The sequence below is a fragment of the Canis lupus genome, chromosome 1 (genome assembly GCF_011100685.1).
Source record: "Canis lupus familiaris isolate Mischka breed German Shepherd chromosome 1, alternate assembly UU_Cfam_GSD_1.0, whole genome shotgun sequence".
Lineage (NCBI taxonomy): Eukaryota > Metazoa > Chordata > Mammalia > Carnivora > Canidae > Canis > Canis lupus.
The window spans coordinates 105,349,807-105,421,895 of NC_049222.1; the positions used below are offsets into that span (position 1 = coordinate 105,349,807).

Genomic DNA, 72,089 nt, shown 5'->3' on the forward strand with positions numbered 1-72,089 from the left:
CTGGATAAAGGACTGTCTCTTCAATAAATGGTGCTGGAAAAATTGGACAGCCACATGCAGAAGAACGAAACTAGACCATTCTCTTATACCACACACAACGATAAACTCAAAATGGTTGAAAGATCTAAATGTGAGACAAGAATCCATCAAAATCCTAGAGGAGAACACAGGCAGCACCCTTTTTGAACTTGGCCATAGCAATTTCTTGCAAGATACATCTATGAAGTCAAGGGAAACAAAAGCAAAAATACTACTGGGACTTAATCAAGATAAAAAGCTTCTGCACAGCCAAAGAAACAGTCAACAAAACTAAAAGTCAACCTACAGAATGGGAGAAGATATTTGCAAATTACCTATCAGATAAAAGGCTAGTATCCAAGATCTATAACGAACTTAATAAACTCAACAGCAAAGAAACAAACAATCCAATTGTGAAATGGGCAGAAGACATGAACAGAAATTTCACCAAAGAAGACCTACACATGACCAGAAGCACATTAGAAAATGCTCCGCATCACTTGCCATCAGGGAAATACAAATCAAAACCACAATGAGATACCACCTCACCCCAGTGAAAATTACAAGATAGGAAACAAGAAATGTTGGAGACGATGTGGAGAAAGGGGAACCCTCTTGCACTGTTGGTGGGAACATGAACTGGTATAGCCACTTTCGAAGACAGTGCGGAGGTTCCTTAGAGTTAAAAATAGAGCTACCCTATGACCCAGCAGTTGCACTACTGGGGATTTACCCTAAAGATACAGATGCATTGAAAAGCGAGACACCTGCACCCCAATGTTTATAGCAGCAATGTCCACAATAGCCAAACTGTGGAAGGAGCCTCGGTGTCCATCGAAAGATGAATGAATAAAGAAGAAATGGTACACACACACAATGGAATATTACTCAGCCATTAGAAATGATGAATACTCACCATTTGCTTCGACAGGTTTGGATCTGGAGGGTATTATGTGAGTGAAGTAAGTCAACTGGAGAACAATCATTGTATGGTTTCACTCATGTGGAATATAATAGTGACAGGGTTTATAGGAAAGGAGGGAAAATGAGAGGGAAAAATTAAGAGGTTGAACAAACTGAGAGACTTCTAACTCTGGGAAACGAACAAGGGGTGGTAGAAAGGGAGGTGGGCAGGGGATGGGATGTCTGGGTGATGGGCACTGAGGGGGGCACTTGATGGGATGAGCACTGGGTGTTATAGTATATGTTGGCAAATCAAACTTCAATAAAAAAAAAAAATATATATATGGGGGGAAAGTCCATTTGGAATACCTGGGTGGAACGAAAAAGTCCATTTGGAATACCTGGGTGGCTCAGTTAAGCATCTAACTCTTGATTTCGGTTCAGGTCATGATCTCAGTGTCATGAGATGGAGCCTTCTGTGGGTCTCTGCACTTATTGCCAAGTCTCAGGGAGATTCTTCTTTCCGCTCTGTTTCTTCCCTCACTTACATGCATGCTCTCTCTTTAATTTTTTTTAATCTTTAAAGAAAAATCCATAATCCTAAGAAATAGGTTTTAAATTAAGTCAATTCAAAACAAGATCAAAGAACTTAAAGCAAGAATTACAACTATAAAATACTTGGAATAAAACAGGTATAAATCTTCCTAACTTTGGGTTAAGCAATGGTTTATTAGATTCAACACCAAGGGATCCCTGGGTGGCGCAGCGGTTTGGTGCCTGCCTTTGGCCCAGGGCGCGATCCTGGAGACCCGGGATCGAATCCCACATCGGGTTCCCGGTGCATGGAGCCTGCTTCTCCCTCTGCCTGTGTCTCTGCCTTTCTCTCTCTCTCTCTCTCTCTGTGACTATTATAAATAAATTTTAAAAAGTTAAAAAAAAAAGATTCAACACCAAATTATATATTCTGAGTCTCATAAAAATATGTAATTAATGATTAAATTTTTTAAAGTTCATGTTTAGTCACAGAAATGTACATGATGAAAATTACAGTGGCTTAAACATAAATTAGAATTTTAAATAAAGGCATAATATTGTATACCTGAAACTAATGTAACACTATATGTTAGCTACCATGGAATTAAAAAAAAAAAGAAGGCTTCATTTAACTTCATAAGTTCCCTCAAGACGCATCACAGTTATATTTGTTTATAGGAAACTGAACAGTGTTGCATGCAGTGGAACAGTTTGGCATGAACCATAGTTTGGTCAAAGCCTCAGAGATAAACGGTTGTGACAATGTTCTCCTTGGCATAAGTTCATATATCTTTGATTGCTAGCTCAAAGGCAATGATCATTAGATAGTTGATCAACATTGCCACAGTACCCTTGGGAGACACTGTGACACCCCACAAAGAGCAAAAAGATAACTACTTATCAATCACTTATCAGTCAGAATCTCCTGATACCTTCTATTTCCGCATCCCTAGGACTTGATGACTGCTCTACTCAGTGGCTTAAATGGGCACATCTGTTAAATAGCAGGACAGCACTGTAATGCATTAATCAAAGTGTTCTTCAAAAATTTTGTTCAAAAAACCTAGGGGGATCCCTGGGTAGTTCAGCGGTTTACCTAATAAACCCTCTCCATGGGTTAGTCTACCAGAAGTTTTCTATCTTCTAGAAGTGGGTTATCGCAGCAGAAAAAGGATATCTCAGACCCTAGGAAAACATGTTTCACAAGCAAAATTGCAAAAACTTAGGAAAATACAAAATCTGGAAGAGCCAAGTTTTGTCTGCATCCCTAGCCTAGGCAGAGTGCAGGAAGGAGAATAATGTAATATAAAAGAAGTAAAGCAAGGTGGTTAAGATTTTTCACGGTCTTTGAGAAAACTAAGACATGTTTCCCATGTAGAACTGGGTTTCAAAGAGACAATCTCTCTGTCCATTGTCTGTATAGTACTGCTGACTAATAGTCTCAGAAGATCCACCCATTGCCTCGTTATACTCCATATGTGGCAAAAGCAGGCATGACAAAATGGCTATGAGGCCTCGAGACAGTCACATGCAACCTTCAGGCCCCAAATGCAATAGAGGAGCACCCAATGCCTTCCTATCTCCTAAGAAGGTCTCCCAAACACAGGAACTGAGGAGAAAATCAGCAGAGGTCCTGGAGTCAGGACTATGGAAGAACTGATGGATCAGTTGGAAACATGGAATCAAGTATGAAAGGAGAGACCAGAGGGAAAGAGGACCGCTATGAAACAGCCCTCTCATTCCTCTCAAAGCCAAGGCACCAAAAAGGTCAGAGCAGCCAGATAATAGTGTTGCAGGTCATGATAAAGACTGCCTTTGTCTCTGCATCAGCTGGAATGCCACTCGGGGGTTGGAGGATATGTTTCTGCATGTCTGCAGAGCAGAGTAATGGGGGAGATTTCTTTTGAGTGCTCACAGGTACTTTTCTTTTCCCACAGACCTCTCCTCTTTGGAGAGTTTCCCAAGCAATATTTGACAAAGGAGTTTCATCTCTGACCATCTCAGCTGTTACCAGTGTTCACATCTTTGATATAGTCCCACCTACTATTTTCAATTTGCCCTCCACAGCCCTGGGCCCTGATCCTTGCCCTAAAATGGAGATAATATTCAGGTCAGAGAGATTTCTGCTTAAGGAAAGTTATGTGTTGGGACTTTTCCAGAATATAATCCTAGGCCTTTGTTCAGCTGAGGAGAGATGTTACAGATGGGTCTACACTAATATCATCCACTGACTGGCTTAACAAATCTTTTACATACATGGACATCTACTTCTCTTCTGAGAATTACGGACTCAAAAGCATGGGAGTAAAACCAGGGAATCCAGTATCTTAAAATTTTGCTACAAGGTTTTGTGATGACACAGGTGGTATAAGTAACACTAATCTAGTGAGGAGTGGGCAAATCATTTGAACAGAGGAGGAGATGAAAGTCCAGAAGCCACCTCAAGCTTTCAATTTAGAGTCAATACAGCTTCAGTCACAGTCTAGCAAGGCAGGGGCTCCCAAGAAACTCACTAGGGCAGATGCCAACATTTGGAGGGACATCATCCTCACCCAGGGAGACCAGGTTCCTATAGTTCTCCAACATTACATCCCTGTACAAGGCCCTCTGAGTAGGGTCCAGGCATTGCCACTCCTCCAGAGAAAATTCTATGGCCACATCCCTGAAGGTCAACAGGACCTGTAATTAAAAGTACATTTCACTAAGAGACCATGGGGAGACTTATCTTCACACAAATTATAGGAGAGATGTATAAGGACTGGACTGTAGTGACAAAACAGTGTAAGATAATTTTGAGCAAGTCATATATCTCTAATTTTTTGTTATTGTGCTTCTCAACCCGAGGACATAAATCCACATCACTGTACATTCCACAATTTTGTGAACAACAAAATATACAAATAAAAATTCACCACAAGGTGGACTATACAGAGGCGCTAGATAGTACATTTTACACACCAACTATTTCTCTGATGAGCTACACTATGAGCGGTGTCTTTACAACGTTCACAGTGACTTTTAGGAAAGTTTAAAATCTAAGAATGTGATGATGATTATAATGGCAGAGACAAAAAGGTTTTGAACATTTATGATGTGCTAAACATCACTCAGATGGGTATTATTTTGTGTAATAAAATTGGAGAGAGATCTGTGTCCACCTTATAGAGGAGGCAACTGTCACAGAGACTCTTAGAAACCCGCCTTGGGTCAGACAGCTAAGAAATGGCAGAGCCGGCACCTGAACCAGGTGTTCAGAATTTAGAATTGAACCTGAAGAATCACACAGTTAAGTAACAGATACAGCATTAAAAGTACATTGATAGAGGGTTTCCTAAGTGAGAAAACATGACATAAGTTCAAAGCTAAAAACATGGACCTGCAGAAAATGTCATTAGATACGCACACACATAGTACATTACTGTTCTTACCATGATTAATTCACCAATGAGTTAGTGTAGAAAAAAATTTAAAGCCATGAAAAATTCCCAAGAACAATTTTCTTTTTTTTCTTTAAAGGTTTTATTTATTTATGTGAAAGAGAGCACACACGCGAGAGTGCACACGTGCTTGAGCAGGAGTGGAGTGAGCAGACTACCTGCTGAGCAGGAAGCCCAACACGGGACTCAATCCCAGGATCCTGGGATCATGACCCAAGCCAAAGGTCAGTTGCTTACCTGAGCCACCCAGACGCCCCATAAGAACAATTTTCAAAGGTTAAAATGAATATAAAAGTTATTTATGAAAGAGTGCATCTTTTATACACACCGTAGGTTTCTGCTTGCATACATCCATGCACACATACACATTTTCAGTAAAAGTAGTCCTCTCAGATTTTTGGGATGAACTTTTTAAATCTATCATTTTATTGTTGTTCATATGTATTTCAGTATTTTTGGTAAAATGGACATTTGGAAATTGTATTTATTTTTAATTAAGTTGTTGTCAACATTATTCTGTAGGAGCCTAGTTTAAAAAAATACAAAAATGAAAATAGAAAACCTTGTGTTTTTCATTAAATATGTGTATGTAAATATAAATATTTTGTCCATTTAAATGTCCATTTACACATAAGCAAAGTAAGTTTATCCAATAAATCAATGCTTGAAGATTGTAAAATTTATTACTGTTTTACATTAATTTAATAGATAAAAATAGAAAAAAATTAGGAAAGCTTTAGCTCTTTTAAGAGATTACTGGATAAGGCAGCTCTGGTGGCGCAGCGGTTTAGTGCCACCTGCAGCCCGGGGTGTGATCCTGGGGACCTGTGACCAGGTCCCGCGTCGGGCTCCCTGTGTGGAGCCTGCTTCTCCCTCTGCCTGTGTCTCTGCCTCTCTCTCTCTCTCTCTCTCTCTCTGTCTCTCATGAATTAAAAAAAAAAAAGATTACTGGATAAAAATCATGCTGAAAAAAATTAGAGGTATTATTAAGTAAGAAGATTCCAGTAAATATCATGCATGATTGGCAGTAAACAACAGAAGTATTTCCACTAAAACTGAGGCTGACACAAGGGGTATTATGGCCATGGCTCCTTCCATTCACCACTGCACAAGATGCCTGGACACTGGGAACCATGTGGAATACATGTGTCGTCATTCAGAGAATGTTTTTAATGAGGATCGAAAAGAACAAGTTATCTCTATGTTTACTAGCATGAAAACAACTCCAATATATGTGTGCAGAATAAAATATCACAATATAACATTCACTGAAAACTTTTAACTAAAATCACCTAATGATAGGTAAATGCATTTTTATAAGACATACACCTAATCTTCCACAGAACAGGCAACAGTGATTACAAAACTGGTGAGTGGGGGATCCCTGGGTGGCTCAGCGGTTTGGCTCCTGCCTTTGGCCCAGGGCGTGATTCTGGAGTCCGAGGATCAAGTCCCGCATCCGGCTCCTGGCGTGGAGCCTGCTTCTCCCTCCTTCTGTGTCTCTGCCTCTCTCTCTCTATGTCTATCATAAATAAATAAATAAATCTTTAAAAAAACAAAACTGGTGAGTGATGAGTGAGGGCATGACAGAGAAGGAGATGTTTTACTTCTTAGTCCAAAATGTGTAATACTGTTCAGAGTTTAACCTTAAAACAAAGATATACATACAGCATGTGATGTTTAAAGTAAAAGAAGGGGGCAGCCCCGATGGCTCAGCGGTTTAGTGCGGCCTTCAGTCCAGGGCGTGATCCTGGAGACCCAGGATCAAATCTCATGTCAGGCTCCCTGCATGAAGCCTGCTCCTCCCTCTGCCTGCGTCTCTGCTCACCCCCACATGAATTAAAAAAAAAAAACAAAACAAATAAATAAAGCAAAAGAAGGAGCACCTGAAAAAAAAAAAAAAAAAAAAGAAGGAGCACCTGGGGGGCTCAGTGGGTTAAGCATCTGACTCTTGATTTCAGCTCTCAGGTCTTGATCTCAAGGCCACTGAGTTCAAGCCCCTACTGGGTTCCATGCTGAGTGTGGAGCCTACTTTAAAGCAAAAGAAATGTAGTATTTTAGTAACAATTGGTGGAAATGGAATTTGGTTCCAGCCACTATTATGCCAAAGACCTAGTTTTTTGCTTCAATATAATGGCTGAAACATTTTTACCTAAAATGTCTGCTACACAAAAGTCCCTGAATGAATGAGCATGGGGTGGTCATGCTGTGAGTGATGTTAAAGCATTTACTGTTAAAACAAATTATACAATGGGAACCCTGGGTGGCTCAGTGGTTGAGCATCTGCCTTCAGCTCAGGGCGAGATCCTGGGGTCCGGGATGGAGTCCTGCCTCAGGCTCCCTGCGAGGACCCTGGAACTCTGCCTATATTTCTGCCTCTCTGTGTCTCTCATGAATAAATAAATAAAATCTTTAAAAAATAACCAAATTATACAATAAAACATCCTTTATCATTGAAATGTTTCAGAACTTTCCATCCTAATCCAAATCGGTAACATTCTAGAGCTGGAAACATGCTGACTCACTTGTGTAGCTTCAAATGCCTCGCAAAATCAGGGACAACAGGTTACCCCTTCTCAGTCTTATTTTCCAGCTGTTCCTGCACATTCATGCACGTAAACATGAAGTTCTTTTTTTTTCCTTTCCTTTTCCAAATTTGTATTTAAATTCTAGTTAGTTCACATGTACTGTAATACTGTTATCAGGAGTAGAATTTAGTGATTTACGTATAACACCTAGTGCTCAACAGGACAAGTGCCCCCCTTAAAACCCATCACCCACCTCCTTTCCTCCCTCCACCAGCCCTGTTTGTTCTCTATCCTTAAGAGTCTCTTAAGGTTTGTTTCCCTCTCTCTGTTTTTTCTCCCCCCTTCCCATATGTTCAAGTCTCATTTCGTCAATTCCTCATATGAGGGAAACCATATGGTATTTCTTTTTTTGTTTTTAAGGATTTTATTTATTTATTCATGAGAGAGAGAGGAGAGAGAGAGAGAGACAGAGAAAGAAATGCAGAAGCAGGCTCCATGCAGGGAGCCCGACGTGGGACTCGATCCCCGGTCTCCAGGATCACGCCCTGGACTGAAGGCGGCGCGAGACCGCTGAGCCACCCGGGCTGCCCCCCCATATGGTATTTCTTTCTCTGCCTGACTTATTTTGCTTAAAATGTGCAGTTCTTCTAAATGCTGCTCTTCAAGGAAATGACAGTGCACTCATACGCAACGCCTAAAACAATCCCCTCTGCCAACCTTGGTCACACGCAAGACCCACTTGCGGTTTCTTATTCACACCCGAGTACGAAACCCTCCCCATAATGATCTCCCAGCAGAGCCTCTTCACAAGTTCCGAGTCTCTGGGTGGCGGTGAGATGGAATGTAAGTGGAGATGAAAGGCACTGAGGAAGATATGGGAAAGTCCGAGCAAACGTTATGGAGATCCCTTGAGAGTACACTACGAAGTCCAAAAAAAAAAGAAGCATTTCCGGAAAGAGAGAAGAAACAACCAAGACCGTGCATTCTACCTGGGAACGAGTCATTTCTGCCTCCTCTTCCTCTGGGCTTATTTCTCGGATAAGATCAGTCTTGACAATGGACCTTGAGTGCTGAAAACAGGCTGTTCAATGCCTCGAATGAACTATGCCTCTTTCCTGGGACACAACCACACACAGAGGGAGGATCTCAACACGTTAAGAAGACAGTCCTCTGCCGCTCGCTGCCCCCCGAGGGGCTCATGGACACAGAGACGAGCCATGAGTCGGTCTCCCCGCTTTTCTTCACGGCTTACTGCCCTGCTGGGAAGCCCATGCGTTCTGTAGCTGCAGTGGCCCTGACCCAACGCCGCACAGAACAGAGGCCCCCCACCTTCCTGGATCTTGGACGGAGCAATGGAAGCACAGGGAAGCATCCGAAGCGGCGGTCTCCACCAATCGAGGGGCTGTAAGCGGACGCGGACGCCGCGACCCGGGGCTGCCGGGACTCACGGTGGGCGGGAAGGCAAGGACTGCAGTAGTAACCTCCACAGAACCCCGGTGTGGAAGACTGGAGGCTGTGGGGCCGCGAAGCACGGGTCTGAAACAGAATATCCAAAATTCACTCGCTCGAGCGTTTCTCGCTCAACTCAATTCACTTCCGGGTCTGCAGGCAACTGCGCACGCGCGGGTGGAAGAGCGGTTATAGGGGCGGGGCTTGGGCGGGGCTGCGTCCGGCGAGAGGCGGGACGTGGAGAGCGGTTGGGACTGGGCAGGAAGTGCGCGATAGGGGCGGAGCCATTGTGGGGGCGGAGCCTCGAGTCGCCCCGCCCCGCCCCGCCCCTGGCAGTTTGTGGGTCCGTTGGACCTCTCCAACTGTGCTTGTTTCTCGGCTTTTGGATCGCCGTGGAGCAGAGCTGCTTCCTGCCTGTTAGAAGTTAATGTTTCTAAACTTAAGGTGAAAGAGTAGAGTTATGAGGGGCAGTTATATTAGAAGCTGAGAGATCTCAACAAGCTGAGGATGGCTAAATTGAAAAGCTCTTGGTGCGAGCAGTTGGAGATTAGAGTCTTGTAAGTGATGGAATGTGGAATGTGATGATGACTCCAGTGATCTGTCGGGGGCGGGGAGCCTCTCCGTGGACCTGCTTACAACAGTGGTTCAGGAAAGAAAGAATGAGACTCAGGGGGAATCCAGAGTCTTATAACCTAGCCTCAGAAATGACAGGCTGTTACTTCTGCCAGTTTCTGTTGGTGGCACAGCTTTTCCTCTGATTGCTGCCCTCCGGCAACCAGCCGTCCTGCTTTTCCCTGGCCTGGCCAGGTTCCTGAGAAGCAGGATTACCTGCTAAAACTGGGAAAGTCCTGGCAGTCGAGCACACTAGCAGCTGTGCCTTCCCAGCCACTCTCCACCAGGTCTGCTCTTCTTCCCTCCTCCTCCTCTTTTTCCCACCTCTACCCTTTTTGTGTTCTTTCTCCTCCTATGTTCCTCTCCTCTTCCTTTTTCATCACTTCCAGGTGTGAAGAGAGTTTGGAGAACACATTCCTGCCATGGGTCCTAGTGACAATTTTGGCCCACAAGAAATGGAGATGGGTGTCACCCTCAAGTGTGTGGAGCTTGTTAGGTGGCATGACAGGAAATGAAGCCGAATATGAGAAAGTCCTCAGGAGTTCTTCCAACAGTGAAAACAAACACAAACCAGGTGAATATAGACAGGCTTCTCTCACTTTGGGTCATCTTTGTGCCCCCAATACCTGCAGTTGTTACCCCCCCCCCCAAGGACTGCTCACAGATATTTACTACCTGGGATGGGGTGGGTGGCCAATTACCAACTAACTCATCAACTGATGGAATTAGTGAAATAACATAAGGTGTTTCCTGGAAGTCCCCAAACAGAGTGAGGTGATAAAGGGTCTGTCCACTGTAGCAAACTGACAAATTTGAAAAGGAATATACTATGGGCTTTAAGACAAGGTTATACCTATTTGGCTAGCAGAAATCTCATCCATTAGACAACAGCCAAAGCTGTGCTTGTTTAGATGCTGTGAAAATAATGAGAAACCTTACTAAAATGGAGTTAGGAACTTTTGGCAGGGGGAGCCCTAATGGAGTCCTACCCATCCTAATCAATTGCAGACCCAATAGGAAAACATGGACTTGCCCTTGCACTTGGATTCTACTCTACTACTCCAGCCAGAGGAAGAGATGCTTTCCTAATCCCTCAGTCTGGGCAACAGCTCAATCAATGAAAAGCTGCTATACTTTGAACTCCCAGTTTACACCACTGGACTGAGTTTGTCATGGCCTTCCTAAAATAACTCTTTTCTCCTTAAAAAGTGTTCCTCTCCTGGGATGCCTGGGTGGTGTAGCAGTTAAGCATCTGCCTTCAGCTCAGGGCGTGATCCTGGGATCTGGGATCCTGTCCCACATTCGGCTCCCTGCAGAGAGCCTGCTTCTCCCTCTGCCTATGTCTCTGCCTCTCTCTCTGTGTGTCTCTCATGAATGAATAAATAAAATCTTTTTTAAAAAGTGTTCCTCTGCTTTGTTCCCCATTCTTGAGTTTTGTGGCAACTTGTTTGTCCCAGACAAACAGACTGGTAAAATCCAGTCTACTAGTCTGTTTCTAATGTGAACATGGTGGAGAAATGTGGAAAGATGATGAGGCTAAATGGCCACAAGCCACCCTGGGACTATTGTGGACTTTATCTTCACTTAAACTCAACCTACCAGCTAGAAAACAGAACAATGAGAAACCTGACCTTGAATCACTGGGGACCACTTCAAATTAATTACGGTGAAGATTGAAGCAATATAGACTATATCGGTGATGTGTGAGAAACTGGTGTACTGATTCCAACAAATTCTCTGTACAATAGCCCCTATGACCCTTGAAAAGAGTAGATGGCTCATGGAGACTAACAGGCTATTGAAGCTTAAATAAAGCAATGCCACCCATGGCATTAGCAGTCCCTCACATTATCCCAACAGCGCAATGATTTCAGCATGCCTAGGGAGACTGGTTCTCATTGACTGTGCAAATGCTTCTTCTCTCAGCCTTATCTAAGAAAAGGGCTAACTGCAGTTGAGCTTTGAGTAAGAAGGACCTTAGTTTACATTTACTCTATTGCCAGTTACCTGAATTCACCAGTGTGCTGTCTCAATTTGATTAGGAGGGATTAGACTTTGATATAGGTACCAAGTGTAATAATACGCTATATTGATGACATCATAAGAATAGCAGAAACTGAGGAATAAGCTACATAGAACTATTCTAAATGCTTTAGTGGCACCAAAAGAGACTGGTTGTTAAATGCAGCAAAGATCTAGGGGCTTGCACAAATGGTAAAATTGTTAGGAATATTCTGGGCAGAAGCCACCCATGATGTTCCACATGAGACTAAAAAGAAACTGGCATTCTTACCTTACCTACCCTTAGAACTAAACAAGAAGGCCAGTGTTCGACTGGTCTATTTGGATTGGGGAGATGCATGTTCTACATCCAGGGATATTGCTAACTCATATCCATGAAACTATGCCAAAGGAAGCCATATTTGAATGAGGACCTAAGAAAGAATATTTCTGGTTTGCAAAAAGTACTGTCTCTTAAGCTCTTGTCTATCCTTGGCCCACTGTGATGGATTCAGAAATGATTTTGGAAGTGGCTCTAATGCTTAGTAATGCAGCTTGGAATTAATGGCAAAAGCCATTGAGTGCCACCTAGTGACAACCACTAAGATTTGGGACCAGAAAATGTTTGGATGTCTGGGTGATATATACCTACTGAGATACAGTTAAGCTTGCTACTGAGTGTTGATTAAGACTGTCCCTGGGAGGGCTGGCAGGATATACTCAGGGTCCTAAATGAGAAGAACCTGCAGCCAAGAATACTTTATCCAGCAAGGCTCTCATTCAGAATAGAAGGAGAGATAAAGAGCTTCCAAGATAGGCAGAAACTGAAAGAATATGTGACCACCAAACCGGCTCTGCAAGAAATATTAAGGGGGACTCTGTAAAATAAAGAGGAAGCCCAAAGAAATAATCCACAAAAATGGGGACTGAATAGGTATTACAATGACAGTATAAATTCATATCTTTCAATAGTAACTCTGAACGTGAATGGGCTAAATGATCCCATCAAAAGACACAGGTTTCAGACTGGACAAAAAGCAAGACCCATCTATGAGCTGTCTACAAGAGACTCATTTTAGACCTAAGGACACCTCTAGCCTGAAAATGAAAGATTGAAGAACCACTTACCATTCAAATGGTCCTCAAAAGAAAGCTGGGATAACAATCCTCATATCAGATAAAGTTTATCCCAAAGACTGTAGTAAGAGAGGAAGAGGGACACTATATCATACTTAAAGGGTCTATCCAACAAGAAGACCTAACAATCATGAATATTTATACCCTAATGTGGGAGCTGCCAAGTATATCAATCAATTAATAACCAAAGTTAAGACATACTTAGATAATAATACACGAATAGTAGGAGACTTCAATATGGCACTCTCAGCAAATGACAGACCTTCTAAGCACAACATTACCAAAGAAACAAGGGCCTTAAATGATACACTGGACTAGATGGATTTCACAGATATATACAGAACTTTCCATCGGAACACAACTGAATATACATTCTTCTCAAGTGCACATGGAACTTTCTCCAGAATAGACCACATACTGGGTCACAAATCAGGTCTCAACTGATAACAAAAGATTGGGATTGTCCCCTGCATATTTCAGACCACAAATTTTTGAAACTAGAACTCAGTCACAAGAAGAAATTTGGAAGAAATTCAAACACGTGAAGGTTAAAGAGCATCCTACTAACAGGTGAATGGGTCAACCATGAAATTATAGAATTAAAAAGATTAGTGGAAACTAATGAAAATGAGGATACAACCATTCAAAATCTTTGGGATACAGAAAAAGTGGTCCTAAGAGGGACCACTTCACAATACCTCCTTCTAAAAATTGGAAAAAACTCAAATACATAAGCTAAGCTCACACCTAAAGGAACTGGAGAAAGAACAGCAAATAAAACCTACACCGAGCAGGAGAGAGATAATAAAGATTCGAGCAGAACTCAATGAAATAGAGACCAGAAAGACTTTAGAACAGATCAACAAAACCAGGAGTCAGTTCTTTGAAAAAATTAATAAGATAGACAAACCATTAGCCAGCCTTATTAAAAACAAAGGAGAAGAGACTCAAATTAATAAAATCATGAATGAGAAAGGAGAGATCACAACCAATACCAAAGAAATACAAATGATTTTAAAAACATATTATGAGCAGCTATACATCAACAAATTAGGCAGTCTAGAAGAAATGAATGCATTTCTGGAAAGCCACAAATTACCAAAACTGGAACTGGAAGAAATAGATAACCTGAACAGGCCAATAACCAGTGAGTCATCAAAAACCCCCCAAGACACATAAGTCCAGTGCCAGATGGCTTCTCGGGGGAATTCTATCAAACATTTAAAGAAGAAATAATACCTATTCTACTAAAGCTGTTCCAAAGCATAGAAAGGGATGGAATATTTCCAAACTCGTTTTATGAGGCCAGCATCACCTTAATTACAAAACCAGACAAAGACCCCACCAGAAAGGAGAATTATAGACCAATATCCCTGATGAACACGGATGCAAAAATTCTTAACAATATACTAGCCAATAGGGTCCAACAATACATTAAGAAGATTATTCACCATTACCAAGTGGGATTTATCCCCAGGATGCAAGGCTGGTTCAACACTCCTAAAACAATCAACATGATAGCACACCAACAAGAGAAAAAACAAGAACCATATGATCCTCTCAATAGGTACAGAGAAAGCATTTGACAAAATACAGCATCCATTCCTGATCAAAACTCTCCAGAGTGTAGGGATAGAGGGAACATTCCTCAGCATTTTAAAAACCATCTATGAAAAGCCCACAGCAAATATCATTCTCAATGGGGAAACACTGAAAGCCTTTCCCCTAAGATCAGGAACAAGACAGGGATGTCCACTCTCACCACTGCTATTCAACATAGTACTAGAAGTGCTCGCCTCAGCAATCAGGCAACAAAAAAAAAAACAAAAACAAAAACAAAAGGCATTCAAATGGCAAAGAAGAAGTCAAATTCTCCCTCTTTGCAGCTGACATGATACAGAGAAAACCCAAAAGACTCCACCCCAAGATTGCTAGAACTCATACAACAATTGGCAGTGTGGCAGGATACAAAATCAATGCCCAGATATCAGTGGCATTTCTATACACTAACAATGAGACTGAAGAAAGAGAAATTAAGGAGTTAGTGCCACTTACAATTGCACCCAAAAGCACAAAATACCTAGGAATAAACCTAACCAAAAGGGTAAAGGATCTATACCCTGCAAACTACAGAATGCTTCTGAAAGAAATTCAGGAAGACACAAAGAGATGGAAAAATATTCCATGTTCATGGATTGGAACAATTAATATTGTGAAAATGTCAATGCTACCCAGGGCAATTTACACGTTCAATCCAATCCCTATCAAAATACCATGGACTTTCTTCAGAGTTGGAACAAATAATCTTAAGTTTTGTCTTTCTTAAGAAAAGACCTTGAATAGCCAGGGGTAATATTGAAAAAGAAAACCAGAGCTGGGGGCATCACAATGCCGATTTCAAGTTATACTACAAAGCTGTGATCATCAAGACGGTGTGGTACTGGCACAAAAACAGACACATAGATCAATGGAACAGAATAGAGAACCAAGAAATGGGCCCTCAATTCTATGGCCAGCTAATATTCGACAAAGCATGAAAGACTATCCTCTGGATGAAAGACTGTCTCTTCAATAAATGGTGCTGGGAAAATTGGACAGCCATGTGCAAAAGAATGAAGTTGGACCATTCTCTTACACCATACAAAAAGATAAACTTCAAAATGGTTGAAAGATCTAAATGTGAGACAAAATTCCATCAAAATCATAGAGGAAAACACAGGCAACACCCTTTTTGAACTTGGCCACAGTAACGTCTTGCAAGATACATCTATGAAGGCAAGGGAAACAAAAGCAAAAATGAACTATTGGGATTTAATCAGGATAAAAAGCTTCTGCACAGCCAAAGAAACAGTCAACAAAACTAAAGGACAACCTACAGAATGGGAGAAGATATTTGCAAATGACATATAAGATAAAGGGCTAGTATCCAAAATCTATAAAGAACTTCTTATGCTCAACACCCAAGAAACCAAAAATCCAATCCTAAAATTGGCAAAAGACATGAACAGAAATGTCATCAAAGAAGACATACACATGGCCAACAAGCACATGAGAAAATGCTCCACATCATTTGCCATCAGGGAAAAACAAATCAAAACCACAATGAGATACCACTTCACACCAGTGAGAATGGCTAAAATTAACAAGATAGGAAACAATAAATGTTGGAGAGGATGTGGAGAAGGGGAACTCTCTTGCATTGCTGGTGGGAATGTGAACTGGTACAGCTACTCTGGAAAACAGCATGGAGGTTCCTCAAAAATTTAAAAATAGAGCTACCCTAATACCCAGCAATTGCATTACTGGGTATTTGCTCTAAAGATACAGATGTAGTGAAATGCTGGGACACCTGCACCCCAATGTTCATAGCAGCAATGTCCACAATAGCCAAACTGTGGAAGGAGCCTCAGTATCCTTCAACAGATGAATGGATAAAGAAGTTGTGGTATATATATACAATTGAATTGTACTCAGCCATCTGACGAGATGAATACCCACCATTTGCTTCGATATGGATCGACAAAGAGGGTATTAAGCTGAGTGACATAAGTCAATCAGAGAAGGACAATCATCACATGGTTTGACTCCTACGGGGAATACAAGAAATAGTGAAAGGGATTATAAAGGAAAGGAAGGGAACAAGTGGGAAAAATTAGGGAGACAAACCATGAGAGACTCCTAGCTCTGGGAAACAAACAAAGGGTTGTCGAAGGGGAGATGGGCGGAGACGTTGAGTTAACTGGGCGACAGGCACTGAGGAGGGCACTTGATGGGATGAGCACGGGGTGTTATACTCCTATAGGTTGGCAAATAGAACTTAAATTTAAAAACTGAAAAAAATTAATCGCCATTTCTGACGTGGATTCCCATTTTGTCAGGCATGTGTAAAACTATAAACTTCAGAAATAAAAGAATACAGGAAATACATTTTAGTGTCAAATATTAAGCAAGGATGATAAAAGATTAGTCTCAGCAGATAGAGGAAACCAGTATTTGTTCATCCAGAGTCATAAGGTGTTGTATTGAAAACAGGGAGAGTAGGGGCACCGGGGTAGCTCAGTGGTTGAGCATCTACCTTCAACTCAGGTCATGATCCCAGGTTCCTGGGATGGAGTCCTGCAAAGGGCTCCCCAGAAGGAGTCTGCTTCTCCCTCTGCCTGTGTCTCTGCCTCTCTCTCAGGGTCCTCATGAATAAATGAATAAAATCTTTAAAAGAAAAACCAAAGAGAATAGAGAGATGAGGGCTTTTATTGCATTTTGGTTGAAACTACAATCTTTTATGTTAAAATATTTTCCTTTATGACACTGACGTTGAAGTTACAGATTGGGAGCATTGTAGGTCTAAAAATTTGTTTTAAAAGATTTATTTATTCATGAGAGAGAGAGAGACAGAGAGAGAGAGAGAGAGAGAGAGGCAGAGACACAGGCAGAGGGAGAAGCAGGCTCCATGCAGGGAGCCGGAAGTGGGACTCGATCCTGGGACTCCAGGATTGTGCCCTGGGCCAAAGGCAGGCGCCAAACCGCCGAGCCACCCAGGGATCCCCAGGTCTAAAAATTTTTTAGAAACCCACTAATTTCACTTGCTGGGTGCTTGCAAGTGAAGGGAACACTATTCCCTGGTCTTAGGCTCCAGGAGAAGGCTGTGTCCTAAAAAGTATGTTCAGTGCTCCTAATGCAGATCTCAGATGATTCTGGCAAATGGCATTAACGGTCTTCCCATTAATTCACCATTTGACCCCGCTGTAGGAATTTCTGACGTTGTCCTAAATGAAATTATCCATGAATTTTCCAGGAGGGTCATCCAGATTATGGATCTTCCATTTATATATGAAGATCCCCAGGGATTTTTTAAAAATTTAGGTTGGTCTTAAAAAGAAGTATCATAGACACCTGGGTGGCACAGTTGGTTAAATGAATGAAGAAAGTAATTTTAAAAAAATGGAAATATACCTTTTTAAAAAATTTATTTATTTATTGAAGTTCAATTTGCCAACATAGAGCATAACACCCAGTGCTCATCCCATCAAGTGCGCCCCTCAGTGCCCGTCACCCAGTCACCCCCAACCTCTGCCCACCTCCCTTTCTACCACCCCTTGTTCGTTTCCCAGAGTTAGGAGTCTCTCATGTTCTGTCTCCCTCTCTGATATTTCTCACTCATTTTTTTCTCTTTTCCCCTTTATTATATTCCCCAAATGAATGAGACCATATAATGTTTGTCCTTCTCCGATTGATTTATTTCACTCAGCATAATACCCTCCAGTTCCATCCACGTCGAAGCAAATGGTGGGTATTTGTCGTTTCTAATGGCTGAGGAATATTCCATTGTATACATAGACCACATCTTCTGTATCCATCATCTGTCGATGGACACTGAGGCTCCTTCCACAGTTTGACTATTGTGGACATTGCTGCTATAAACATCAGGATGCAGGTGTCCCGGTGTTTCACTGCATCTGTATCTTTGGGGTAAATCCCCAGCAGTGCAATTGCTGGGTCGTAGGGCAGGTCTATTTTTAACTCTTTGAGGAACCTCCACACAGTTCTCCAGAGTGACTGCACCAGTTTACATTCCCACCAACAGTGTAAGAGGGTTCCCCTTTCTCCACATCCTCTCCAACATTTGTTGTTTCCTGCCTTGTTAATTTTCCCCATTCTTACTGGTGTGAGGTGGTATTTCATTGTGGTTTTGATTTGTATTTCCCTGATGGCCAGTGATGCGGAGCGTTTTCTCATGTGCTTGTTGGCCATGTCTATGTCTTCCTCTGTGAGATTTCTGTTCATGTCTTTTGCCCATTTCATGAACATTTCATACAACAATGAATATTTTCTGCTGTATCAATTTTTAGTTAGTATGGTTGCCTGATTTATACCAAATAAATATTTTATTTTTAAAAAGTTTTCATTTATTTATTCATGATAGACACAGAGAGGCAGAGAGAGAAGCAGGCTCCATGCAGGAAACCCGATGTGGGACTCGATCCCAGGACTCCAGGATCATGCGCTGAGCCAAAGGCAGACACTCAACTGCTGAGCCACCTAGCCATCCCACCAAATAAATATTTAATTTAATTTAATTTAATTTAATTTAATTTAATTTAATTTAATTTATTTTTTAAAGATTTTATTTATTCATGAGAGACACACAGAGAAAGAGAGGCAGAGACACAGGCAGAGGGAGAAGCAGGCTCCATGCAGGGAGCCTGACGTGGGACTCGATCCCGGGACTCCAGGATCAGGCCCTGGGCTGAAGGCATGCACTAAACCGCTGAGCCACCCAGGGGTCCCCAAATAAATATTTTAAAACTATTATCTGTTGTTACCTTCTTATCTCATTTTTGTAGTTTCAATCCTTAAGTCTCTTCCTGTTTAAATTCTTGCCCCAATAACTAGGTTCAAACTCAGTCTCATCAGTTCACTAGATGTTTTATACAATATTCTCATAAAATGGGAATTATGACAGCTCATAGATTAATTAGTGGTTTTATACATCAGTGTAATGATAATGTAATAATTTATAATATAAACAAATGTTTATAATATAAACAGTTAAATGATACCTAATGTATGAGTGTTAAATTATTGTTATTATTTTAGACCTTTTCATTTGTGTAAACTTTGTTTTGCAGCTGCCAAAACCCAGGCACAAACCATAAACTTCTCAATTTTAAAGTTATCCAAGGAGTGTTTTCTTAATGTTCTAGCTCCTTGCCATACAAGGGGTGATTTATGGACACATAAAGTTGGTATCACTAGATCCAATTAAAGTATGGAATCTCAGGGCCCATCCCAGACTTTCTGAAACAGTCTGCATTGTAGCAAGACCCCACTAGCATCTTGTGCATTTTGAAATTCGTAATGTGCACTTTCAACTAACCCTGACTACTCCCATGTGTGAAATGTAGAGCATGTTGTCTCTATGAATGATGTTTTAAATAGTTATTCACATGTAGAAATAAAACTTTTTGAATATAGAAAGGGGGACAGGGGCACCTAGGTAGCTCAGTTGGTTAAGTGTCTGCCTTTAGCTCAAGTCATGATCCCGGGGTCCTAGGATCGAGCCCCATGTCTAGTTCCTTGCTCAGTGGGGAATCTGCTCCTCCCTCCCTCTGCTCTTGTGTGCACTCTCTCACATTCTCTCTCTCTCTCTCTCTCTCTCCCTCTCAAATAAATAAATAAAATATTTTAAAAAGGGGGAGATGCCTGGGTGGCTCAGTGTTTGACCATGTGCCTTCAGCTCAGGTTGTGATCTCGGGGTCCTGGGATGGAGTCTCATATCAGGCTCCCCTCAGGGAGCTTGCTTCTCCCTCTGCCTATGTCTCTGCCTCTCTCTGTGTGTCTGTCATGCATAAATAAATAAAATCTTTTTAAAAAGAAAAGGGGGGACAAGTATCTTTCAAATGTATTCACTCCTACGTTGGTCCAACTGACGAGCTGGGTAATAGAGGGAAAGAACATCAAATGCTGGAAAGTACACTCCAGACACAAAACGCATACCAGGTGAGTCTTTGAGTCAAGATTTGCCAGTGGGTTTTCCTTAGTCCTTGTTTCTAGATCACCTACCTGAAAAACACCCAGGACATTAACACAGATCACAGGTTCCTGAATCAACGTCATGAGAATTTCTTTAGTGGAACCTGATTTTTGCATTTATCAAAGTATCTCTGGTGATAGTAGGGCCCATGTTTCTAGCTGCTCTTAGCTTTCTCCAACATGCTGAGCTGGCCTGGGACAGAGAAGCTTGGAGACTCACTGAGACTTGGAAGCTTAGGTCTGTATCATATTTCTGAGTTCCCAATGGGGGTCCTGGAAGTGTTATTTCTGTTTTCAAGAACCTCTCATTAAAGCAACCTGGGAGCCCCAAGTGAAGAACAGGCACTGATGCAGTCTCTTCATTTCCCTCTTTTTCTGGGTTTGGGTTCCTTGAGCAGGAGGTGGCCAGAACAGTCCTATCACATTGTCTCTTGGGGGTAGGACCCTGGCAGGACAGGGAAGGTCTCCTGAGACAGAAGCTCACAGGGAGAAAGGGGACATCTGGTTTGCTCCCCACAGTGAAATCCCACTCTGGAGAGAACGTGAAAGTTGAAATGACACAGCAAGACTTATGTCCAGAGGTTTTCAACTGGAGCCTGGAAGCCATAAGCCTGGAAGCCTTATGCCCATCCTTACCTGGTGGAACCATGAACTTTGAATGGGGCCAACCCCCAAATATCTCAAGGACTGTGCAAAAACATACCGGCAAGTTCCTACAGTAACAGATTTTTGCTCAGTTAAAGCCTTAGCAACCAGTTGGATTAAGGCAAGATTAGTTTTCTGCCACTAGTACCAATCAAAATTCTTTGTAAGCAACATATTCAAGCATTCCTTTTTTTCCTTAAAAACCTCTGACTTCTACTCCCTAGCAAGACAGTATTTGGGTTGCCACTCAAACCTGTGTACCCTGCATTACAATTCTTTGATTCCAAATAAACACTTTTGCTTAAATATTGCCTCCTGACAATTTTAGGTTGGCAGGAGCCATTTGCTCTTTTTGATTCAGGAGAGCGTTCTCCCCCAAACTGAAAGAGAACACGGGCTAACGGAGTGTTTTCTTTTTTACCTAATTTATTTTTAAAGATTTTATTTATTCATGAGAGACACAGAGAGGCAGAGACATAGGTCGAAGGAGAAGCAGGCTCCCTGTGGGGAGCTTAATGTGGGACTCCATCCCAGGACCCCAGGATCACGACCTGAGCCGAAAGTAGACACTCAACCACTGAGCCACCGAGGTGCCGCCAGAGCATTTTCTTTGTGCTGTTCCTAACCTTTGCTCCATGTTACAAATAACCACAGAAAAGGGCGCCTGAGTGGCTCAGTCAGTCAAGCATCTGACTCTTGATTTTAGCACAGGTCATGTTCTCAGGGTTGTGGGATATAGACGGGCATCCGGTTCTAAGCTTAGCAAGGAATCTGCTTGGGATTCCCTCTCCCTCTGACCCTCTGCTCCTCCCCCTGCCCTCTTGCTATCTCTCTAAAATAAAATCTTTAAAAAACAAAAAGCCCCAAATAACCACAGAGGATTTAACACCGGACATCCACACAGGTAAGAAAACAGTTCCCACTTCCTGTGTCTCCTTTACTGTCATCCAGAGCACTTCTGATGTTTTGGGTCTCGCATTGCAGGGAGGGGGGAGTTCCCATGCCAACAAGCAAGTCTCCAACCCCAGCTGGGTGTCCAAAAATTCAACTCAGTTCTGCCACCATCTACCCTGAGACATCTTAGGTCCCATTGGCAGGACTATTCCCCCATGAGACTATTCCCTCCCACCCCCTGCAATTCAGACACCTGCTGCCACCCGGGCTTCTGAGCAACCAGCTATAGATCAGACTTTCCATCAACCACCATCTTGAGTTTGATTAATTTGCTAGAGCAGCTCACAGAACTCAGGGAATCACATTTATCAGTCTATTAAAGAACTGGTGTGGGGATCCCTGGGTGGTGCAGCAGTTTGGCGCTTGCCTTTGGCCCAGGGCGCGATCCTGGAGACCCAGGATCGAATCCCACGTCGGGCTCCCGGTGCATGGAGCCTGCTTCTCCCTCTGCCTGTGTCTCTGCCTCTCTCTCTCTCTCTCTGTGTGTGTGACTATCATAAATAAATTAAAAAAAAAAAAAGAACTGGTGTGTCACTCCTCCAGTGTGGATGTGTTCACAGCTTGGAAGCTCTGGAAAGGCCCCACTGCTAGGATTTTATGAAGTCTTCCTCTTGTGATTGATCATTAACTTCATTTCCAGCCCTTCCCCTCTCTGGAGAGGGGGGCTGGGAGTGAGAGCCCGATGCGGAACTCGATCCCACGACCCTGGGATCATGCCATGAGCCGAAGGCCAGACGCTCAACCACTGAATCACCCAGGAGTCCCTCGATGAAGATAAATAATAAATTGAGGGATCCCTGGGTGGCGCAGCAGTTTGGCGCCTGCTTTTGGCCCAGGGCGCGATCCTGGAGACCCGGGATCGAGTCCCACGTCGGGCTCCCGATGCATGGAGCCTGCTTCTCCCTCTGCCTGTGTCTCTGCCTCTCTCTCTCTCTGTGTGACTATCATATATAAATAAGAACTTAAAAAAAACTCATATATTAAAAAATAATAATAAAAAAATAAATTGACCTGAGGTGATAAGGAAGAATAAAAAAGCTGTAATACATGTTCTGTTTCAGAGAATTTTATTAATACTGAAAGAAAGTAATAAACTATAATGTTGTAATCGTTTTTAAAAACAAGATATATGAGGTTAAAAGAATATTCCTCATCCCCCAAGGCAAATAGAATTTCCACCGAAACACTCCTTCAAAGTTGAAAACTCTACACCCTGGAGTGTACAGATGTGCAGCACTTCTCCACAATCATAAAGAGGCCTTTTGCCCATTTAACCAAACTTTAGTCATTTACCCACTCACACAGGTGAATTCATAGCTTTCTCTGATGCCTCTAAGATGTGAGGGCTCTGACTATCCTTGCCCCCACTGGCCTGGAACATGCCTGGGTGGTAGAGGTTAGGGATGGTACAGGCCTGGACTGGGCTCAGAAGAGGTGACTTGGGGCATGGGGTCAAAGCTACACATCAGGACTGGTGTCTTCCTGGGTCACTCGGGGCATCTGTTTGGATCCAAGAGAAGTGTACTGGGGAGAAGCTGAAGAGCCAGGACAGTCCCCAGACCAGATCACTGAAAACTCAGCTGGGAGATTTAGAAGAGGCTAAATCTTGCTTTCTTTGGAGGGTTCTGGCAAGTCTGGATAGCAACCTGAGGAGACTTCTTACCCGGTGCCTGGATACTGAGTTTGGAGTTCTGGCCACAATTTCCTGTGGCAGGCTGAGGGATAGCTTTTGAGTCCACATGAGGACACTTGGCTTGTGCCTGCGGGTTACATCCACAACCCAGGGCCAGTGTCTTCCTGGCGGACTGGGGAAGATCAGGTGAGAATACATCAAGCCTGCTGGCTGCCCACTTGGTAGAGAGAGGCAGGCCCCTCTCTCTACCAAGAGTGAGAGTGGAGCTCTTTAGGCCTTGGCAGGGCGAGTCCACCTCGTATCTTTGGGCGGGTTTCCAAGTACTAATTTTAGGGGCTTCACTGAGAGGACGTGTAGGGCAGAACGAATGCATATCAGGTGTCTTGTCGGGTGGCTGACTTGTGGGGACCGGGCCCAGAACAGATCGCTTCTTATTCGTTTGGATGGGCATTGGCCTGGTGGGGCGCTGTGGGAGAAGAAAGCTCCTATTAGACTCGGCAGGAGTCAGAACCAACAACAGTACTCCACACCAGACTGACACATTTAGCCGTATCATAATAGAAACCATGGAAATCAGAAGCACTGGGGTTCAAAGGCAAAAGAGCAGACTAATATAATAAATAGGGAGGAATAATATGCATTAGGATTTTCAGAAGGGAAAAAAGGGGGCAGCCTGGGTGGCTTAGCTGTTTAGCGCCACCTTTGGCCCAGGGCGTGACCCTGGAGACCCAGGATGGAGTCCCACGTCAGGCTCCCTGCATGGAGCCTGCTTCCCTCTGCCTCTCTCTGTCTCTCTCTGTCTCATGAATAAATAAATAAAATCTTTAAAAATAAAAAAAGGAAAAAAAGGAGCATAAACAGCACATACAAAACTAAATGTCACAGGTAAAGATGTGCAGTCATTGCACATTTGCAGAGATAAGCTCCTCCGAGATGGTCAGAGGAGACAATACCCATCTGGTTTTTGTTGCCTATCAGATACGACAATAAAATTTTCCTTATCTTGGGGCGCCTGGGTGGCTTAAGATGGTTAAGTATCTGCCTCCAGCTCAGGTTATGATCCTGGAGTCCTGGGATCGAACCCCCCCCAACCCAGTCTTCTTGCTCAGCAGGAAGCCTGCTTGTCCCTCTCCCTCTGCCCCTCACCCTACTTGTGCTCTCTCTCTCTCTATCTGTCAAATAAATAAATTCTTTTAAAAATCCCCAAAACCTGGGACGTCTGGGTGGCTCAGTGGTTGAGCGTCTGCCTTTGGTTCAGGGCATTATCCCAGAGTCCTAGGACTGAGTCCCGCATGGGGCTTCCTGCATGGAGCCTGCTTCTCCCTCTACCTATGTCTCTGCCTCTCTCTCTCTCTCTCTCTGTGTCTCTCATGAATAAACAAATAAAAATAAAATCTTAAAAAAAAAACCCAAACCTTTCCTTATCTTATTTGCTGTTAAGATCCAGGGAACATACAATATGCAGAGTGTAAATGGCAACTATCCTTTTGAAGGGTAATTTGGGAGTATTTACGGAAGTTTAAAAGATGCCTCATCTTGATACGAGATTGCAGAAGGCATTTGATAGAACCCTTCGCCTGTGCACAGAAACGCCTCCGCTAGCTTCTGCCAGTTGACTTGCACCAAACAGAAGAAATATGTATTTCAAATAAAGAAACTGGAATCTGAAAAATACTCAGGACTCCTGAGGCAAGCCTGGCTTTGAACATAATCCCACAGCCCCGAGGAGCACAGAAATGTAGGGAGACACAGAGACACAAGGCAGGGAAGCCGGAGTGAGACTCACCCTCAGGGGGGCAACCCCGTCCATGGGTTCCTTGCAGCGGTTCTGCTGCTTCTGTGGTGGTCTCACAGGTGATGTCTGTGGCAGAGCTTTCCTCTCCTGCTCTTCTTGCCTGCAGAACAGATCCCGTGAACGGTCTGGATGCCCCTGACTTTCCTGCCTACACAGTGACTAGGAGACAAGAACGTTCACAGAGCCCAGTCCTCGCCCTTGTTTTCAGGGGAGGAGCATGGAAACCCCTGTGAACCTTGCAAAGGCAGCTCGTTCCATGACCTCAGAGGCAGTCCCTGCTTGCAGGAACCATCCCCTTCCCTCCAGTGGCTTCAGCCTTAAAAGCTCTCATTCAGACCCTATTGCTTCTCCACCTGCCATGCACAACACCCCCAGACATTCCTGGCCCCACTCCTCAAAACTCCCTCACACTGGAATGAGCCCTGATGTGAAGCCCAGGACTGTACGGAGCACCTACCTACTTCTCTGAGCTTCCCTGTTTGTGCCTGAGATAGCCGTGCCTAGAGAGTAGAGGCAGGGGCCCTGGGCCCTGGGGCTCCACTGCCCAAGAATCGCTCTAACCCCATGAGTCCTCACCTCTGCCTTTGCTCTTTCCTGCTGCCAGTCCCGTGGAAGGACCCTGGGGTCTGGAAGTCCTGAAGCCTCCTGGGTTCCAGGTTTTCATTCCTATTGCAGCCCAAGGGCTGGGGGGCAAGGGCCCCATCCCAACACTTCATGGGGCACATTTTGCTGCTGGCCAGGTGCCCAAAGGCCCCACAGTTCTTGCACTTCACCTGTGGACAGAGGGAGAGAATGCTCAGTGAGTCAGCAGAAATCAGGGGCAGCTGTCAGAGCGCTCAACAGGGAATAAGTTTGCTCCTTGGAGGATCTGAATGGGCCAATCCCCCAGGTTAGGACATCAGAAACAGGCCAGTCTCTGATAAGTCGGAATCCCTGGGTTACAGACACCAGGTTTCTGGGTGTAAGCTCAGTCTTTGGGATCCATGCAGATCCTCTGGTTTTGAAACACTCCAGCTTCCACTTACCCTGGCATCCTCCCCTTTTGGGGAGGAATTCCTTGGTCCTGCGGGTCCCCTCTGTAGCTTCTTCAGGTTCTGAGCCATATGGGATTTTGGGGGCTGCTGGTATATGCAATGACCTGTCATCTGCCTCACATCCTTGGGCTTCTGGTCTTTCTCCCCCAGGGATGGATTGTGGGATGCCCTACTCACAAGAAAAGGACAAAAAAATTATGTAGACATAGAGACAGAAGTCTCTCATACCCCTACTTCTCTGCCTGGATTGGATATTGGAGACTCACTGATCACTTAATGACACCCACAATGATGTGGTCTTCTCGCGAACTGATGTCCCATCCTGTGCTACGTTGTGATCTTTTTCCATCATTACTTACTCCCAGAATAGGACACTGCCTGAGAAAAGGCCACTTGGTCTATAAATTGTGAAGTTAGATTTGTAGGCATGGATGCCCGTACAGGTCCTCCCTGAAAACATGAATGTAACTCAGGCAAGTGTCCTGGATTTTTGTCCTGCCTCTCCATCCAAGCTTAAAGCATCTACCCATATTTATCAAAACCAATGAGCAGGCCAACAACTATTGGTTCTTTCCCTACATATTTCCAGAAAACTCACAATTTTCATAGAACATCTTGCTGAGAAAACCTGCCACTTCCTCCGACAAAGGTTTGCAGAGATTTGATGTGAAGCTAATGAACACTTGTGAAACTGCATGCGTGAGCCCCATAACCACATGTGGGTTTTCAGGAGAGGCATGTACGAAGCCACACAGGGACACACAAGCTGAGGATGCTGTGCCAGCTCACATGTACATGCAAAGCTCACAAAGAAAAGCCTGTGTGACTGTAAGGTAGACACAAGTCAGAAGCCTCTGGGACCCACAACTCCACCCCAGAGGGAATCCCCCCATGTCCTACTCACATTACTCCCCGACATTTGTCCCACTTCTCCTCTTGGTCTTCATGTCTTTGAGAGGCTGTGAGAGGCTGGTCAACTGACGACTGATATTTCTTATTGGAGACACAGCGGGCACTTGGATCCTCTCCTGGCATCAGAGGAAACCGTAACAGAGCCTCCACAGCAGCATCAACGACCCATTTCTCTGTCATCAAGTCAATCTGACAGAGAGAAAAGAGAATCAAGACATAAAGTTCTGCACACAAGAGGAAGCCTTCAGATCATGGAATTTAGTGTGCTCTTTCCTCCAATTAAAGAGCAAGTTTGCCAATGACCTCCATGCGGGGGAGCTGTGCTTAGGGAATGCTGGCGGTCCCCAGGTGGAAACTGAGGCCACTGCAGTTGCCTACGCCATGGCCATTGATCACTGCACATCCCTGTAATTGGCCAGCGCCCAAATATCTGCATTGCCAATCATGGGCTTTTACCTCTGGTCATGGTCATGGGAGGAGAAGCTGACCAGCACTAGACTGGGAAGCCACCTCATTCCTCCACATGACATCTACCCTACCTCTCCCACACTTACATCTCTCTGTGGAATCCCAAACTGCTTTAATAATTCTTTCCCATGCTCCATTGAAAGTCTCTTGGGGTCCATCAGGGTTGGTCTGTCCCAAGGACTCTGTTGCTCTGTATGGGATAGAAAATAAAACCATTGAACTCTGCACATCCCTGGACTTCCCCATGTGCAACACAGCCAGCTCCCACCTCTCTGCCCGCCAGTCTCCCCTTTTACCTTTTGTTCAAACCACACCTATCGTCTTCTACTAGTAACATACAAGTCTAAATGAGAAATAAGGCGATGAATTTTTAAAGAATTTCTCCACACTAACATGTTTTATATACATGAAATACAGTTTCCATAGTTAGAGACCTTATACTGTATACCATAAAACACTTGGAAAAAATGACCATGCAATTGGGTCCAACAAGAAAATTCAATATATTTGAAAACTGAATATTTTATACTCTATAGTTCTTCTTTGTCATAACTGAATGAAAGTAAATGTAACTACATTATTTAACTTCTTTATAAGATTAAGTATGTTCAAACTATTCTCTACATTTCCAGAAATTCTGAAATCAAATTCATCAAAATAAAAAATTAAATTCAAATGAAAATTATAGAGAGGGAAATAAAAGATAAAGCACTTTGTGATAAAGCTTAGGAGCAGGGTAAACCTGGTTCAGGGGGAAATTTCTTAGTCTAAATGGGTATATTATATACAAACATAAAATTTATAGGAAGTGTTCATCTTAAGATATTGCAGAAACTGGAGCAGGAAAACAAATGATTACAAAAGGAAGGAAAAAATGGAATTGGTTTATTAAAAACTAAATGAGATTAGGAGTACTGGCTGGCTCAGTTGGTAGAGCATATAGCTCTTGACCTCAGGATGGTGAATTCAAGCCCCACATAGGATACAAGGTTTACTTTAAATAAATAAATAAATAAATAAATAAATAAATAAATAGGATTTAATGGGAAAGTAGTGTAACTCTTGATCTCAGGGCGGTGAATTCAAGCCCCACATAGGACACAAGGTTTACTATAAACAAACAAACAAATAAATAAAATCTAATGGGAAAATAGAGTATAATACAGTATCTCTTTGAAAACAACAATATATTACCACAGGCTGTCATAAAAAGATAACAAAATTTATCATAATAGATTATATTAGAAGATGGAAAACACCATTTTCTCATAGAAACAGGAAGGAAAGGAATCAAGGAATGGTCTAATCTCAGGGCAAACATACTTGAAAATCTAGAATAAAATACGTTTTTCTTCAAATTTTTAAAAAATATTTTATTTATTTGCGATAGAGAGAGAGGGAAAGAGAGAGAGAGAGAGAGAGAAACCGCAAGTGCACACGATGGTGGAGGGGAGAGGGAGAAGCAGACTCCCTGATGAGGAGGGAGCCTGATGTGAGGCTCCATCTCAGGACTTGGGATCATGGCCTGAGCCGAAAGCAGATGCTTAACTAATTGAGCCACCCAGGTGCCCCTCAAATTTTTTAAAGTAAACTTTGTATCCAATGTGGGGCTGGAACTCCCCACCTCAAGGTGAAGAGTCACATACTGTACTCACTGAGTTAGGAACCCCTCCTCTTCAGATTTTAAATGACCAAAATTGAGTAGTGAGAAAGAATTTCCCAAGTACAAATTAAGGTAGAATAATTCTTGCCTTTCCATTGGACTGAGAGTTTCATAGCTACCGTGCTGCTCTGCATCATTTGTGGGTTCATGATCAGGGTTCTGAATTTCAACCAGCTCCAGTTCTAATGTATATATTGGCATAAAAGATAAATTAATAAATAACTTACAGTTTTTAAAATCTAGGTCTGGGTGATCATTCTCTGTAGTGATCTAAGAGTTAGCAATTGTCTAAAAATTAACATTTTTGATATAATTTTTGAATCAGGCTCTGCCCTAAGAAATTCTATTAAACGGTTTATGAATCTTTACTTCAATCTAAAATGGGGGACTCCTGGGTGGCTCAGTGGTTGAGCATCTGCTTTCAGCTAAGGGTATAATCCCGGGGTCCTGGGATCATGTCCCACATAGGGCTCCCTGCAGGGAGCCTACTTCTCTGCCTATGTCTCTGCCTCTCTCTCTGTGTCTCTCATGAATAAATAAAAAATCTTTTAAAAATTAAAAAAAGAAACCCAAACCCCCAAAATCTAAAATGGCCCCGCTTTCCCTATTTTCTTCTATTTCTGTGAGGGGTAAACAGAGACTCCAAATAGTCACGGAAACTAACCTGTCTGTCGTTGTCCACTCAGATATGTGGATGCTGGGCCCACTCCACTGGGCACAAAGGAGTTTCTGGGATGACTGAGAAGGCCAGGTCTTCCACTCGGCTTTTATAGTGCTCGTAATCTCCAGGAAATCCCCTCCCACTAATGCAATCATCCTAATCTAATCTTGTGTGAGCTTATCTTTGTGTGTGAGCTAATCTTTGCCTGTTTGTCCAGGATTGGAAAGGATGCTTTATTGGAAGAAATGTTTTATTGTTTACATCATCAGCTCTTAACATTGTATCTCATGTATATATATCTGAAACAATACAGTATAATTTGGTCTTTGCCATTCCCAGGGATTTTAAAAAGATAGGCATATAACTATATATTTTTAACAATATACATGATGCTGAAAATGTTTATGCATATATTGCCAGTGGGAGAGGTTGTGCATGCATGGGGGCATGGGTTATACATGAAATCTACGGATCTCTGCTCAAGATTGCTGTGAGCCAAAAACTTTCCCAAAGAATAAAATCTATTTTAAAAATATATTTACGCATATGCCAACATACTGGCTGATTCATTCTGCATCTTTCTATGGATGGGATAACTTAGTAACCCTAGGCAAGGAGCTCATTGGAAAACAGGACTTTGAAAACTGAGGTGAAGAATGGCTCTGTTTATCCACAGAATCAGAGCCCAGCTCAGATGCTAAGAATGCCAGTAGAGCCAGGGCCAGATTCTGTGATTGCACAGGTGGTATGCTGCTCTTCAACCCCCAGGAGACCTGGAAGCCAGCAGGCATCCTGGGCCTGGGCAGGAAAGGGAGATGCTTTGCCATGGAGAAGGATTCCAGGATGATTGGGTATGAGGATGGAGTGGATAAAGGAGATGAGTGGAGCTCAGGAGAGTTCTCAGTGAGGACTTTCCCTGGGTGGGGTCTGCATTCCAGTGAGACTCTCCACCCACATGCCTCCTGACTCTCTTAGGACTGGGGAGAGAGGGAAAGCTCTTCACTTGGGAGTCCTTCTGCCAGTGGGTAGGGATGGCATGGGGAAGGGTATATTGATGACTGCATTTCTCAAAACACAGTTATGATTTCTAAGATAATCTCATCTGAAGATGAAGCTCAGAGATTAGGAAGAGAAAGAGGGGGTAGGAGGAGGGGAATGACTGGCTTTCAGGTAAATGTCCTATCCTAGATGGAGTACTGTGTTTTCCTCTACAAATACTGTATTTTTAGGCTTTGAAAACCTTTACTTCTCTACTTCTGATGTTCCTGCCTAATGAGTTTTGAAAATGACTTTGTTCCTTTAATTCTCATTCAAGTGATGGTCAGTTAATTCAAAAAATAAAAATAGATTATTTTTGTGATTTTATGCATTCTGATGAGAAAAGTATTTAGAATGGTTTCCAGTAAATAATAAATGGTAAAATTCTTTGTTTTTGCTCTTCTCAAGACCACTTAAACCCTATTATTTCTCTAAAATTTCTTGATTACAAAGTCATTCATTAAGTCTTTCCTCAGTCTCTTAATTCCTTGTCACTCAGAGTGTGAACTACAGATTAGCAATACAGAATCATCAAAAATCTGAAAATGGAGAATCTTGGGTCCCATTCAGCATCTCCTACATAAATGTCTGCCATTTAACAAGATCTATATGTAATTATTGTGTACATGAAAATTGGAAAAGTGCATTTCTAAATCACTCTGTTCTCTCCTGAGAAATAGACAACATTTACTATGTATGATTAAAAACCTCTTAGGTACACATGTAGGCGGATAATAGGTAGACAGATGATAGACAATTTGTGTTGCTCCCACACCTGTATGTTTTGTGTTCTCCAAATGTATTGTACTGATAGTAGTTTAACAAATCTCATATTATCTCTTTCCATCAGTATCTAAGACTGAATTAAAGAATTTTATTTTCCAAAAAAAGCTATTTTTTGAGTCAATAAGATCATGCGTGTCAACTGAAACGGTTTATACAAACCTCTCATTTTGCCTTGGGACAAATTAAGAAGTCTTCTCTTGAGTCATTGCCAAATGTGTTTTCATCTCAGGAAATGTTGCCCTTTGGATTTTTATGTCCTGATGAAATTGAAAGTGGAAATGCTGGACTCTGTTTAATCTTAAACCAAGATGGAAACACTATGTTTGGATTTCATCCTTGAGAGCTCTGCTATGCAGAGATACATTGGGACTTTGGGTCAGAAGCCCTATCTATCCCTGTTCTCATCGAAACTTCAGCCCTGCTCACACTGCTTTGTAGAAGGACAGTGTTGTAATCTGTTCTGAGAATCCCTGCCTCATGTTGTCTCCTCATCACAAGATAATTTATTATTAAGTGGGAAAAGTTAAATTCTGGCAGCTGAGAGGAGAGTGGTCTCACTTGATTATTCTGTTTTACCCAAATTCTGATTTTTTTTCAAAAAGTGATTCCTCTTAGGCAGTTGGGAAACAGAATGAGGCGCTTCACCCCACACAGGATCTGTGAAGCACTGAGTCCAGCCTCAACTCAGCTAGGGGCACAAGTCTCCTCAGACAAAACATAGCAGTCTTCTGTCTTCAGAAACACATACCTTTGGGTAGAGATGCACTAACAGTGCAGGCTGGAGACAAAAGTCTCAGGCTTGCATCACAGAGGGATGGAACAGTCACAAAGAAATTTCAAGTATAGAGGCTGGAGCAAAAAAAAAAAAAAGTGGACCCTCCCCACACCCATCCTGGACCCAACTTGACCCCTCCCTCTTCTCCAGTCCTGAGGACTCTCCACTTCCCCTCTTGTCATATCATGCATAGTATTTTGTATGACTATTTATTCTGCATCCGACCCATACACCATAGGGGTCTACCTTCACTCCATGGAAATCTTGGTTTATGATCCCATCCTTTCCACAACCTTAAAGGTCAGGAGATCCATCAAGAGTTTTTGACAAATCTCAGGGATTAATACTCTTCATGATTTTCTCTGTTCTCAACTTAGAGTTCCTCATAAAACCCATCTTTGCCTTCTATCTACACAGACATAGAATTCATCCCCCAACATCATCAACCCAAAAGAATCCACGTGAAGACCAAATGAATTAGTTAGCCATGTGGCCTTTATTAAAGACTCTGAAAGGGTGGTGGTGGGTGGGGAGTACTACACGTCCAGCAGCAAGTTGTGTAAAGATTTTTCATAGCAGTTGTTTAGCTATGGGCCTCTCCCCACGGGCCTCCTCGCTGTTCTGCCATGAGAGTCCTTGGTTCTTCTCCCCCAACTGTTCAGTGCCTTCACTCATGGCCCCATCTCCTTTGTAATGGGCATTCTCTTGCTCCCGGTATTTTTTTAAAGATTTTATTTTATTATTTATTCATGAGAGACAGAGAGAAAGAGAGAGAGAGAGAGAGGCAGAGATACAGGCAGAGGGAGAAGCAGGCCCCATGCAGGGAGCCTGACGTGGGACTCGATCCCGGGTCTCCAGTATCTATCCCTAGGCTGAAGGCGGGGCTAGACGGCTGAGCCACCCAGGGATCCCTTGCCCCCAGTATTTTGCACTGGTCTTCCATTTATTTTTTTCTTAAAGATTTTATTTATTTACTTGAGAGAGAGAGCACATGCACATGAGCAGGCGGGATGGGTGGAGGGAGAAGCAGACTCCTTGTTGGGCAGGGAACTCTGCTACAGGATTCAGTCTCAGGACCTAGGGATCACAAACCAAGGCAAAGGCAGGTGCTTAACTGACTGCATCCATATGCCCCTGGTTTTCCATTTGCAAAGATTTATTTATTTATTTATTTATTTATTTATTTATTTATTTGAGAGAGAGAGAGAGAGAGCACACCCAGAGGGAGAGGGAGAAACAGAATCCCCACTGAGCAGGGAGTCTGATGTGGGGCTATATCCTAGGACCCTGGGATCATACTGATCCAAAGGAAGATGCTTAACGGACTGAGCCACCCAGGTGCTCTAGGTCTTCCATTTTTAGAGAACAATTTTCTCCCAAGGTTTTTCTGCATATTGCTCACTAAATTCTTCCTGACTTAAGGATTGAGTGTGTTTTTAGCATTATCCAAACACTTAAGACAGCAATTTTTGTAAGTTACTATGTACACGTACATATATATACACACATCTATATATTTCAACATATACATCCCTATAATACATGCATATACATATGTACATATTTGAGATCCTCTGGTAACTATCAAGAATGTGGAGAGTCTTCAATTTTACCCTGCTTGCAAACTAATAGATTAAGATCCCACAGAGTCATGTGCTACCAGGAGGACTCTGACTCCTGGGTTGGAAACAAGGACTTTATTACTCACAGCACAGCAAGAAACGTGAACTTCACTTTTCCAGGAGTTCCTTTGTCTCTCAAGACCTACTGACTGGCCATGCAGAAAGGCTCAGATATATCCTGCGCACACAGTGTGTTCACATCACAGCTGAGGAAACCAATATTTGAAAGGGGTCACCAAATGCAAATGTACCGCATACCGTATCTTTTTAAATATTTTTTTAGAGAGGGAGAGAGAGAGATGGAGGAGAGGGAGAGAGAAGAGAGAGAAACTTAAGCAGGGTCCATGCCCAGAGCAGAACCTGACACAGGGCTTGATTTCATGACCCTGAGATCATGGCCTGATGCAATATCCAGAGTTGAATGTTTAACTGACTGAACCATCAGGAGTCCCATACTCTTAACTTTTGAGGAAGGCTTTATATATTATAAAAAATTATATATTTTCCTGGACAGCAAATAAATCTGCTCCCTGCCATAAAAAAAGAGATACTTTCTTTATTTTCCAAGTTTATTTGCTATATGGTCTAGAATGGAAGCTTTCATTGCCTTCTCCAAAAGTTATCACAGATATGAGAAGGCCAGGGAGCTTTTCAACAATGTCCATCCTTCATTTCTACACTCTCTTGGCTTCTGACTTTCCCATGAGTACATGATCCCACTGATCACTCTGACTAATCTCACCAACAGGGGCTGAGATTAAATCCATTCCATGTTTCTTATGCAGTCTTTAAACATGACCCACTGATGTTCCTCAGGATTCTGGACATGTTCAGCCTTGCAAATTCTGTAAAAAATCAGGGTTTAACTCTGAAGGCCATATGATTATCCTTAATTTTACATCATGACATTTTCAATTGACCTAAGAAAATAATTCCACACACAGACTGATGTATTAGTGATTGCATAGACTCTGCCTGTGCCAGAAAGGAGGGCATCCAGGACACACACAATACCAGACTCCCAACACTCCAACTTTTCCACTTTGTGCCTTAACCTAGGGTAGCAATACTCACATCAATTTTTATACATTGCACATCATGATATGCTTGCTTGTAGGTGGTTGCAAAGTGGGAAGTATAAAGGTAGATTCATAAAGAGACCTGAGTTACTATCATTCTTCCGTATATGAATATGATGGCTGGATACACACACATGCTGCGTAAATGTAATTTTTGAGTGTTGATGGGACTGTGTGAGTCTGTGTGTGTCATCATAAGTGTATATGATTCTAGTTGAGAGTTTGTACATGTGGCTGGGTGTGAGTTTGTGATAGAATGTGTATGTATATGAGTATGTGAGTATATGTGACTGTACATTTTATTTATATGGGGTTGTGCCCATGTGTTTGTATGCATGTGCATTTGTGTGTGTGCTTACACACATATATAGTAGATGTTGCCCACCACTATGGATCTCATCCAGGCTTGGAAATTGAGAATCATTGGATAGTGGACCTGGATAAAATGTAGATTTGTTTGTAGGAAAATCTAAAGAGCTAATGAACTCCTGTGTTATATTTCTTCATGTATTACAAAAGCAACCAGTGCTCATTACTGAAAATACATCAAAAAGTAAGTGTGGAAGACTGTGGTAAACATCCAGTGCATTTGAATTGTGTACTTAGCATTCATTTATTTCATAGAAAAGGAACCATCTGGTGCTTAATCTAGACCTCCACATTGTGCTTGCCTTTGAGTTCCATCTTTCACATTGAAAATCCTCAGCACTAGCTTTTTGCTTGTAATTTAATGACAGTCCACTTCAGAGGTCTGAAGATTAGGAAGACATCATTTTTGGGTGGAAGAATTGTTAGTAAAGCAGATCTAGGGAGACAGCTACTTGCTGCCAGTCCCTCATGTGTCAGACTTCTGAAATTTTCTGTTCCTCTCCACATGAGTCCTGTCTGCCTTCAGGAAAAGAAAACAGCCTCTACCAGTCCCTTTGTAGATATTAACTAGAAACTTATAATTGGTTTTGGTAATTACTAACTTCAGAAAAAAAAGTTCTTCATAAATGTTCTCAGCTCCCCAGCCAGCAGTGTCACTGTTTCTAAAGGTGAAATGATAATTGTACTTCTGATGGGAGGTGAGGTCACAATCACTGCTCCATATCACAGTGTCTTGTGGCTCCCTCCCACAGGCACTAGCTCTTATGACTGTGTCCTGAGCTCACAGTCCAGACAGAGAGATATTTCTAGGGGGCTAGTTTCCACTTCAGTCTGAGAGGCAAATTCTACAAAGTATGGTCGCCTATCAGGAGTAAATGTGGGTAGGTAAGTGATGGTATACAAAAAAAGGATTGTTCTGAGTTTGAAACTGATTCAGTGCCAAAGCCCCACAGGCATGATCTGAGCTAGTAAAGAGAGGTGGGGTCCTACTCATTGTACCAACACCTGCTGGATCCTACTGGACTTAGTGTAATCCACAATGACAATGACTGCTGGTATTAAATACAGTGAAAAGGAAAACTGATTTTTAAGGTAATTAGGGCCTGTAGTTCTTTTGTTGTTGTTTTTTTAAATTATTTTTTATTTTTTATTGGAGTCCAATTTCCCAACATATAGCATAACACCCAGTGCTCATCCCGTCAAGTGCCCCCCTCAGTGCCCATCACCCAGTCACCCCCAACCCCCACCCACCTCCCTTTCCACCACCCCTTGTTCGTTTCCCAGAGTTAGGAGTCTCTCATGTTCTGTCTCCCTGTCTGATATTTCCCACTCATTTTCTCTCCTTTCCCCTTTATTCCTTTTCCCTATTTTTTATATTCCCCAAATGAATGAGACCATATAATGTTTGTCCTTCTCCGATTGACTTCTTTCACTCAGCATAATACCCTCCAGTTCCATCCACGTCGAAGCAAATGGTGGGTATTTGTCGTTTCTAATGGCTGAGGAATATTCCATTGTATACATAGACCACATCTTCTGTATCCATCATCTGTCGATGGACACCGAGGCTCCTTCCACAGTTTGGCTATTGTGGACAATGCTGCTATAAACATCAGGGTGCAGGTGTCCCGGCGTTTCACTGCATCTGTATCTTTGGGGTAAATCCCCAGCAGTGCAATTGCTGGGTCATAGGGCAGATCTATTTTTAACTCTTTGAGAAATCTCCACACAGTTTTCCAGAGTGGCTGCACCAGTTCACATTCCCACCAACAATGCAAGAGGGTTCCCCTTTCTCCACATCCTCTCCAACATTTGTTGTTTCCTGCCTTGTTAATTTTTCCCATTCTTACTGGTGTGAGGTGGTATCTCATTGTGGTTTTGATTTGTATTTCCCCGATGGCCAGTGATGCGGAGCATTTCCTCATGTGCTTGTTGGCCATGTCTATGTCTTCCTCTGTGAGATTTCTCTTCATGTTTTTTGCCTATTTCATGATTGGATTGTTTGTTTCTTTGCTTTTGAGTTTAATAAGTTCTTTATAGATCTTGGATACTAGTCCTTTATCTGATATGTCATTTGCAAATATCTTCTCCCATTCTGTAGGTTGTCTTTTAGTTTTGTTGACTGTTTCTTTTGCTGTGCAAAAGCTTCTTATCTTGATGAAGTCCCAATAGTTCGTTTTTGCTTTTGTTTCTCTTGCCTTCATGGATGTATGTTGCAAGAAGTTCCTGTGGCCAAAGGGCCTGTAGTTCTGAAACCAATTGCTTGCAGCCTCCCTTACAGGAATTTGTAGAATTACTAGAGGTGTGCCTGGAATACCTCCATGTTTATATAATAAGGACTAGGATAAATAAATGTGTAGGAATCATGTGATCTTGTGAAGAAACAGTATATCCCAATGACAATTGCTAGAATAGAAAAATTTTCTCTAACTCTGAGTATGATGTGCTTAATGGAGACAGTTGTGTCTCTACTGAAAACATCACTGTCTGTTGATTATGGTGAGATTTTCTCTCTTGAAGCTACTGGAAGCAGCATTGAAGGAAAAAGACAATTTTATAATAATGGGTTTCAGAGAGCAGCTGTTAGGCTCAAATGTATCCTGTGATACTTTCTCTAATATCAATTGCAATTCTGTAAGATCAACTTATGAAGCACACGATATTCTTGTATTAGAGTTTTCAATTTGCATATGTCATGTTTTAATATATTTCAGAAAACTTACCACATGGGTAATAGTTTCTAATCCGGTATTAATAGATAAGTATATGATCTAAAATTACTAATTCTTTAATATTTGCCTTACACTATATTATCCCATATTAGCATTCAATGTCCCATATGTCAGGGCAAGACATGAAATTATGAGGTGTTCTTATACTTTCATCCCTGAAATAAAGTCAAATGCCCCCAAATGTTTTTTTCTTCCTGTTTCCAACCACTATTCTATCTTGCTTTCGTTAAATTCAGCTTATCATGGACAGGTTCCTATATAATACAAAACTGCAATCAGTGCAGCTACATTTTCTTAAATCTCTAAGGCTTTATTCATTCTGATATTGGCTTACAGAATAAACCTTTACAAATCATGAAAAGTTATTACAACAAAAATCATAACGTAATATACTATCTAGCTAAAATAAAATGGTAAGGCTAAAACCAAACTATATAGATTATTCAAAGAACACAACAGCTATCCAGCTTACTTAGCACAATATAGAGGTTAAATGCGCTGTCTTTGCAAAAATTCAGCCAGACTCAAGTCCACACTTTGCCCTCAGTTGGATATGAATTTAAGTAAATCACCTAGTCTGTCTCTCTGTGTTTTCCTTGTCTTTAAAATGAAAGTAATAGTAGTGATGACGCATAGTTTTGTTTAAAAATGGTGAGGTGCCTAGCTGGCTCAGTTGGTTAAGCATCTGACTCTTGATATCGGCTCAGGTCTCAATCTCAGGGTTATGAGTTCAAGCCTTGCGTTAGGTTTCAAACCCAGTGGAGCCTACTTCAAAAAAGAAAAGAGAAAAGAAGAAAAGAAAAGAAAAGAAAAGAAAAGAAAAGAAAAGAAAAGAAAAGAAAAGAAAAGAAAAGAAAAAAGTAAGCTACTACATGTATGAGCTTCATAGCAATGATCCAATGATTGTTGAGTGCTCTTTAAAGATAATAAACTTAACTCTTGAAAGTCTCTTAGAATTAATTTCTCTTGCTAAACTTTATTAATATATAGTTGATATACTAAAAATCGCACATATTTAATGTATACATTTTGACAAGTTTGGAAATCTGCATACCTCTGTGATAACACCACCACAATCAAGGTACTAAAATATCCATCACTTCCAAAAAAATTCCTTGTCTTCCTCTGTATGTGCTCAGAACTCTTAACATAAAATATATCCTCTTTTCATAATTTAAAGTGCACAATACTGTACTACTAGCCATAGTCACTATATTGTACAACAGATCTCTATGACTCTTTCATCTTGTATAACTGAAATCTTATACACATTGCACAACAATGCCCCCCTCCCCCTCCCTCCAGCCTCTGGCAACCAATATTCTATTCTCTGCTTCAATGAATTTGACTTTCAGATTCTTCATATAAGTTAAACCATACAGTATTTAATTAACCCTGTTGTGGTATTCATTTTGCCATATATATGTGTATCAAATCATCATATTGTATACCTTAAACTTACACAATGTTACAGGTCAAGTAGATCTCAATAAAACTGGGAGGAAAAAAGACTCATTGCCCTCATGCTGCTTCCTCAAGATGTTAGAATCCCTTCCATATTGTGGGAGGCTGCCAATTGTTTTGCTTCTTTCTCTTTTTCTTAATTGGAATATTCCTGCCTGGCACTGCAAACCTTGTGCACACTGTGACACCCAGCATGGCAATGAAAGTGGAGTCCTGGCCAAAATGCTTGGGTGCAGAATGGGGCCCATCAATAAGTCCATCTCCCATCCTAAGGCTGGTCCATGAGGTAAGAAGGAATTCAGTTGAAATCTTAAGATGGAAGACTGGATGGATCCACATGGATGGATTTCATCTCAGATTTCTTGACAGGTGGAGAACTTGTGAGAATAGATCCAGGACAGGACTATGCTTGGGTATGCGGATGGGCATCAACCTCGGTAGGATGTTGTAGAAAAAACACCATTCAAATAAAATATGCTTTACTCCCAATGAAGCATAAAAAGACAACTCAAATAAAGAAAAAAAACCTAGAACCTATGGAAACATTTTACAGTAAAGGAAATGCAAATGGTCATTTCACATATAAAGAGGTATCCATCCTCAATGATGATCGGAGAAAAGTAAATTACAAGATATCATATGTTTGTTGTATCACTGCCAGCTTGTTAAGTTAAAGGTTTGCGAGGGCACCTGAGTGGCTCTGTTAAGTGTCTGACTCTTGATTTTGGCTCAGGTGTTGAGCTCAGGGTCATGAGTTCTAGCCCCACATTGGGTTCCATGCTCGGTGTGAAGCCTACTTGTAAAGAAAGGAAGGAACGGAAGGAAGGAAGGAGGGAAGGAAGGAAGGAAGGAAGGAAGGAAGGAAGGAAGGGAGGAGAAAGAAAGAGAGAGGGAGAGAAAGAAGAAAGAAAGAAAGAAAGAAAGAAAGAAAGAAAGAAAGAAAGAAAGAGAGAAAGAAAGAGAGAAAGAAAGAGAGAAAGAAAGAGAGAAAGAAAGAGAGAAAGAAGAGAAAAAAGAAGTTTGCTGATGTGATCTGTTTCGGAGGTCAGTGGAAATATGCCATTTCATGCATGCATGTAGGGAATATCAATGGTCAATGACTTTTTGAGAGACAATTAGGAAATCTTTATCAAAAGTTGAAAGATGCATATTCTTTGGGCACCTGAGTGGCTCAATCAGTTAAGCACCTGCCCTCAGCTCAGGTCATGATCCTGGGGTCCTGGGATGGAGCTCCACATTGGGCTCTTTGCTCAGCAGGGAGAAGTCTGCTTCTCCCTCTGCCCCTCCTCTCCACTTGGACTCTCTCTCTCTCTCAAATAAATAAATAAAATCTTAAAAATAAAGATGTGTATTCTTGCATATAAGATTCTATCCACTGGAAGACACTTGAAAATGTGTTCAGAAATGACCCCAGAGATGTTAGTGGTGAACATGCAAATAAAAGCACAAAAACAAAGAAAAATAGATGTATATCAGGGATCCCCTTGGGTCATCCTGGACTTTTAAGATAATCCCTCTACATGAGTGATAGAAGTAAAAGAAATCAGGAGGTCTGTGAAGGGCAACAGAACTGGGCAATAGAGGAGGAAATATCCTCCAAGTCACAAGGTTCTATCATTTCCTTCCTTGTTGTTGCTTCTCTGGAAGTCTCCTGGGAATCTTCTGGTATCAAATCATCCTCTGCATCTCTTCTTACTTACTGAAGAAACTATTTTAAGTGTTGGAAGGAAGCTGGGGCTTCCTGTCCTTACCTGGGCCCTGGGAAGCATGGGCACAGTCCTTATTCATTTTTTGGGGTGAGAGAGGCACTAAAGGTCCTATGAACTTTGCCAAGGATTCTTCTTCCCTCATGTCAGATCCAGCCCCCAACTCCAGGCAGCTCTTCGTAGTTTCTTGAGGTACAATGAAGAGATGAAGTACTTCCATGTAGACTCTTTTGCTATTCTGTCCAAGGTATGCAGTTTCAAGATTTCCCTATACATCTCTAGATGTATGACCTAGATGACCCTCCAGGACTACAATGAATGAATGTTTGTCTTTCTTAAGCATTGAAGAAATTTTAACATATATATACTAAATGTTATAACTTTATCTTACATATAAAATATATAAGAATATATAAAATTTCAAATGTATGTTAAATATATAACAAAATGCTTATTACAAAATTTAAAACCACATATTTTTATATATTTACATAACAGAAATTACATTTAGATATATGTCTAAATGTTTATATATTGTTATATTATATATTATCATATATCATTTTGTGCTCCTCAGTGAGGAACCCTGAAAGATATTGAGCTCTTTGTATGTTTCTGTTGCATTTTTCTGCCTGAGCTTGGAGAAGGCTCTGCATGGAGGATAAAGAAAAAGTATCCATGGATTTTAGTTTTTTTTTTAATTTTTATTTACTTATTTATGATAGTCACACAGTGAGAGAGAGAGAGGCAGAGACACAGGCAGAGGGAGAAGCAGGCTCCATGCACCGGGAGCCCGACGTGGGACTCGATCCCGAGGCCCCAGGATCGCGCCCTGGGCCAAAGGCAGGCGCTAAACCGTTGTACCACCCAGGGATCCTGGGTTTTAGTTCTAAGGATAGCTTCAACCACACAGATTCCTCACCTTTGTCTTTGTCCCTTCTGTCAGTCTTCCTAAAATGCCTGAGGTCTGGAATTGCTGAGACTTCCTTTGTCCCAGGCTCTCCTCCTCATCTGAGCTCAAGGGCTGGGAGGCTGGGAGACAAGCCCCCCCGCCCCGCCTCCATCATGGGACACCTCCTAGTCCTCCCCATGTGTCAAAGGCCTGTCAACAGTCCTTGCACATTATCTATGGGTCGAAGAGGAAGGTGGGCAGTGAGTGAACATCCATCACGGGCAGCTTTCAAAGGTTATACGTCTTGACGTATTTTTTGATTTGGCAATTGGTTTTTCTGGAGGAGACAGAGACATGTGGCCGGTTAACTGTCTGGAAATTCATGATGCAATCAACAACCCATTTTAAATAGGGGCAAATAGGGAAAAGATTAAAAGGTCTTAAGATGATGAGAATGATTCAGCTGTCCTTATCAGCGCAGATTGTGGATGCTGAGCAAATTCCATGGGGCACAATGGAGGATCCATTATTCAAGATAATGGAGGAGGGATGAGGATGAAGGAAAGCTTCCCCCTCCAGCTGGCCTTTATATTGCAGGAGGAGGCCGCTATCAAGCGTTGGCAATAACTTAATCACCTCAACTCAGTCAACTTTGCTTGAAACATCCACACCCTCCCAAGATATAAAGAGATTATTTATTTCCTGTTTACTTTTCCTCTGCATTTTTATTTTACTAACATGTATATCTGATATCAACTATAATTGATAAGTCTCATTTCCAGGCCTTTAATAAATTCTAACATATATGTATATACTGTAAAGAAACTTCAATTCCCCACATCACTGCTAAACCCGGTAATGTCTGTATGTATGTGAAATGGTGGTGGTTTTATTTTCATTTTCTTTATTATCAGCAATACTATATGTAACATAATATTTATCACAGGTTTACTAATTGATTGTCTTTTTGAATTTTTTCCCCAACTAATTGTGGATTATTTCCCTTTCCTTTTAATGGATAGACATTAGTTTTTTCTGGATATATTGTTGCGCGATGTTAATTGCAAGTATGTGCTTCCCTTTTGTAACTGATCTTAAATTATATTTTCAGACAGGAGGTACCAGTTGTAATGATATAGTAAGTAACAGTAATGTAGGAACTTTGTTTAGATAATGGTTCAAAAAAACAAAAAATGCATTAAAAAAAAACGTGTTGGAGTTATTCAGGAGAATGTGAATATCAACTGAGTATTAGGTGATATTAAGACATTTAAAAATAGGGGCACCTGGCTGGCTCAGTCAGTAGAATGTGTGACTTCTGATCATGGGGTTTTTAAGTTTAAGCCCCACATTGGGTACAGAGATTACTTAAAACCTTTAAAATAAAAATAGAGACTCCTGGGTGGCTCAGCGGTTGAGCTTCTGCCTTTGGCTCAGGGTGTGATCCCAGTGCTGGGATCAAGTCCCACATTGGGCTCCCTGAGAGGAGCCTGCTTCTCCCTCTGCCTCTGTCTCTGTCTCTCTCTGTGTGTCTCTCATGAATAAATAAAATCTTTTAAAAAATATGGGATCCCTGAGTGGCTCAGCGGTTTGGCGCCTGCCTTTGGCCCAGGGCACGATCCTGGAGACCTGGGATCGAATCCCACATCGGGCTCCCGGTGCATGGAGCCTGCTTCTCCCTCTGCCTGTGTCTCTGCCTCTCTCTCTCTCTCTCTGTGACTATCATAAATAAATAAAAATTTAAAAAAAAAAAATAAATAAATTAAAAAATAATTTTGTGTTGTGCTAGTCTAGGAGGCTTTTAAAAAATATATTTTATTGAATTTCGATTTGCCATCATATAGTATAACACCGAGTGCTCATCCCATCAAGTGCCCTCCTTGGAGCCCATCACCCAGTCACCCCATCCCCCACCCAGCTCCCCTTCCACTTCCCCTTGTTCATTTCCCAGAGTTAGGAGTCTCTCATGTTTTGTCATGCCTGGGAGTCTTTTTATTATCTTTTATATCCTTGAGTAATTATTTATTAGAGATCAATCTTATAGCTCACAACTTGATTATTGGAGAAATACAGAATTCTAGGATTTGTATCAAAGTATTCCAACTCCATTTCCCACCCAACCCCCATCACAAAGGAACAGTTTTGAGTGGATCATCTAAGATTGGCAAAATGCTGACATATTTTGGGGCACCTGAGCAACATAGTGATTGAGCATCTGCTTTTGGCTCAGGTGATCCTGGGGTCCTGGGATTGAGTTCCCCATCTAGTTCCCTGCAGGAAGTCTACTTCTCCTTCTGCCTATGTCTCTGCCTCTCTGTCTCTCATGAATAAATAAATAAAATTTTTAAAAAAGATGACATATGTTGAAGTGATCTTAAGTGTAAACAAAGATTCTCTTTATTTTCCTTTATTGTGTGAATGCTTGAAATTTCCATATTAAAAGCTTTAAAGAAGATAAATCAATACTGGGCAACTATCTTCACCATTAATACTTTTTAGTTCATTGCTGCCTTCATTTTTATACAAAGATGTATTCGTCAGATGTACTAATAGGTAAGATTGACGTGTAAATTTTCCTACGGTGATATCCAGTCAGTCCTTAAAGATCTAGGGCATCTTTTGGCAAGATGGGAACATGGGAGAGAAATACTCCACTTGCATAATGGGTCTGATAGACATTTTTTTTTAAGTCTGATTTTCCTGTGACTTACATAGAATGAAATTATCAGTGAGAAGGATACTGAAAACATGTTTTTCACCGATATGGAAGAAACCCTTCTGATGAGCCTACGTAATCCTCTTGCCCTTCCTTGGGCAGCACTCGCTTCTCATTTCACCAGGGAAGAAGCCACAGAATCTAGCAGGGTCTTAAATACTTGTGACTGGGAGTTGGGCCAGAAAAAAGGGAAGAGTCTTCTCCATCTTCTATCCCTCTGCCCCTAGTTTTGCTGTCCTGCTTTTTTGACACCATGACAGGACCCTGCAAAGGACCCTTAGCTGTGTGAGGCTCCGCAGCGGAAGTACAACCCCCAACGTCCCTCCTCTCAGACCAGTCCAGGTTCTGAAAGGTGATAAGAAGATGGAATATTTCCAGCCAATCAGAGCAAGCCACGCCCTTGGGGGGGGCTATAAAAGGCAGGTCCTAGCAACCAGTCCACAGTTCGGTGTCCGAACGTCACAGAGGGAGGATCGTCCCTGTAGACTTTAAGATGCACTTGGGAATTGAAGGCATAGACGCCCACAGCCCCTCCACGCAACACCCCACAGACCAAACGCCCTGCCAGCAGAACTCTAAAGAAAGAGGCTCAGATGTGGAGGAGAAATCACTCGAAGGAAAAGAGGAGACGTTCTCTTCCCTGTTAAGACAGGGTTGCACCCAAGGGCAAGGTAGGAATCTCGGTGGTTTGTGTATGGGGGCTGGAAGGGGGGGTTAGGGGTCAGGATTTTATTTTGAGATAGGGGATAGGAAGTGTCACCCAGCGCTCAGGGGGGCCTTGGGAAACATGGCAATGAACCCCTGGAACCATATTGTTCTGGTTCACCTTTGACACTGGTTGAACAACCTCGGTTGAGAGAACTGTCCACAAATTAGGATCAGGGATGGACTAGGGAGTTCTGTGGACCTTGCCTGAGGCCAGTCACCTAAATTATTTCCTCCAGGGTCAGAGCCAGAGACAGATGAGGAGAACTCCAAGGAAACTGAGCTTAAAAGACACAGCAGTAGCTCTGGATCAGGTAAGAATTCGTTTTCCTGGGGAGGAGGGACAGGACATGGGTTGACTCAGTCTCAGGGAGACTCAGGGAGACTCTTGCAGACTCTGGATCCTAGGAACAGATGGGGATGTAGTTTTGGTTGCCAGCATTGATCCTTGTGTGTCCAGGATGGACTCGTGTGTCCTGGGTGTCCTGTTGCAGACAGTCACAAAACTCTTTGTCTACAGAATTGGAAGGCTGCTCCAGTTGGGAGGGCTCCAGGAAGAGAAAAATCAGTTCCAGCGACAGCACCTGTGATGGAGCAGGTAGGATCTTGTTTTGGGCTGGGAGGTGTATGGACAGGAAAGCAGGTGAGATATGGAGGGCGTCGGCATGGAGGGGGTTGTTGGGTGGTTGAAACGAGTTAGGAAACTGGAATCAGGGGAGCATTTGGGGACCCATGATGGGCATCAAGGAGATGGGGCCGAACAGAGTAGGAGACTGGTGGAATTCACCCAAGGGAATGGGGGTCTACTCTTGCAAGTCGTTCATCCACATGCTTCCTCTGCAGGGGCCTCTCCAGCAGATGAGGGCAGTGTGACTCCGGGAAAGAAGAAACGGAGGGCGTCTGACCATGGCCGCAGCAGCGAGAGCCAGGGGACCGCGCCCGCCCGCCCCGGGAGACGCTGGGCGCGGGGCTCGGGGCGCAGCAGGCGGGGCAGACACAGCCCTCGGGGAGACCGGCCGCCTCCACTTCGGAAGGCACTGGTGACCACCCTGCGCGCCCTGTCTGAGGCCATCTATCAGGACGTCGCTCAGGTGTGCGAGCTGCAGAAGCATTCCCCGCTGACCTGGGAGGAGCAATTCGGACTCGGGCAGCTCTGGGGGCCTCTGTACTCGGCTTTGCAGACCGTCTACACCATGGCCAACCAGGCGGCCTACGCCTTCCCGGCCGAGAGCTGGCTGCTCCCAGGCCCGCCGCAGGACCCCGGGCCCCAGGTTCCAGCTGCGGATGGACGAGAAGCCCTGGGCTCCCCGGGGGAGAGACGCGGGCCCACCCCTCCCCGGGGCCAGAGCTAGGCTGCCGCAGCTCGCAGCTCGGTTAGGGTCGCAGAGCCGTGCGTGCAGCTCTTGCAGCTCCGGGGGTGAGCACACAATCCTGCTACCGCTCAGAGTCCCAGAAACCAGCAGGGCGTGTTTTAGACACAGGGTGTCAGTAAGTGATAGAACTTGGGGTCCTAGGAAAGGTACTCGAAACATGGACTCAGAACGGGGAGATGATGAAGTTTCAATTTCATGTTAGACATTTTCCTGTATTTTGAGAATCTTAAGACAGCCAAGCGCTATTTTATGAGAACAAAGATCAGGGTGCAATTCATATGTATTTGCGTATTCTAAGTGTAGTGAAGTAAGCATGCTTATTATATCCTCCCCTTTGATCCTGAAAAGGCTGTAAGTCTTCCCATTCCAGGAGTGGAGGCCACAGGCTGGGGTAACATTCTGTGTGGAGAAGATGGCTGTATTTATTGTTCAGTTTGATGAACTCATGGTGAAGTCACCATGTTCAGTTATTTTATATAAAATCTGAGTCAAGATATATTGTTAATGACCATATGTATTTATTCCTACAGCTGGCTCATATTATATGCCTAATTTAAAATTTTCTTCTATTTTATAAATTTCAAGTTATCCTGCTTATGAGAGGATATTAAAACTAATGTAGATACTCATTTTTTATAGATTTTATTTTACATGGTTTCCTATTTGTATTTTACACTGAGATCATGCAGTCTTTCATCAAATAAATATATATAATTTTATGTAAGAAAATAAACATTTTTGGGTATTATGTTTGGTTCATGATTTCCCTATTACAAGTGATGAAATAAAAATGCTTTTCATGTATTCTGTTTATCCAAATGGAGTTTGTCTTATGGCAGGTGTGGGTTAGGAGGCTGCTTTCTTTTTACGTCTACTTTATTTCCACCTTGACTTTTCTCTGCCTCGTAGCTCTTATTATAGGAAGGGAATAGCAGTTAATCATCCCAATGAGTGGGGCAATTCAATGATAGTATATTACAAATCAATTTGAACCCATGACATGGCTTCAAATTATATGAAACAAATGCCCACATATGTACAAAAATTACAATTTGCAAGTTATATTTGGGGGTTGGGGATATAGTTACAAAAGGATCAGAAAAATAAAATTTTATTTTATTTATTTTTTTTTTAGAAAAATAAAATTTTAAATAATTACAACAAAATAAAATATCTGAGAATAAATCCAATAAAAATGTATCAAATGTGTATAAGAAACCATGTAAAATTTCTGAAATATATGAAAATAGACAAAAATAAAATCACATCACTGTTCTTGGGTAGGAAAATTCCATATTATCAAACATCAATCCCTAAGCTAATTATATAAATTTAATTTGGTCCTGATACAGATACCATCAGTTACTCATTGGAGCTAGGCATGTTATTGCAAAAAAAAAAAAAAAAAAAAAAAAAATCTTACAGATGAAAATACAAATAAGGATAGGCAAAAAAAAAATCTGAAAAAAAATGAGGATAAAGTTTTAGTTAGGCAAGATGAATAAAATCCAGAGCTATACAATATGTATAATATTGTACATATAATCACCAGTGTATTGTACACCTAATCCATTAAGATGGTAGGTCTCGTGTTAAGTGTTCTGAAAAATAAAAAAGAGGAAAAAAAGGATAGCTAGCTCTATGAAACATGTTGTTTCCTAAATTATGCAGATCAGTAGAGATAAAAATTCAAAAATAGGTCAAAGTATTTGAGAAAGTTAATAAGCAATAAAATATGGGGGATGACATTATTAATACTTAGGGTTTGGGAACTTGATATTACCATCACAAAGTAAGAAATTGATTTACTCTTCACATCCTATAACAAGGTAAAGATTCAATGAGAAATACAACCATATGGCAAAAAAAAAAAAAAGTCTCTTTTCAATATAGACTCTGCCTATTAAATTGAAATAGAAAATATAGGGATGCCTGGGTGGCTCAGTGGTTGAGCCTGCTTCTCCCTATGCCTATGTCTCTGCCTCTCTTTCTATCTTACATGAATAAATAAAATCTTAAAAAAAAAAAGAAATAGAAAATACACACTGACTCATTCCTGCTGCCAGGACAGTGGGCTCCATGTAAATGTCATGGCAGCCAGTACACATGGGAGGGAGGCAACCAGATCCTAAGCTACGGGTTTGTGGTTCTGTGAACTCTCCTCTCCTCAGTACTGCAATAATCATTTCACCTGTCGTGGCAGGGAGAGATCAAGCTTGGGGAACTGAGAATATTGTTAAAAAAAAAATTTTCGCCTCACTTGCCACTTGCCAAAAAACAATTACAAATTCCCAGTTAGCATCTCTTGAGTGCTTGGGAGAGGCTCTCTCTTCCACAAGCCCTGGTGTTAAACAAGTGTTCAGGAGGAGGGCAGAAAATGCTGAGGTCTGATAGGTGAGGGGCTGTTAGTGAAACACCTGAATTTCACTGAATTCTCTGCTTCGCTGAGAAATTCTACTCATAATAGGGTTCTTTTTAAAAATATTCAGATCACTGAGGTGCTGTTATCATTTGAAGTTATAAGCACAGAAATGAAATAAAAGTGCCTGAAAAGGATTTACAGGGTTACAATCAAAGAGAATGAACAGTAATTTACGTTAGGAATCATTGTACTCATTTGCACAAGTCATGGCCAATCTATTTGGAAGTGTAGATAATATGGAAATTTGTTAGGAAAATATGCTTTACTAATATTGATCTTCCTAGTGGTAACAGGAAGTCTAAACAGAAAAGTGTCTACAAAAAGGAAGTTTATGAGACCCTCACAAATGAAAGCACCAGGATCAGATGGTTAACATGGGCAGATTCTAACATTCCTTTAACTTTCATATGAGCCAATACTCATTTAAATAGCATTGGGTTCTTACCACATCTTTCCACAGTTGTGTTTTTGCTGAGTTTTCAGTGTTGAGCTCTGATTGCTTTTATTATAAATCAAGAAACAGGAGGTCAAATTAATCCTTTGTTTTCCCTACACACAAATTCACAATTTGATCCATGCCTACTATCTAATACTCTGCATACCCAAGTCAGAGATTAGAGCCATAATGGTGGACAACTTTTAGTTCACAGACACACAAATACACAAACATTACACACAGAGGCAAACACACATGCCTATGTACAAAATACACTCAAATGCACAGCCATATACCCTCACACGCTTACACACACTCCACAGCAAACTCACACTCATGGACACGTTCATCAAAAATAAGCATACACTCACATTTACACACATCGCCCCCACTCTCCCGTTCCCAGTCCCATGGATGTAATCACATTCATACAGTCAGCATGCACACATGTATCTCAGTAACGTGCTCATATGTGGAAGAATACAAGAACCTCTTGACCTTCACTGGCTGAAAGTGGAAGGAGAGGAGCTCTTTCCACCTTTTTCACTTCTCCCACCCCTGCAACAATCCATGAAGATGATATTTACCATGTGCAACATTTTAAAGTGCTGTGAGCATTGCTGCTGTAGGTCTGGGTAAGCGGGACAGAGTGGAATAGATAGAGCAGGTGGGCAATAGAGCAGGGTACAAATGAGGACAGGGGGAGGGGGTTATAGCGGTGTGCAGAGAGCATGGGAGTATGGAGGAATAGAGGAAAACTTTTCAAAGGTGTGTCATGCTATAATACTTGATAAATACAGATAGTACAGAAAAGTAAGGCGGAGGCTAAAATGAACCCTAAAGTACTGGATCAGAGTCAGGGACATATGAACATATATTTAGCTGTAGATACGCAAGTAGACAGGTAGATAAAGAGAAAACTATGGATATATGTGTAAACAGAGATTTCCTAGGTCAGTCTACTCAGAGGGCCTAATAGCAATGATATGCTAGGAGCAAGGAGTACACCCAGCACCCATATCTCATTTCTTTTCTTTTCTTTTTTTTAAGATTTCATTTATTCATGAGAGACACACAGAGAGAGGCAGAGACATAGAGGAAAAAGCAGGCTCACCATAGAGAGACCGATGCAGGACTCGATCCCAGGACCCCAGAATCATGACCTGAGCCAAAGGCAGACCCTCAACCACTGAGCCACCCCATGTCCCCTCCTATCTCCTTTCTAACACTGCTTGCTAATCAAAGGCTCCTTGGAGATAAGGCTGTTCCATGGCAGGAGCAAGGAGAATACAAGATGAGCCTGAAGGATCTTGCAGTGACAAAACGTTAAGAGTAAGGAAGTGCTCAAAAAACAAAAAACTGGGGGGTGGGACACCTGGGAGGCTCAGGTGGAGGATCTCAGGGTCTTGGGATCAGCCCCACCTCTGGCTCCCTGCTCAGTGGGGAGTCTGCTTCTCCCTCAGCCTCTGCCCCACCCCCACTGTGCTCTCTCTCTCAAACAAACAAACAAACAAATAAATAAAATCTTTTAACAACAACAACAACTGGGGACATATCAAAGGGACATAGTAGCCAAACCTGAAAGGTCTCCTACACCCTGTCACCAACTGTTTGATACCAGTGGGTGGGGGGGTCCTGCAATTCCACATAATTTTTTAAAATTTACTTATTAATGAGAGACACAGAGAGAGAGGTAGAGACACAGGCAGAGGGAGAAGCAGGCATCATGCAGGGAGCCCGATGCAGGACTTGATCCCAGGACCCCGGTATCACTCCCTGAGTTGAAGGCAGACGTTCAACCACTGAGCCACCCAGGTGCCCCCAATTCAATGTAATTCTGACATTATCTGGTTAGTACAGACCCCACAAGTTAAGGGCAAAGTCGTTTCCGAGACTGCCCTCAGTGACAAGCCACCACTCACAAGGCAGGCTTTCCCAAACCTCCAGTGCATCTGCCAGCGAGCTACAGATTCAAGGCTTCCCACAACATGCCCCACCCCCTCCGCCCCCAGTTGGATATTTGCTGGGAAGACTCACAGAACCCCGAAAAATGCTATACCTATGAGGATCCTTGATTAAGTTAATTTGTATATTGGGACCCACAAAACAGAGGTCACCGCAGTGGCCCAACCCACATCACAAATCTAAACCTAAGTCAGCCTGCTCTTCTGTGAAACGCCCAGCAAGGAAACCTCACACACACCAACCAACCACAATCCTCTCTCTCTCTCTCTCTCTCTCTCTCTCATATATAGAACATAGACACACACATTTTTATTATACCATGGCTCCCAATGACCAAAACTAGAACAATTTTTTTAAGCGACCATCAACTTTATTTTTTTTGTATATATATTTTTATTGGAGTTCAATTTGCCAACATCTAGCATAACACCCAGTGCTCATCCTGTCAAGTGCTCCCCTCAGTGCCTGTCACCCAGTCACCCCATAAAACTAGAACAATTTAAGCAACAAAATAAATTACATAGCAGTGAATTATAGCACAAAGTATAAGTCTAAATCAGTTGAAGAAACAAATAAATGAGGGCGAAATGACCCAGCTTCTACACAGAATGGCAAATAATATATGGGGTTACTTAGCTCTCCAGGAAGTGACGCTTAATTCAACACCCCACACCTACCTCCAAGCACCCCCCTTCTTCCACTACACTTGACTGTGGGTTGTGCTTACAGTATCCCAAAGAATAGAGTACAGCAAGGCATGCAGAGTCATTTTTCAGTGGAGAAGCCTAAACACTAACTAACAGATAAAGATTAACATCATCCAAGATAACCCATGTTAACTGCGTGAACCTCTCAGGTGGGATGCTGTGATGAGATGTGATATTCTTCTCCAAACCCATAAACCAAGTCTATCCATGAGAAACACTTCAGACAAATTCAACTTCAGAGGCATTCTAAAATGTATGGGACCAGTACTCTTCACACCTGTCATGATAAACAAGGAAAGTCTGAGAAAATGTCACAGAGCAGAAAAGACAGGGGGACACAGGATGACTACATATAAGGTAATGTCCTGGACTGGATCCTGACACAGAAAAATGACCATGTTAAAACAGTTGAAATGTAAATAATGTCTGGAGTTTAGGTAATAGTAACATACTAATGTTGGTTCCTTAGTTTTGACAAATGAACTATGGTAAAGTTAAGATGGTAACATTTGGGGTACTATGGGAGAGACATTTTGGAACTCTCCATGTTACCTTTACAAATTTTCTGCAAATCTAAAGTTATTCCAAAACAAAATGTTTACTTTAAAAATTGCAAATGTTTATGATTTAATAAGAGGCTTACATTACAATATTTCTTTTTAAAAATATTTTATTTTGGGGCAGCCTGGATGGCTCAGTGATTTAGTACCATCTTTGGCCCAGGGTGTGATCTTAGAGGCCTGGGATCGGGTCCCGCATTGGGTTCCCTGCATGGGGCCTGCTTCTCCCTCTGCCTGTGTCTCTGCCTCTCTCTCTCTCTCTGTGTGTGTGTCTCTCATGAATAAATAAATAAAATATTTAAAAAATATTTTATTTTTAAGTAATCTCTGTACCCAATGCGGGGCTTGAACTCATGATCCTGAGGTTAAGAGTCGCATGCTCTACCCCCTGAGCCAGTCAGACACCCCTAAAATATTTCTATGTTTGAGTTAATATCCTTTTATTTTTCCTTTCAAGTGTGTCCATTTTGCTCTGGTGGCAATTTCAAAAGTGCTAATACTCCTTGTTAAACCAAAATATATTCATATCTTCAGCTTTAAATTGCTACTCATCTACTGTGCCAAGCTTGACGAAATGCTCCTCCGTAACCGCTGGTATCTTCAAGTTGGAAAAGCAGAAGTCCATTTTGAAGTCCTTTTTGCCAATATCATCAACCGCCATCAAGATTTATCATAGAACAATCTACTTTCTAAACATCCCCAAAGTCTGTTCAATCTCTTCCTACACACTCAGTTTACTGGCTGCCTCCCACCTGCACACTTTGTAAAATTCAGCTGACACATCTTCCTATGTTCCTCTTCATTCTCTGCAGTTTACTCTTCAAATGGTGACTTGAAAATATTTTGATATGCTCATCTTTCTCCGTAAGCATTATCATATTTCAAATGTCCCCAATTTCTCTTAGGATGTAAAGCACAATATTCGCAACACAGCCTTCAAAGCCAGTAATAAGTAAAACCTGATTTTTCCCTCCAGCTTCACCCCAGGCCATTTGCATAAAAAATCAGGACCCCTGCTCCCACTCCCAGTTTCTGGACAGAGTTACCCACATGCTACTCCTTCTTATCCAACTGTCTTTACAATTCCAAGCTCAGGTACATCTTAGGAAAATTTAATATCTCAATTTGAAAGTTACACATTCAAAGATATTTCCAGTATTTTCACATTATTTCAGGACTGTTCTATGGAATCTTAGCTTCTCTACTTTAACCATTAATACAAATGCATATATAAGTACACACATGTTAATTACAAAGGGTCCATGTTCTGTGCTATTGTTATTTACTATTTTATACTAGGCCCCTTTCATTCTGTTTCACTCACCCCTCTCTCTGTTCTTAACATGCCTTGAGGTCTGAATGCATCCATGACTGAACAGGTGGAGGATAATTCATATTTCTCTGATGAGATGAGGGAATTATGTATTTCTTCCAAAGCAGACACAGTAGAGCCTGGATGTGCTGGGGTCTTGGCTCATGAGAAAAAAAGGACTAACAGTTGGAAAACCTGCAGTGATTAGTACAGCAGTGGTCATCAGCCACCAACTGTACTCATCAGAGAGAGCCAAGTAAACATAAATGATGGAGGAGAGAGAATAAAATGATACAAAGGTGCTCACCAAAACAAGGATGCTCTGGGTGGCTCTGGACTCAGGGGAGGGTCTCAGGGGGAGCTTGTTCCTATCAATGTGTTGGACCCTCTGCCTGTGCCTGTGAAGGAGGAAGACCATGGAGCTGCTGGCCAAGGTCATGAGTCCCAAGCACAAAATGTTATGGAAAGATGTAACTATGACATACACTAAGTCTGTGATCTTGGCACGATACTGTGAAGCAGAACAATATCCCAAAGCTCTTTTCTTTGTAATGTTTTTGTTTCTCCATTTACCAGTCATATAAATAGGAAAGAACATATTTACCACCATGTGGAGCACCCAGCAGAGGATACTGGAGGGACCAATGTACTTTGGAACTTTCACTTTAAGCTCTGCCCATCTGGAGTTCCCAGGGTGGATCATGATAGCCTGTAAGACATTCAAGAGGCAGGTGGAGTAAATGGACATACCTCTGGCTACTCTGTGAACATACAAAAAAATGGAGCATGCATAATAATTGTTGAAATATTTCAACCCTAAAGCTGCCATGGTTTCTGGGACTCCTCCGGAGAGAATGACCAAGGAATTGGCTACAGTCAGGTGCCTAAGAATCAAATCTGTGGATCTTGGCTTGCATCTGCTGATGTAAAGGGACGTGTAATGATATAAGAGTGAGGAATTGCTCAGGAACTAAAAGACAACCTACAGAATGGGAGAAGAAGATATTTGCAAATGACGTATCAGATAAAGGGCTAGTTTCCAAGATCTATAAAGAACTTATTAAACTCAACAGCAAAGAAACAAACAATCCAATTATGAAACGGGCAAAAGACATGAAGAGAAATCTCACAGAGGAAGACATAGACATGGCCAACAAGCACATGAGAAAATGCTCCGCATCATTTGCCATCAGGGAAATACAAATCAAAACCACAATGAAATATCACCTCACACCAGTGAGAATGGTGAAAATTAACAAGACAGGAAACAACAAATGTTGGAGAGGTTGCGGAGAAAAGGGAACCCTCTTGCACTGTTGGTGGGAATGTGAACTGGCACAGCCACTCTGGAAAACTGTGTGGAGGTTCCTCAAAGAGTTAAAAATAGACCTGCCCTACGACCCAGTAATTGCACTGCTGGGGATTTACCCCAAAGATACAGATGCAATGAAACGCCGGGACACCTGCACCCTGATGTCTCTAGCAGCAATGTCCACAATAGGCAAACTGTGGAAGGAGCCTGGGTGTCCATCGAAAGATGAATGGATAAAGAAGATATGGTTTATGTATACAATGGAATATTACTCAGCCATTAGAAAAGACAAATACCCACCATTTGCTTCGACGTGGATGGAACTGGAGGGTATTATACTGAGTGAAGTAAGTCAATCGGAGAAGGACAAACATTATATGTTCTCATTCATTTGGGGAATATAAATAATAGTGAAAGGGATTAGAAGGGAAGGGAGAAGAAATGGGTAGGAAATATCAGAAGGGGAGACAGAACATAAAGACTCCTAACTCTGGGAAACGAACTAGGGGTGGTGGAAGGGGAGAATGGCAGGGGGTGGGGGTGAATGGGTGACGGGCACTGAGGGGGGCACTTGATGGGATGAGCACTGGGTTAAGTTTAAGCTTTTAAAAAATAAGTTAAGGGATCCCTGGGTGGTGCAGCGGATTGGCGCCTGCCTTTGGCCCAGGGCACGATCCTGGACACCCGGGATCGAATCCCACGTCGGGCTCCCGGTGCATGGAGCCTGCTTCTCCCTCTGCCTGTGTCTCTGCCTCTCTCTCTCTCTGTGTGACTATCATAAATAAATAAAAGTTTAAAAAAAAATCCATTTCCTTTTAAAAAAAATAAGTTAGTTTTGGAAATTGAGACACATTACTAATACTGTAGGAATTGGTGAGGCCTTGACTTAAAACTTTCTTTGTACTGTGATTTCCTTTTGGGTGTATTTTGCTAAGTGAAACTTGTTAAGTTTTTTTGTTAACTAATTTTTTTTCTTAAAATAAAGATTTTTTCACAATGAAAAAATGTATGTTGGCAAACTGAACACCAATAAAAATAAATTTATTATTAAAAAACAAAAAAAATAACATGATAAACAAGTGAAATTTATGTCTAGAATTCAAGAATGATTCACTATTAGAAAATTCATTAATATTGTTCATCATATTTATTAAGAGAAATCAAGAAATCTTGTAGTTACAAAAACATTATTTGGGAGAATTAAACATGTATGGATGTTAAAACACTAGAAATTAGGGGCAACCTGGGTGGCTCAGTGGTGGAGCATCTGCCTTTGGCTCAGGTCATGACCCTGGGGTCCTAGGATTGAGTCTTGCATAGGGCTCCCCTCAGGGAGCCTACTTCTCCCTCTGTGTCTCTCATGAATAAATAAAATCTTTAACCCCCCCCCCCACCCCCCCCCCACCCCGCCCCACACACGCACACACTTGAAATTAGGAATTGATGGATCTTTCCCAACTTGACAAAATGAAATCTTCGTCTTGCTGGTAGGGAAGCAGTAGACATATTCCACTAAGGCCAGAAACCACACTAAAAAAGCACATGATCACCTGTTCTACTCATTTATCATTGTGCTGGAGGTTTAGCTGGGGCAATTTAAAATGGCATAATAATTAGAAACAAAGATGTAAAACTATGTTTGCAGATGATACAAGTGTAAGTCTGGAAACACGAAGAAACTGGTAGAAAAAATTCAGTAAGCTAATAGGATATAATATTGTTATACAAAAACAACAATCTTTTTTGTACATAGGCTATTTTATTTTTAAGTAATCTCTATACCCAATGTGGGATTCGAGCTCATGACTTGTATATTTCACATTAATAATTACTAAGTGTATATAGGATGCTACTGGAATGTGAAAAAAGTTTTACTATTTCCTTGTATTGGTCACATAAAGAACACACATCCTTATCACATGTCTCTGGAAGTACTTCCAAACTAATATTTCATCAGTACCAGGAAGAGTTAAATTTATCTGTAAAAGAGTGCACCTTTCGCAAATCTCCTTATCTGCACTTGACACAAAGCATTCAGAAACAGAAAACGAAAAGATCAGTTAAAATACCTAATCTTCAAGTTAAAAATACTCTTCCAAAGTAACTGAGAATGAAGATTTTTTAGGAAATTGAAATTGCAACCATATTTAGTAATTAATACAAAACTGCACATTCCCCACAGAGCAGCTCTGCATTCCGCATTCTAGCTTCCATCAACCCCCATGGACCACTGGCTTTTGCTCAATTAAGGAGCATCTGGGTTGCTCAGCGGTTAAGCGCTTGCCTCCGGCCCAGGGCGTGATCCTGGAGTCCCACATAGGGCTCCCAGCATGGAGCCTGCTTCTCCCTCTGCCTTTGTCTCTGCCTCTCTGTGTGTATGTGTGTTTCTCATGAATAAATAAATAAAATCTTTAAAAAAAATAAATTAGGAGCTGTCTCTGTCATCTCGGTCGCTTCGTGTTCAGTTTCTCAAATACTGCAGGTTCCAATAAAACCAGCTCGCACTTCCCTAATGTACCCAGCCTGGCTCCAAGGGACCCCAATCGGTACTCAAAGGAATTCTGCAGCAGCACCTGAATCCCCCCGGGAGGGAGCGAAAAAGGGAGGGAAAGAAGTACAGAAAAGTAAACGCCCGGACGCCACGCGCGCAGGCGCAGACCGGCCCGGCTCCCGCCCGGCGGCGGAAGCGCACACGCACGCGCACGCGCACGCCCGCCTTCCTGCAGACCCGGAAGCGGATCGCGCGGAGCAACGGGTGCTCGGGTGAGTGAGTCTCCATTTTTCTGGTTCGTGCCGCGGGCGCGCTCATAAGGCCCCTCCTCCCTACCCAGTTTCGGGGTCGCCTGGTAAGGTAAAATCCTTGAACCCACTCGTTCCTGTCGCTGGGAGGGCGTCCCTTTCGCCTGTCACAGCGTCGCCGTGGGACGTTTCCGAGTCCTGTCGGTCGGCGCGGGACCCGGGAGTCTGCGTTCGTTTCCAGTTGAAATCGCTCTGAGGCAGGTACCGGGCCCAGCCTTGCTGCCGTCGGTCCTTGTAGACACCGATCGCTCTTCTGGTCGCTTTCCTGCTCAGAACGTTGCTCCGATCTCCGATTCTGCCCCCCCCGCCCCGTCCCCACCCCCAACTGCGTCGGTATGGTGGTCGCTCGGGAGGTGGATGCAGGCCCTTCGCCCCGCTCCAGGGAGGGCAGAGGGGCAACGCAGATGGCGGGGAAGAGGCAGGAATCGGCGGAGTTAGGGGGCTATCGGAAAGTCTGGGGAGGAAGAACCGCAGGGATCGAAAGAGGTTGCAGCAGAGTGGGGTCAGGCTGTTGGAGGCCGAGTAAGTAGGGAGGGAAACAGAAGGATGCGGAAACAGAGAGGGAAACACAGATGGACAAAAGGAGAGAAGAGAAACAAGGACAAAGAGACACACAGAACAAAACACATAGTGGTCTCGGAGAAAGCCCAGGACCCAAACCCAGGTGAGTATTGAATTGACTGGATGTAGACTATAGAGTTGTGAAGTGCTGATTTGTGCCTCTGTAATTAAAATTTATTGAATTGTCTCAATTATGCAGAAGAGAATGAGAATGTGAAACCAAGTGTTTGAGGCATCTGCATGTTCTAATGATTGCATCAGAGGATGAGTCCATTTGCAAGCCCTATTCCTCTAGAGGGCAGAGGCCTAGCTCAGTCAGATCCAGGTCATCTTCTTCCGTTTCAAGAAATGGGGGAAGACTTTATGTCACCACATGTTTTTTCAAAATGACCTTTTTTTTTTTAAAGATTGATTGATTGATTGATTGATTGATTTATTTATTTATTTATTTATTTATTTATGATAGAGAGAGAGAGAGAGAGAGGCAGAGACACAGGCAGAGGGAGAAGCAGGTTCCATGCCGGGAACCTGACGCGGGACTCGATCCTGGAGCCAGGATCACGCCCTGGGCCAAAGGCTAACGCTAAACCGCTGAGCCCCCCAGGGATCCCTCAAAATGACCATTATTAAGAGTACTGTTTCTTTCTCCTTTATCCTGTGGCTCATTCTTTTCTAAATTTGATGTATCCTCACACTTGTTTCAATTTTGATCTCAGAATCCACTGGATATCTTTAATTTCCAAATTATTTGCTGCCTTAATTTTTTGTTAATATTACGAGTTTTAAATGCTTTCTATTTATTATTGTTTGATGTCTGGTAAATAACTTTATAGTAGTTCATTATGCATCTGGTAGGGATGTTGATAATCTTTTAACACTCAAAATCTACTTTAGCCAGTTAGTTTAATATTCAGCAGTTCCCTTCTTCCCTTAAGTGGTCTGATTAATGACTGAACTCTGAACAGAAATCTCCCAACTAAGTAGATGTTTCCCTCAAGTTCCCCTTGCATTTTGTATGCAGATGTTAGAAAGGTGGGCTGGATTGATGTGGAACTTTATTCCAACAGAGCCCATCTGTTTATGATGCAGAGATTGTTCAGATTTCATCTCCACAGGTGACCCTTTTTCATGTTTTTCAGGGCTAGTAACCATTGTCCATTTCATTTATTTTTATTGTATTTTTTTTCTGGAAAAGAGGAATTAAATGCTTGGTTTTGATTAAACCCATGAAAGAGAACATGAAAGGTAATGTGGAATTAGGACAAGTTCTTTCCCCTTAAACCTTTCCAGGCTACCATTTCAGAATTTACTTCTACCCATTTCTGCTCACTCAATTCAGACCTCTTAAGGGTAACTTGGTAAAAATACTCCCTCTGAGACATAGTGCACACAACTGTGACATGAAGATGATAGACCAGAAATTCTGAATTTGAGCTAATAAGATCGCTGAAATGATTTTCAAAATTGGGGATGTGTTTGTCTTTGGAGGTTTCTGGGAGAGTGTGCCCTGTTACAGAGTTTAAAATGTGATAATGAACACCACTAAAAAAGAGGCAGGAGCATAGTCTTAAGAGACCAAGGCATGCTCCTCTCAGCTCCTATTCTCTCTCTGTATTGTAACTAAATCTTAAATTTGATTGTGTCATCTCGATATTAAATCTGCTTATAGGTTCCCATCACCATTAGGACAAAAATCTAAACTCTTGCTATCGCTTCCAGGTAGCTCCAGAGTGGGGGTAGCCTTAAGAGTTTGTCCAAATTGATGGAATGGACAGGCTTCTGTATTTCCAATCAACCATTCATTGGATGCTGCCTGCCCAGGGAGAAGCCAGGAACTTGAATGATGCAGTTCCTCTGGCTAAGTGGACAAAGGATGATGCAGTTGCAGTAGAATATATGGGTTTCAGCAGGAGAGGAGGGCTTTCTGAAGAAATGGCTGAAAAATGCACTTATTGCCTTCCATATAGGAATTACTGTTCCTGCATCCCTCCTGTTGCAGTAAGGAGCAAAGGACTGTCTTTCTCCCATATTAAGGTTCTCCCAGTATGTATATTGTGGCAGAGGAAGGGGTTATGTTGATTCTGAGCATTAACATACTTTTTGTTACACAGAATAATCTTACCTGAGAAAGAAGCCTGGAAGAAGAGAGAAAAAGGGAGGAATGGCTCTTTCCCAGGTAAAAGTCAGATTTTAGTTGATTGTTCTCCTTCCTATGTTGATTCTGAGCATTAACATACTTTTTGTTACACAGAATAATCTTACCTGAGAAAGAAGCCTGGAAGAAGAGAGAAAAAGGGAGGAATGGCTCTTTCCCAGGTAAAAGTCAGATTTTAGTTGATTGTTCTCCTTCCTAAAATGTTACATTTTGTTTTTGTTTTTTAATTTTTTTTAATTTATGATAGTCACAGAGAGAGAGAGAGAGAGAGAGGCAGAGACATAGGCAGAGGGAGAAGCAGGCTCCATGCACCGGGAGCCCGACGTGGGATTCGATCCCGGGTCTCCAGGATCGCACCCTGGGCCAAAGGCAGGCGCCAAACCACTGCGCCACCCAGGGATCCCTAAAATGTTACATTTTGGACTTGTTAATCTTTCCTGTCTCCAGAGTGTCTTGCCTAAAATGTTTACTCACAGCCAGGGCCTTCTCCCAATCTCATCTCTATGCAGATTCCATCTCACTATGACCTAGGACATAGAACTTGAGAAGAGGCTCCTTTTAGGTGGTCATCTTGTGAAGGATCTTCTGTGCAGGCATTGACTGGAGATAGGGTATAGGCTCTGTGGTGTCAGTGAGGTTGGGCATTAAGAATTCTTCAGAAACTCCTGGATGCCTTTTCGGTTCATGTAAATCAAGATTAAAGAGATTACATGTGTAAGTGATGAATTAATGTGCACAAATACCTGAGAAACTCTGGAAAGAATGATGGGGGATATTTGCTTTGTCTAATTTTATAAATGTCTTTTGACATTAAACAAGGAAATCAGTATATTTCTGACTCCAGGATATTAATACTTTGAAATATAATGGGAAGTTCAAAGTAGGAATAAGGAATAGGGAGGGTGTTTTATTAACAATTCATTTTAAAATATAGGGGATCCCTGGGTGGCGCAGTGGTTTAGCGCCTGCCTTTGGCCCAGGGCGCAATTCTGGAGACCTGGGATCGAATCCCACGTCGGGCTCCCGGTGCATGGAGCCTGCTTCTCCCTCTGCCTGTGTCTCTGCCTCTCTCTCTCTCTCACTGTGTGGCTATCATAAATAAATAAAATAAAATAAAAATTAAAATATAGAATCAACCTATTTGTCTAATGGTAAACGTTCTTTAAATGATTCATAGCACACGCATCTCATAAAGACCATAATGTTCATTTACAAACTCTTGCACAGTAGATCTTTTAGATAAAAATGTTTATAATTTAGCCAAGATATAGGACCAGAACTTTGTCATCAGAGAGGCTGGAGCTGGGCAGCCCGTGTGGTTCAGCGGTTTAGCGCCGCCTTCAGCCCAGGGCCTGATCCTGGAGACCTAGGATCGAGTTCCACATCGGGCTCCCTGCATGGGGCCTGCTTCTCCCTCTGCCTGTGTCTCTGCCTCACTCACTCTCTCTCTCTCTCTCTCTCTCTCTGTCTGTCTCTCATGAATAAATAAATAAATAAAATCTTAAAAAAAAAAAAGAAACTTTAAAAAAAAAAGAGAGGCTAGAGCTAAGTTTTGATATTACTAATTGTTAAATTTTTGGGGTTTTTGGTGTTGTGTTTTGTTTTCTGTATTAAACCTTTATGGTGTATATTTTTTGTGGTTCGGTTCCACATAGTGATACAGTTCAGAAACTAAGAAGTAAACTATCTCTTTCCCTGTCACATCTTCTACCATCACTGATTGTCTTTATCAGGAACCAATGTTCTCTGCAGTGCAAGTCTTACAAAAATGCATTTATATATTGTAATGTGATTTTAGAGAATATTCTTCAGTAAATGTTTAATTGTATTTTAATCTGCAAATTTAAATATTTACATACCATGCTTAGAGTTGTTTTCATATTAGTAAATATAGAAATAACTGCTTTTTTAGATCCTCATTGGAGCATTCTCTAAATGATACATGGGTCCTTTACAATTTCTTAGTGTTACAAAGAATGCCATAGTGACCACTTCTGAGCGGACTGACTTCACTACAGATATCTAAGGATATCTCCAGATTGTACATTTTAAGCATGATTAACAGGTTAATGATGGTGTTCCTGAGGAGGCACAGACATTCTGCTTAATAAGTAAAGGTTTTAAATCACCAGTCTTCAACATATTCAGCTAAAGGAAGCCATTGAAAAGAACTAAGAAGCAGGAGAATAATGTTTAAATAAATAGAAAACATCAATAAAGAGACAAATTATGGTAAAGGAATGGAATAGAAATTCTGGAGCTAAAAAGTATAATAACCAAAATTGAAAATTCATTAGAGGGCTCAGTAGCAGATTGACAAGAAGAATAAAGAATTGGTGAACTTAAACAGAGGTTAATTGAAATTATCCAGCATGAGCAGAAGAAAGGGGAAAAAGAAGAAAAGAGAAAAAAGAAAAATGAACAGATTAAGAAACCTTTGGGACACTATAGACAATATCAAGAATACTGATACAGGGGCACCTGGATTGGGGTAGTTTAGTCTGTTGAGAGTCTGACTCTTAACTGCCACTCAGGTCATGATCTTGTGGTCCTGGGATTGAGCCCTGCATTGGGTACCAGACTCAGTGGGAATTCGGCTTCATGATATTCATTCTCTTTCTCTCTCTCTCCCTCTCCCTCCCTCTTCCCCTCCCCCTCTTCCTTCCCCTCTCCCCACATGTGCATACCCCCCTAAAATAAATAAATAAAACTTTAAAAAATACAGATATACACATTATAGGAGTCCTATCAGGAAAGAACAAGAAAGGGCAGAAAGAATATTTGTTTTTTTTTTTTTTTTTTTTTTTAAAGATTTTATTTATTTATTCATGATAGAGAGAGAGAGGCGGGGGGCGGGCAGAGACACAGGCAGAGAGAGAAGCAGGCTCCATGCACCGGAAGCCCGACGTGGGATTCGATCCCGGGTCTCCAGGATCGCGCCCTGGGCCAAAGGCAGGCGCCAAACCGCTGCGCCACCCAGGGATCCCCAGAAAGAATATTTGAAGAAATAAGAGCTGAAAACCTCCCCAGGTTCACCAAAAACAATAACTTACACATCCAAGAAACTCAGTGAACTTCAACTATGATAAATGCATAGAGATCCCTGGCAAGCACATAATCAACTTTGAGACAAAAAGAGAATGTGGAAAGTAGCAAGACAGAAACAACTTCTCATCTACAAGGATTCTCTTTAAGTTTAACAGCACTTTTATCAGAAACTGGAGGCAGGGGGCAATCTCATGAGATCTTTTTAAAAAATCTACCAGGAACTCTAATCAGGCAAACTATTCTTCAAAATTGATAGTGAAATTAAGAGACTCCTAGATAAACAAAAGGTGAGGGGGACGCCTGGGTGGCTCAGCAGTTGAACGTCTGCCTTTGGCTCAGGATGTGATCTTGGTCCTGGGATCGAGTCCCACATTGGGCTCCCTGCGAGGAGACTGCCTCTCTCTGTGTCTCTTATGAATAAATAAATCTTTAAGAAAAAAAAAAAAAAGCTGAGGAAGTTCACACTAACGGCCTTAGCCTTACATGACCTACCAAATGGAGTTCTTCATACTGAAATGAATGGAAACTAGTGGTACCTCAGAGCCATGGTAACAAATAAAGAACACTAGTAAAGGTGACTACATAGGTAAATACATAAGCCAGTATTATTATATTTTTGTTTTGTAATTAATTTTTTCTGCATGACCTAAAAGACAAATGTATAAAACAATCATAAAAATCTGCTTTTGAGTGTATTAAACATTTATTCACATCTGTTATAAAGAAGTAGTTTTTGACAATAAGAACATAAAGGGAGACTGTATAGGAGCAGTTGTATGCTATTAAAGCTAAGTTAATATCAACTGAAATTCACATGTTAGTTTAATAATGTAAACTGTAATCCTCAGGGTAACCTCTCAGAAAATAACAAATACACAGAAAAATAAATACAAAGAGAATCAAGATGATGTGTACACACAACACACAAAGAAGGGAGGAATCATGATATAAAATATAGACATACAGAAAGCAAATAGCTGGCAGCCCCGGTGGCTCAGTGGTTTAGCTCTGCCTTCAGCCCAGGGCGTGATCCTGGAGACCTGGGATTGAGTCCCACGTCGGGCTCCCTGAATGGAGCCTGCTTCTCCCTCTGCCTGTGTCTCTGCCTCTCTCTCTTTCTGTGTCTCTCATGAATAAATAAATAAAATCTTAAAAAAAAAAAACAAATAGCTAAATGTCAGAAGTAATTCTTATCAGTAGTAACTTGAAATGTAAGTTGATTAAACTCTTTATTAAAAGACAAAAGAATTTTTAAAAATGATTTCTCTATATTTACAAAACTCTTGCTTTTCAACAAAGCTTTCACAAAGTGAAAGGATGGAAAAATATAACTTCATGTAAATAGTAATGAGACCTAGCTGGGAAGTTACACAAATATCCAGTCAAATAGACTAAGTTGTAAAATTGTTACCAAAGCTGTTGAAGGACATATTTTGAAAAAGTGGTCAATGCGTCAAGATGATAAAAGGACTATGAACAATATGTATATAATAGCAAAGTCCCCAGTTTTTTGAAGCAGAAGTTGAGGAAATAGTTCCAGTATAATAGTTGAAGACCTCAGTACTCCCCTTTTAATGGATAGAATAACTGGACATAATATCAATAAGGAAATAAAGGACTGAGCAACAGTATAAGCCAACTAGACTTAGGGCAGACATGTACAGAACACTTCAACAAAAACAGGGCACTAAAAAAAATAAGGAATATAAGGGAACTTCCTCAGCCTGAAAAAAGGGTATTCTTAAAATTCCGCAGCTTAAAAAAAAAAAAAAAATTCCACAGCTAATATCATACTTATTGGTGAAAGACTCAAAACTTATATCCTAATAGCAAGAACAAAACAAGGGTGTACCATTTTGTCACCACAGTTTAACACTGTACTGGAATTCTTACCAGAGAAAAGAGAGAGGAACAATAAATGTGTCAAAATTGGAAAAGGAATCAAACTAGGTCTATTCACAGAACACATGATCTTATATTTAGAAATAAAAATTCCTCAAAAGAACTATTAGATAATAAATTCATTGAAGCTACAGAATACAGTATCAACATTTAAAACTCAGTTGTATTTTTTTACACTGGCAGTCAACAAATTGAAAGTAAGTGGGAATAACTAAGGAAATGGAAGATTTATACACACTGAAAACTACAAAGTTGCTGAGAGAAATGAAAACCTAAATAGATGTCAAGATAGCCTGTGTTTGTGGATTGGAAGAGGTGGCAGTATCTCATAAAATGATAAAAAGAGTAATGTAATCCCTAGCAAAATCCCAATAATCTTTTTTTGCACTCATTGAATTGGTAAGGATCCCAAATAACCAAAATAAACATGAGAAAGAACAAAGTTGGAGGACTTAGAATTCCAACATCAAACCTTGCTTGAGTAATCAATCAAAACTATAATTCCAGCAGAAGCTAGAAGTGTAGATCAAAGTGACAGAACTGAGCATCCAAAAATAAACCCATACATCTAATCCATTCCTTTTTTACAAAGGTGCCAAAACCAGTCAGCGGAAAAAGAATAATTTATTAAATGGTGCTGGCACAGCTAGATAGCCATGTGAGAGAGAATAAAATTCAAACTACCTTGTACCATATTAAATGATTCAGAATTAAAGACTAAATGCAAGAGCTAAAACTATAAAACTCTTAAATGAAAACAGGGGTAAATCTGCATGACCTTGGGGTTGGCAGTGAATTTTATATAGGATATCAAAAACAGAAGAGACAAAATAGATAGGGATCCCTGGGTGGTGCAGCGGTTTGGCGCCTGCCTTTGGCCCAGGGCGCGATCCTGGAGACCCGGGATCGATTACCACGTCGGGCTCCCGGTGCATGGAGCCTGCTTCTCCCTCTGCCTGTGTCTCTGCCTCTCTCTTTCTCTCTGTGACTATCATAAATAAATAAAAATTAAAAAAAATAGATAAACTGATCACCATCAAAATTAATAATGTTTGTGCACTGAAGGACATTATCACATAAGTGAAATATAATCTATCAAATGGGAGGAATAATTTGCAAATTACATATCTAGTAAGGGCGTAGAATATATGAAGAACATCTAGGGGCACCTGGGTGGCTCAGTCAGTTAAGCGTCTGTCTACCTTTGGCTCAGATCATGATCTTAAGGTCCTGGGATCAAGCCTACTTTTCCCTCTCCCTGTACTTCCCCCTGCTTGTGCACACTTCTCTGCCAAATAAATTAATAAAATCTTAAAAAAAAAGAACCCAATTGAAAAGGTCAAAGGATTTTAATAGACATTTCTTCATAGAAGATAAATGAAACAGGCACATGAAGAGATGTTCAGTGAAATTAGTCATTAGTAAAATGCAAAATCAACCGCAGTGAGATACCATTTCACACCCACTAGGATGAGTATAGTAAAACAAAAAAATGTTGGTAAACATGGGGAGAAATTAGAATCATAACACATTCTGTTAAAATATTGTAGCTGCTATGGAAAACTGGCAGATTCTTTTTTTTTTTTTTTTTTTTATTTATTTATGATAGTCACAGAGAGAGAGAGAGAGAGAGGCAGAGACACAGGCAGAGGGAGAAGCAGGCTCCATGCACCGGGAGCCTGATGTGGGATTCGATCCCGGGTCTCCAGGATCGCGCCCTGGGCCAAAGGCAGGCGCCAAACCGCTGCGCCACCCAGGGATCCCAGAAAACTGGCAGATTCTTGATAAACTAAACACTGTGACCCAGTAATTCCGCTCCTAAGTATATAACCAAAAGAACTAAAGACAGGTATCCAAACTTACTTGTACTTGAAAGTTCATAGCAATATTAATAACATTAGGCAAAGGTGATAACAACTGAATGCCCATCAATAGATGAGTCTAGTCCTACAGGGAAATACTAGTCAGCATAAAAAAGACATGTGCTGATGCTACATACATTCATCATGGGTTATGATGATGATCACATTATTCTAAGTGAAAGGAGCCAGATGCAAAAAGTCACATTTATACCATTCCTTTTACGTGAAAAATCCAAAATAGGTAAGTCCATAGAGACAAAGCATTAGTGGTTGCCAAGGGACTGGGGAAGAAAGGGTGAATAGGGAGCACCTGCTTAATGGGTAAAGAATTTCCACTGGAGAGGATAAAAATATTTTTGATCTAGACTGAGGTGATGTTTGTAACAACACTATGAGTGTACTAAATGCCACCGAATGGGACTTTAAAATGTCTAATTTTATGTGAGTTTCACTTAATTTGAAGAAAATTAGAGAACTTGCTCAGAATTATTTTACACAAATCAGTCAGAACACTCACTCCAGCCAAGTCAGCCTTTACACATTTCTGCTGCTTTTATTTTGTGTCAAAATCAGAACTCTCCCTGTCCTCTTGGTGAAATGTGTTTTCATTTCAGAGACGGTTGACATTCAGGGATGTGGCCATAGAATTCTCTGAGGAGGAGTGGGAGTGCCTGGACCCTGCTCAGCAGGCCTTGTACAGGGACGTGATGTTGGAGAACTACAGGAACCTAGTCTCCCTGGGTGAGGATAATTTCCCTCCAGAAGTTGGTAATTACTTTTATATGTCTTTGCATTTTCTCTTGAGAGCCCCTGACTTGATTGTATGAGTTTTAAATCCCTGTTCTTAAGGGAGTGATTGAAGCTGTTTTAATTGAGAATGGAAAAGCTTTATAATGTGGCAAGTAGACTCTAACTTCCCTTGTCTTCAGAAAGTTTGCATTCATGCTTCCTTAGGTGGTTGCAGAGCATCAGAAGTCAGAAAACCTTAGAGTGAAATTTTTAAAAGTCTGATTCTGTGGTCTTACCCTTGTGCCTTTGATTCAGTAGTTCTTGGAAAAGAACTAGATATTTGTATTCATAAAATAACATGTAAGCATTCAGAAGGAGGCAGTCAATTGACTCAGTTTTGAAATTCTTTTTCTACACCTCATGTAATGAACGTTCTCTCTTCTTCACGGAACAGAGAGCTAGGAATGTATTCTGGAAGAGCAAAGCTCTTGTATCATGTTCTTTTTTTTCTTTATAATTTGAAGTCTCTTGAGAGCTGAATATCATCTCCATTTTGGAACAAGGGGAAATGCCCTGGACTGTGCAAAGTGAAGTGAAAATAGGGGGAAATGCAGACAGGTAGGAATGTATTGAGATGGGAACATAAGAGCTCAGATAGGCAGAGTAAACTGTTCCATATTAAATATTTTTTGGAAAAGATCTATGGAAAAATAAGTTTATTTCTTGTGAGCTCTCAAAGGAAATCCCCTCCCCCCTTAATCTGTTATTCAGATGTGTAAATCAAATGTATAAGTTTAGATTCCCATTGTGATGACCCACAACACTCTTACCTGACCATACTGGTGTCATGGTTTGAGAGGGACTGATATGACTGTCTCTAAGGAGTCTTTCCCGTTGATCTCTCTCGGTTCTCACACCATACACATTAGCGCTGAGGCCTCTGTAGTGCTGACTACATTCAGTTTCTGTTTCCATTTTATATCCTTGGGAGAACTTCGCAGGAGACAAACACAATGGCTGCCCTTCCATGGTATCCATGAGGCTTCATGTACCTGTGCCAAGCCCTCTCTGCCTGTTCAGGTCCCTCAGCCATTTCTTCAGTTCTCATTTTGCCATTCGTGTATAAAAAATAGGGTGGGACTTTCTGAGATTGTGGCCCAACAGTAATATAAAGACGAGATACTGGGATCCTCTCTGATCCCCACTGCCAGATGGGCATTCACCTTACAGTCTGGGTAGAGCACATGGCCCCTTTCAAAAAACCCCACAATTTTGACCCTCCTGTTTTCTTCCCATATCTTGTATTTTTCTCCCTCGTCTGCTCTTTACTTAGTCCTGGAACATAAAAGACCCTGGTCTGCTGGTTTCTTAGTCTCCTCTAAGATTCTCTTCCTGAAACTTGGTTTTGAAATAGAATCCCAAGGGTCTAAAGTTTCATCTTCTTTTCCTGTTGTAATAACCCGCCCTTAGGTGGCAGCTTCACAGTGGACTCTCCCAAGGAGGAAGTTTACTGGGTAACAAAATTCTTGAAGAAAAACATTGATTAGTATGTTACAGTCTCATCTTGCTGCATAAAGAAGTGCTTCTTGAAGCCACTGTGTAGAGTGGCCAGCGTGTCCCAGGATACTAAGATAGAAGGTATCAGGAGATCCTGAGTGATAAGTGCCTGTTTGACCTAATTATTTGTAGTTACAGTGCTTCCCTAGGGCAGTGACAGGGTTGATCAGACATGGTATGATCATCATCTCTGAGCCAGCAAGAAAATAGTCCCCTCACCCTCTCTCCTAACCCCTGCAAACATGGATCTCTTTACTGTCTCCGTAGTTTTGCCCTTCCCAGGATGTCATACATTTGGAATCAAACAGTATATACAGCCTTTTCAGATTGTCATGCATTTAAGTTTCCTCCATGTCTTTTCCTGGCTTGACAGCTCATTTCTTTTTAGTACTAAATCATATTTCCATTGTCTGAATGGAATAGACCATTTATCCACTGAAAGACACCTTGCTGGCTTTCAGGTTTTGGCCATTACAGATAGAACTGCTATAAATATTCATATGCAGGGTTTGTGTTTTTTAGGGGTTTGTAGCACTTCATTCCTTTTTATTGCTACATAATATTCCATGTATGAATACCACATTTTGTTTATCCATTCATACATTGATGGACATTTGGGTTATTTCTGCCTTTTGGCTATACGAATAATGCTGCTATAAACATTTTTGTACAAGTTTTTGTGTGGACATAAAATTTTCATTTTCTTTAGCATCTAGCTAGCAGTGGAACTGCTGGGTCATATGCTAATTCTCTTTAATCTTTTGAGGAATCAGCAGTCTATTTTTCAAAGTACCATTGCTAGGAATGTATGAGCATTCCAATTTCTCCACATCCTTATCAATACTTTTTTTTTTTTTTATCCTTATCAATACTTGTAATCTGTTTCCTTGATTATAGCCATCTTTGGAATGTGGAGTTGTATCTTATTCTGGTTTTGATTTACATTTCCCTAATGACTAATGATGTTAGACATCTTTTTGTGTGCTTATTGGCCATTTTTCTATTTTTTTGAAAAGTCTATTCAGATTTTTTGTCCATTTTAAAATTGGATTTTTGTTGTTAAGTTTAAAGAGTTCTTTATATATTCTAGATACAAATCCCTTCTCAGATGATTGGCAAATGTTTTCTTTCATTCTGGGGGTTCTCTTTTGACTTTCTTGGCTGAATTTTAAAGGCTGCAGGAGATAATTTTTACTGATTTTGTTTGTAAACTAGGTTCCTGTGGTGTCTATAATAAAAATGGATTTTCATGACTGGGAGGACTTGAGGTTAAATGCTAAAAATTTCTTGATCTTAACTTTCCAAATGGAGTGTTTTTGTTTCAACTCAGATCAATTCCAATCTGCAGCCTCTGAGAACTATACTTACACAAATAGTCATGTGGGACACAACACCCACACTGTTGCCCTTGGGCCCTCGCCTCCCCCTCCCCCCCATCACTGCTGCTCTTTACTGGCCATGTTCTTCCCATTTCAACATTTATCTCTTCCTGCTTGCTAAGGTAAATTTCAATATGTAAGATCTTATTACCTGTTTCAACCAAGGCAGAAATGTGTCACCACTGACAACCTTGGTCTAGAGGACACAGAGT

At 41.6% G+C, this 72,089-nt stretch overlaps 3 protein-coding genes and 1 non-coding gene across 4 annotated transcripts; 2 read left to right on the forward strand and 2 right to left on the reverse strand.

The window, feature by feature from the left end:
* Positions 1-2,057: 2,057 nt before the first annotated feature.
* LOC102156917 (zinc finger protein 677-like) lies at positions 2,058-9,044 on the reverse strand. The gene is made up of 2 exons (XM_038527997.1): positions 8,410-9,044; positions 2,058-4,134 (listed from the first exon to the last, which is right to left on the reverse strand). Exons 1-2 carry the CDS (start codon positions 8,422-8,424, stop codon positions 3,931-3,933), a joined length of 219 nt encoding a protein of 72 aa, XP_038383925.1. The 5' UTR covers positions 8,425-9,044; the 3' UTR covers positions 2,058-3,930.
* Positions 9,045-45,106: 36,062 nt separating this feature from the next.
* Positions 45,107-47,816, forward strand: LOC100855990 (protein FRG2-like-1). The gene is made up of 4 exons (XM_038527983.1): positions 45,107-45,764; positions 46,038-46,112; positions 46,319-46,396; positions 46,642-47,816. Exons 1-4 carry the CDS (start codon positions 45,587-45,589, stop codon positions 47,148-47,150), a joined length of 840 nt encoding a protein of 279 aa, XP_038383911.1. The 5' UTR covers positions 45,107-45,586; the 3' UTR covers positions 47,151-47,816.
* A 6,863-nt stretch (positions 47,817-54,679) lies between these two features.
* On the reverse strand, positions 54,680-60,397 carry LOC119870296 (vomeronasal type-1 receptor 2-like). Its single transcript, XM_038525535.1, has 3 exons — positions 60,311-60,397; positions 58,545-59,126; positions 54,680-55,543 (listed from the first exon to the last, which is right to left on the reverse strand). The coding sequence occupies exons 1-3, from the start codon at positions 60,395-60,397 to the stop codon at positions 54,680-54,682; spliced, it is 1,533 nt and encodes a 510-aa protein (XP_038381463.1).
* Positions 58,670-58,812, forward strand: MIR8891 (microRNA mir-8891). The gene has a single exon (NR_128856.1). It is a non-coding gene; the product is annotated as a microRNA mir-8891 (primary transcript).
* Positions 60,398-72,089: the final 11,692 nt, after the last annotated feature.

Excerpts from the sequence above, each read along its gene's own strand:
- LOC100855990 (XM_038527983.1), top strand. The coding sequence starts at position 45,587 with ATGCACTTGGGAATTGAAGGCATAGACGCCCACAGCCCCTCCACGCAA. Across the intron at positions 46,113-46,318 it reads CAGCAGTAGCTCTGGATCAG|AATTGGAAGGCTGCTCCAGT; the intron begins GTAAGAATTCGT and ends CTTTGTCTACAG. Across the intron at positions 46,397-46,641 it reads CAGCACCTGTGATGGAGCAG|GGGCCTCTCCAGCAGATGAG; the intron begins GTAGGATCTTGT and ends CTTCCTCTGCAG.
- LOC119870296 (XM_038525535.1), bottom strand. The coding sequence starts at position 60,397 with ATGGTTACTAGCCCTGAAAAACATGAAAAAGGGTCACCTGTGGAGATG. Across the intron at positions 59,127-60,310 it reads ATCATAAACAGATGGGCTCT|CCCCCTAACTCCGCCGATTC; the intron begins GTTGGAATAAAG and ends ACTTTCCGATAG. Across the intron at positions 55,544-58,544 it reads GCCGGGCGGGAGCCGGGCCG|TTCCTGAGCAATTCCTCACT; the intron begins GTCTGCGCCTGC and ends GTTGTCTTTTAG.